The sequence below is a fragment of the Salvia splendens genome, chromosome 4 (genome assembly GCF_004379255.2).
Source record: "Salvia splendens isolate huo1 chromosome 4, SspV2, whole genome shotgun sequence".
NCBI classification, from domain to species: domain Eukaryota; kingdom Viridiplantae; phylum Streptophyta; class Magnoliopsida; order Lamiales; family Lamiaceae; genus Salvia; species Salvia splendens.
This window is the reverse complement of record NC_056035.1, coordinates 15,798,323-15,868,393: the sequence shown is the minus strand read 5'-3', so window position 1 is coordinate 15,868,393 and position 70,071 is coordinate 15,798,323. Positions and strand designations below refer to the sequence as shown.

Below are 70,071 nucleotides of genomic sequence, written 5' to 3'. Positions count from 1 at the left end.
GTTTGAATACTTACACGAAAAAATAATTATCAGACTATTATGAACAGGAAAAAAGTTGAGAAAAATTTATTTCCCAGTATGTAGACAGACATTTTTATTAAGACTGCATTTATGAGCTCCCCAATCCCAAAACACTGCTATATTTTGTCCATTTTGTTTCTCCAACAAGAAGAAAGACAACTTAGAACACGCTTATCTATGAGGAAATATATTGAATTTTTTTAGATGTCTTCTAACCTTGAGTAAACTCAATTCGTGTATGATAATTGGCCCAAGAATTCTTAGTAGGTTGGTTATAAAAATTACTATCATCCTCCAGCAAACCAGCTAATAGTACCAAGCTGAGGGTTAGAGCACCCACAACCGTGCTCTTGCCAACGAGCACGGTTGTGGGCCCGGCCCCACTTTTTTCTGTCTGTTCTTAGGCAAGAGCACAACACCCACCATTCTATTATTCAATTTAAATAAAAACATTTTCATAATAATAAAATTCATTAAAAAATCGAACTAATATTACAAATTATAAATAAAATAAAAAAGACATAATTAAAATCCTAAAAAATAAAATTTACATAATTAAAATCCTAAAAATTAAAAATTACATAATTAAAGCTAAAAATATCCCCGTGGAACACTACTCATCCGGCGGCACTACCCTCAATAGTTTTTGGAGGCCCAATATCATGGTCTCGTGCGATCGAAGTTGCGCGGGGTCATAGTTGACCTATCGGCCATATTGAGTTGGGCCAAAATCCCCCACAACGAGTTGGTGGGGGTGGAGGTGACGCGTAGGGCACGGGAACGGGAGCGGGTTCGGGAGCATCGCCGGATGGAGTCGCGGCGCGACGGTGGTTGGCCGCCGCCTTCTTCCTTCCTTGCGGTCGGCATTGGGAACCGCTTGGGCCGGCGTCGGGGCTACCCAAGTTAGCTCTGGCGAGTTGGCTAACCACGTCTTCGGAGCCGGCGTCGGATAGGGATACCGACCTTGACTGTTTGGAGGAGCCGCTATAGGAGGATGTTTCGCCTCCCCTATACTTCGGATGCGACCGCTTCTCCTACCAAATGTTGAGGTACTTGAACGGCTTGTAGTTCATGGATTGGTAGGTGTTCATCGCGGCAGTGATGCCGTCGACCTTGCTCCGGCCGCTCCCCGCCTACCGCTCTTCCTGGAGGTAATACCCCTGGAACTTTTGGATTTCTTCGTTGGCTCGGTAGATGGCGTTGCGCACCATACTCTCGTTGCGCTCGATTATTCCCGCCGGCCGATTTTCATTGTACCGGCGACAGATGCTCCACCAATAGTGATCGCCGGATTGGTTCGTGCCAACCTCCGGATCTTCGGAGATTGATAAGAACACTTTGAACAATTGCTCCATCTCCGCCGGAGTGTGCGGTGTGCGGACACCGCGAGTAGGAGGAGTCGGAGTTTGGGAGGGGGTGGTCGACCTCGCTCTAGGCTCGGGTGTCCACCCGTATAGCCCTTCGGGGGCATCTTGGTCGTCGATCAGGTAAGGCCGGTAGCAACCTGGAACTCCCGAACTTTGGGTTTGAGGAGGGGCCGAAAATTCCGTTTCCGGACTAGGAAACGGTTGTGAACCGAACCAATCGGGGTTCCAACCGTGGGAGCCCAGAGGGTGATCGCCGTCGCCGGACATTGTTATGTTGTAGGAGTGAAAGAAAGATTGAGAATGGAGATGAGAGAATGTAGATGAGAATGGAAATGAGAGAATGTAGATGATAATTGTGTAGTGTGGTGTGAATTTTTGGGTGTGAAAGTGGGGTATTTATAGATGAAAATGTGTTTTTTTGGGGGAAAAAATGAAAAAAATGAAAGTGGGTAGAAAACAAATACAATTTTTTTGGGAAGTGGGAAAATATTTTTTTTTTATTTTTAATCGATTTTTTAAATAAAAATCGATTTAAAAAAAAATTCAAATGCAACGGCTATGCCGTTGCCCAATCAGCGCCAGCCACGTCACCTGCTCGATGGCACGGACGTGCTCGACGCATCGAGCAGCGCCGTGCCAGCGGCCCGAGCGTAGCGGCGGACAGCGTCTCCGTGCCGCTGGCACGGACAGACGGACGAACGCCGTCCTCCTCACCGTTGCAGATGCTCTTAGAGCATCCACAACCGTGCTCTCTTGCCAGCGGCACGGTTGTGGGTCCGGCCCCACTTTTTCTGTCTGCTCTCTGGCAAGAGCACAACACCCACAGCTGTGCTCTTCCGCAAGGACGAGCACAATCAATTTAAAATTCAATTAAACAATAACATTTCCATAATAATAAAATTCATTAAAAAAACCTAAATAAAATTACAAATGACAAATAAAATAAAAACGACATAATTAAAATCCTAAAAATTAAAAATTGCACAATTAAAATACTAAAAATTAAAAAAACACTACTCGTTGCCGAATTTCGCCCACATGTGGTTGATTAGGTCTTCTTGTAACTGAATGTGGGTTCGAGTATCGCGCATTGTGTGCCTTGTCTCGATCCTCTGGCCAACCGTCGTATGCTCACCTCGGCGTGGGGGAGACCTCGCTGTTGAGCTTCCGGCTTCATCTTTGATGCGAAGCATATTTTCAATATTTTTCCCCAAGTGCTACCTATTTTCCATGAATTTGTAGAGTCAATTCACCATTCAAAACCAACCACATCAGAATAATGGAGGCGAAAGCTCGAACCTTTATGGAAAACAACTTAACTGGGACAGCTTTGTAAATGTTCCAAATTATTTGGATCAACCTCAGAACCAGATTCAAAGCAACCAATTCAGTAACTCTCAAGAATTTACCACCTCTTCTCAGCTCAATGAAACAGCACTTCAACCAACTAATACAGATCAACTCCAGCTTGCACAGCACATGTAACAAGCATGCTGATGAGGATCACCCCATCTGGAGTCGTCGCATCCACTGGTGCATACTCACGAAACAACGCAAAAGCATCCTCACATCTCTGCAGCCTCACATAACCAGAGATAACAGCAGTCCACATCACAAAATTCCTCTCAGTGGCCGGGTGTGATTCGGAACACATAAGGAGTCCAGACGGGGAAGAATTTCAGTCACCCGGCCGGGTGATTTTGTGGAGTTATTATTCCACCCGGCCGGGTGAGATTCAGAAGGCAGCGAGAGTCCAGCAAGGGTCGAATTTCTATCACCCGGCCAGGTGATTTTTCAGTTTCAAAATTCACCCGGCTGGGTCTGTTCGATTCTAACTACAAGAGCAGTTTTGTGACGGTTTTTGGACGGGAATTAGAAAAGAAAACGGAATTGAGGCAGAAAGGTAGACGGTGCTGGGGGGAGGAGACGACACTAGAGAGTTGGGCATTGGGAGAAGATAGTGAATAGAAAGTGACGTGTGGTTGTGAGGGAGAAAGAAATTGATAGAAGAATAAGAGTCCAAGTCAAAGCTGCTATTTCTTCAAGCTCTATGGTTAAAAGGGTTTTTCTTCCATTTTGTATTGCCCCTAGTTTGACAATGAGTGGCTTGAAATCTTAGTGTTGCTCCAAACATGTAGATGGATAAATTAATTGTTTGATTTATACTATGTTCTTCTTTATCTTATGATCGTCATTATCACGATTTTATTGTTTGAATCTATTACTCTTGGTGCACCTTTTGTAGTAGATCTTTAGGCTTATTTGAATGTCTCTTTAACTTTGAATAAGTTGGATCATTGTGGTAATGAATTATCAATTAGATTTGTTCAAATGATAATTTGATAATGGATTTCATGTGCTAATAGTAGTTGATCTCTGATTCTCGCGCATCCATAGGATTTTTAGATTAATGAAGATAAGTTTTTAGAATATGTGTTCAACTATTCTTGAACTCTTGTATGTCAAGCATGTTCAGTGCTAGCATCGTGAATTGTTTGTAAAGTCCCGTAAGTCATAAGATAAAGTTGGATATAAGAATAAATCATTGTTTTATCCACGAGTGTTTGGAGTAACATGTTCTTCTCTTAAATCGTCTTACTTGTCTTAGTTCTTCTATTTGTTTTTGCATAATCTAGAAATCAAAGTCTTCAAATTAAAAACCTCTTAGTATGTGTTTTCTATGTTTTAGAGTTAAATAATATTTCCTTCCCTGTGGATCGACACCTTAAATTACTACACACGAAGCTGTAATCTTGCAGTGAAGTGGTAATATTTGGGTTAATTATTTGAACTTGAGTGCAAAATTATTTTGTTGTGAAAGACCTGAAAATTACACACCAAGTTTTGGCGCCGTTGCCGGGGAAGGCAATAGATTGTTTAACTTCTAGCTTGTGTTTTATGTTTTATTTGATCTTTCTTTTTATTTTTGTAGGTACTCATTCATTGTCTTGGGAGGTGTTAGCCATCTACCACGTCTGGACTTGAAGACGAATGAGTATATTTTCAAGGTGACATTTTTCTAACTCTTAGTTTAGGTTAGATGGTTTAGTTTTTTTTTAGTTTCACTTAAGCACACACTGTTTATAGAACTTACCCCGAAGTTGTCGAGAGGTCTCGCTTTCGGTAATAAGGAAATATAGTGTGTTTGTGCTTGGTGTATTTTCTGTTGCGCAGGTTTTAAAAATAATTAAAAAAACAGTGAATGCACACATGGTCACAGGGTACACCACCGTTTGGACTACTCTGTTATCAAAGAAGAAGAAGGGTCAGAGGTTCAGAGTTTGAGATTTTTCCGGACTATCCGAGTCCAATCAGAAGTAACTCACTCTTTAGGTTAAGTGCAGAAAGAGATCAAGAGTCGGATACTGAATCAATGGCAGAGAATAACAATGAGATACCACCACCTGTGGGAAGGTTTGGCGACACTCTTAGATCGGGAATTGAGTACCCGGGGGAGTTCGCTTATGCAAATGATAACGTCAACATTCCACCTCACTACATTAGTTTGGTGAGCGGAGGAAATCTTTTCCACGGACGGGATGATGAAGATCCGGTGAGTCACCTCAATGCCTTTTATGAGCTTACCAACTCTCATAGACCTCCAAATGTGGAGCACCATCGGATTAAGAGGGCATTGTTTCCGTTCTCATTGAGGGAGAAAGCAAGAGGGTGGTATGATTCATTACCGGGCTACAACATAGCAACATTCCAAGAGCTGAAGACATTGTTCCTTTTGGAATATAACTCCCCAATGAAGATCGAGAAGTTGAGAGAGGAGATCACCTCATTCCGACAGAAGTATGATGAGTCTTTCGCAGAAGCATGGAAGAGATTCACAGAGATGCTAAGGAAATGCCCAAGTCATGGTTTAGCTCCGGGGCATGACCTTTTGAAATTCTACAAGGGGCTCAACAATGAAGGTACGGGACTAGTCACGGCAGGCTCGAATGGGAACTTGGATGATTTAACACATGATGAAGTGAGAGCCTTGTTTCAAAGGTTGGCCAATAATCAAAGGAATTGGCATAATCCAAGAAGAGCAGCTGAGAAGGTAGGAGATACATTTGGTGCTACCAAAGATGCGGAAAGAGTGACAGCAATAGAAGCCCAATTGGCGGATATAAGCACTCAAATGTCGTCAATGACAAAAGCAGTGAAATCTCTTCAATTGACTCCTCAACCTCAAGCAGTGACAGTGATGAAGTGTGGGTTGTGCCAAGGTGGACATCATACGGATCAATGTCCAAGTCTTCAAGGACCACCAGTGGAGGATGTGAACTACATTGGTAATAATCGACAAGGGTTCAACCAAGGCAACCAATACAACAATCAGCAGAATTGGAGACCTCAACAAGTAAACTGGAATCAACTTGGTCATAGCAACAGTTCGGGGACTCAATGGAGGAACAACACTCAACCTCCGGGTTATGAGAAGAAGCCATCGGTAGAGGATCAATTGGGACAGATTCTCTCTTTTATGACTAAGAGTCAAAAGGAGAATGAGAACTTCAAAGATAAAACGGTGGAAAAGTTTGGACAGATCGATGCTACAATGAGGAACCTTGAGACTCAAATTGGACAGCTTGCCACGGCATCGCACACGAGGATTCCTAATACCATCCCAAGTAATACAGTGCCCAATCCGAGAGGCAATGAACAGTGTAAGGCAGTGGTTTTGAGAAGTGGTCGTGAGTTGGATTCGACACCATCAATGGACGACCAAGGTACTTCCGGCATCTCACACGCAGGGGCGGATGAGATGTTAGGCTTGCATTCCTCGCACGCAGGGGCGGACGAGGCATGTAAGGGAAGTCCCGCGTTGGTGCAGGGGGCCCAACATGGTCAAGCACAGGCTGCATCCGGCAGCAAGGAACATGGTGAAGAATCCGATGCAAGTGGAAAGTTTTCAGTAAAAGAGAAAGGTAAGAAGATAGTGGAAATGGAGTCAAAGAAAAAGATGATGACAAGTCCGGCACAAGATCCCAAAAGTAAGTTTAACTTCCCCGATCACATTCCTCCTCTACCATATCCAACCAAGAGGAAGAAGAGGGTTCCGAAAGAGAAAAGCTTTGAGTGGATGATGAACGTGATCCGGAAAGTAAATGTGGACGTATCATTGGTGGACCTCTTCACTAACTTCCCCAAGTTCTCCAAGTTCTTCAAGGACATGATGGCAAACAAGGATAAACTACAAGACGAGGGGATAGTGGCTTTGAGCATGAATTGCTCACAACTGATTTCGGGAATGATGCCAATGAAGAAGAGGGACCCCGGAAGTTGTGTGATTCCTTGTGAGATCGGGAATACAATCTTCACAAAATGCCTATTAGATCAAGAATCGGGGATCTCACTTATGGCTTTGAAAACTGCTAGAGCAATTGGATTAGAGGAGAGGATGGAACCCATCGACATTGCTCTACAATTGGCTGATCTTTCCATCGTGAAGCCCACTGGAATAGTAGAGGATGTCTTGGTCAAGGTTGATAAATTTGTTATCCCCGTTGATTTCATAGTCTTGGACATGCCCGAGGACAAAGAGGTACCGATTCTATTTGGTAGACCGTTCCTCGCCACGGGGGATGTGTTGCTTGGAGCTAAAGACAACTCTGTCACGTTCAGAATTAATGGTGAGCAGGTGACCATTAATGTAGAAAAGGCAATGAAACACCATAATGATGCAAAAGCGTGCTTTAGAGTTGACGTCCTCGATAAGTGACAAGATGTGTTGCTTGACAAGAATAGAAGGAAGTGTATATGACAAAGGGAGTTTGGAGAGAGACTATGGTTCGACACTTAAAGTCGATTTTGATGAAATAGAAAATTCTCAAGTTGATGAACCAAGTCTCGAGAATGAGTGTGTTGTGGATACTTTTGTGGCAGATGTGAAACCTTCAATTGAAGTACCACCAAAGCTAGAATTGAAGCAACTCCCGACAAATCTGAAATACGTCTTCCTTGGCGAGGATGAAACTTTACCGGTTGTGGTATCGGCGATGTTGAATGATGAAGAGGAATTCAAATTAATAGAGCTACTGAAGTCACACAAGAAAGCTCTAGGATGGTCCATTGCCGATATTAAAGGAATTAGCCCCGCAATTTGTATGCATAAGATTCTGATGGAAGATGAAGCTAAACCGGTAAGAGAGAGACAAAGAAGGTTAAACCCACTTATGCAAGAAGTGGTGGAAAAGGAAGTGAAGAAACTGTTGAAGTTTGGGATGATCTATCCTATTTCCGATAGTGAGTGGGTTAGCCCGGTGCAGTGTGTACCGAAGAAAGGAGGAATAACCGTGACTGTCAATGAAAAGAATGAAGTGTTAGCAACTCGATTGGTAAACTCATGGAGAGTTTGCATGGATTACAGAAGATTGAACAAGGCGACAAGAAAAGATCACTTTCCATTGCCATTTCTCGATCAGTTGCTAGATAGAATTGCGGGTTATTCTCACTACTGCTTCTTGGATGGATACTCGGGGTATAATCAGATTGCAATTGCCCCGGAAGATCAAGAAAAGACGACATTCACATGTCCTATTGGTACTTATGCCTTCCGCCGGATGCCTTTTGGGTTTTGCAATGCACCGGCTATATTCCAACGTTGCATGATGGCGATTTTTTCTGACATGAATGAAGACATCATGTTGCATGATGGCGATTTTTTCCGACATGAATGAAGACATCATGGAGATCTTCATGGACGATTTCTCCGTCTTTGGATCCTCATTTGACCTCTGCTTAGAAAACTTGAGACTGGTCCTACAAAGATGTGAAGAGTCGAATCTCGTGCTAAATTGGGAAAAGTGTCAATTCATGGTCAAAGAAGGCATAGTGTTGGGGCACAAGGTGTCGGAGTTGGGGTTGGAGATGGATAAAGCTAAGATTGATGTAATTTCGAAGTTACCTCCCCCAACTAATGTGAAGGGCATCCGTAGTTTCCTTGGTCATGCGGGATTCTACCGACGTTTTATAAAAGATTTTTCAAAGATTGCAAAGCCACTTTGCAACTTACTTGAGATGGATGCCAAGTTTGTCTTTGATGATAAATGCCTTGAGGCATTTGAATTGCTTAAGAAAAAGCTAGTCGAAGCTCCTATTATTATCACACCTGATTGGTCGAAACCATTTGAGTTGATGTGTGATGCTTCGGACTACGCTGTGGGGGCCGTTTTAGGCCAAAGGAGAGATAAGGTCCTACATGCCGTGTACTATGCTAGTAAAGTACTCAATGAAGCTCAATTGAATTACACCACGACGGAGAAGGAAATGCTAGTAGTAGTGTATGCCTTTGAGAAGTTTCGTGCTTACTTACTTGGCACGAGGGTGGTAGTGTTCACGGATCACTCAGCTATCAAGTATTTGATGAATAAGAAAGATGCAAAGCCTCGGTTGGTGAGATGGATTCTTTTACTACAAGAGTTTGACGTGGAGATTAAAGACAAAAAGGGGACCGAGAACTTGGTAGCTGATCATCTCTCTAGACTGGAGGGATTGGAAGAGACGGAAGATGAGAGAAAGAAAAGGATCAACGAAAAATTTCCCGACGAGCAAGTGCTGCAAGTGGAAGCTCGGGAAACATGTGTGCCGTGGTTTGCTAATCTGGCAAACTACCTTGTCACGGGCATTATACCAGAAGGGTTGTCATCTAACCAAAAGAAGAAGTTTTTGAGTGACACCCGCACGTATGTTTGGGAAGATCCGTTTCTCTTCCGTATTTGTAGTGATGGGGTGATTCGAAGGTGTGTTGGAGAGCATGAACACCTTCAGATTTTATCTGCTTGCCATGATTCTGTGTATGGCGGCCACTTTGGAGCACGTCGAACCGCATTTAAGGTGCTTCAGTCCGGATTCTATTGGCCATCGATCTTCAAGGATGCAAAAGCCTATGTAGAGAGATGTGACAGTTGCCAAAGAGCCGGCAATATCTCGTGGAGAAATGAAATGCCAATGAATAACATTCACGAGGTAGAACTCTTTGATGTTTGGGGAATAGACTTCATGGGACCGTTTCCCAAGTCTAATGGGCAACAGTACATTCTCGTAGCTGTTGATTATGTGTCCAAATGGGTAGAAGCAGTGACCTCGGCAACCAATGATGCCAAAGTGGTGTTGAAGTTTATCAAGAACCACATCTTTAACCGCTTTGGGACACCTCGAGCCATTATCAGTGATGGAGGAACTCATTTTTGCAACAAGTTGTTTGAAAACCTCTTAGGAAAGTATGGTGTCCAACACAAGGTTGCTACCACTTATCATCCCCAAACGAGTGGTCAAGTTGAAGTCTCCAATCGAGAAATAAAGAGGGTGCTTGAGAAAGTTGTGAAGCCATCTCGAAAGGATTGGGCTCAAAAGTTAGATGATGCTTTGTGGGCATATCGAACGACATATAAGACCCCGATTGGAACTTCGCCATACAAGTTGGTGTTCGGAAAAGCTTGTCATTTGCCGGTAGAACTTGAGCATAAAGCTTATTGGGCTTTGCAAAAGCTCAACTTGGATTATGATGCTGCAGCCGAGAAGAGAATGTTTGACATGAATGAAATGGATGAGTTTAGGCTTCAAGCTTATGAGAGTGTTGATCTCTACAAGGAGCGCGCTAAGAAGATACATGATGCAGCCATTAAGCCTCGTCATTTCCATGAGGGACAACTGGTCCTTTTATACAATTCTCGGCTCAAACTGTTTCCGGGCAAGCTCAAGTCAAGATGGTGGGGTCCTTATATGGTGCACAAGTTGTACCCCTGTGGTGCCGTGGATATTCGAGATTAGAAGAGTGACACTATTTGGAAGGTGAATGGCCAACGCTTGAAGGCCTATGTTGGAGTTGAAAGCGGCATGGAGGCGAGAGAAGTGGCTACACTAGTGGATCCCAAAGTGTAGATCAAGGAAGAGGAAAGTCGAGCCAACGACTATAAACAAAGGCGCTGATTGGGAGGCAACCCCAAGTTTTTTTTTTTGTTTTTTTTTTATTTTTGATTTCACATGTTGGAGGTTTTGTTTGCTCAATTCTTTCCTCTAACATTTATTTTGAATTGAGTGTGTCTTTTTGTAGGTTTTGTTTCTTTTTGTAGGAGCAACATGGAGATAGGACTCATTTGGAGCTTAGGAGGAAGCACACCCACAAAGGAATATACACCCACCCTCCCACCCAAATGCACCATGGATATCATGCCAAGTTTGGGGGAGTTTTCTTTCCCTTTACTTTTTATGTTCTTCTTTGCATGCATTGAGGACAATGAAGCATTCAAGTTTGGGGGGGTTGCCAATGATTTTTATGCTTGATGCATGTTTATTGGGTGTATTATATGCTAAAGTGTTGTGAATCAAGTAATTGACGGATGCATGCTTTATCTTCGACTTTCTGGTTGGGAATTCTTGCTTGATTTTTCTTGATCTTTGAAGCTTAAGATGAATGGAATTTGTACATGATTTACTTGAAAGAGCATGTTGTGATTATAATTGATTTCTTGAGTTGAGGAGAGTATGAAAATTACATGTCTTGTGGAGATTATCTTGGATTGATTTGCTTTATCGAGTGAACCGCTTGTATGCATATGTGTTAATAATATGGGAGGATAAGGCACTAGGATGAACTCCATGGCCAAATGATCACATGCCTAGTCCAACAAATGATCCCCTAGAAGCCACTTTGAGCTTAATTCCCTATTGTTTGTGTAAACACTTAGCCGATCACTTAGCTACTTAAATAAGCCTCATTTTAGCCTCATCAATAGACCTTGCTACTATTTGGGTGCTAAATACAAGTTTGAGCTTTGTGGTTTGAGCTTTGAGTGTTGGGTGGTGTCTTGTAAAAGTGTAGACATTTTTAGAGTTGATGTAATGCATAGGTGAAAAGAATGAAGTTCTTAGAAAAAAAGAAGAAGAGAAAAAGACGACCTCCAAATTTGCAAAAGTCGAGGTCTTTTCAAAAACAGAAAAAGAAAATGAAAAAGGAAAGTTTGATGAAATAAAGATAGAGCTTCTATTTTTAAGATGTAATCTTGTCTAGAATTATCTCAAGTTTGGGGGAGTGAGAGTTTGGTGGTAAAATCTTGTTGTTTGATCCTTGGAAGGAAGTTGTAGGAGAGAAGAATTTGGCACTCAAATGTGTAGCCTTTGAGCTCACTATCCATATTTATCCTACATCATCCCTAGCCCCATTACAACCTTGAATTAAGACCTTGGACCTTATTGTTGATGCTTGTGGATGTTTTGTAAATAGCTTGGTAGAGTTAAAGAAGTTTGATTTGAAATCCGCGAGTCTATGTGATTAGTAATGCTTGACGAGTCAATGACGACGGTTTGAGTTGTATGATCTTATGCTTGGACTTACTTTTGATGTCACTTTGACTTGAAGTTCTAGGTTGATGGGTGATTGTTCTTGAGAGTGGGAAATCTTGATTGGAAATGTTGGGGGTTTAGACTTTGTCATTCACGTCCCTACATGATTCTTGGTGATGAAAACTTTTTGTGGGTTAGACTATGTTGAGTTATTGTGCTTAAAATCAATCTTGCTCGAGGACGAACAAGAGCTCAAGTTTGGGGGTATTTGATGCGAAGCATATTTTCAATATTTTTCCCCAAGTGCTACATATTTTCCATGAATTTGCAGAGTCAATTCACCATTCAAAACCAACCACAGCAGAATAATGGAGGCGAAAGCTCAAACCTTTATGGAAAACAACTTAACTGGGACAGCTTTGTAAATGTTCCAAATTCTTTGGATCAACCTCAGAACCAGATTCAAAGCAACCAATTCAGTAACTCTCAAGAATTTACCACCTCTTCTCAGCTCAATGAAACAGCACTTCAACCAACTAATACGGATCAACTCCAGCTTGAACAACACATGTAACAAGCATGCTGATGAGGATCACCCCATCTGGAGTCGTCGCATCCACTGCTGCATACTCACGAAACAACGCAAAAGCATCCTCACATCTCTGCAGCCTCACATAACCAGAGATAACAGCAGTCCACATCACAAAATTCCTCTCAGTGGCCGGGTGTGATTCGGAACACATAAGGAGTCCAGACGGGGAAGAATTTCAGTCACCCGGCCGGGTGATTTTGTGGAGTTAATATTCCACCCGGCCGGGTGAGATTCAGAAGGCAGCGAGAGTCCAGCAAGGGTCGAATTTCTATCACCCGGCCGGGTGATTTTTCAGTTTTAAAATTCACCCGGCTGGGTCTGTTCGATTCTAACTGCAAGAGCTGTTTTGTGACGGTTTTTGGACGGGAATTAGAAAAGAAAACGGAATTGAGGCAGAAAGGTAGACGGTGCTGGGGGGAGGAGACGACACTGGAGAGTTGGGCATTGGGAGAAGATAGTGAATAGAAAGTGACGTGTGGTTGTGAGGGGGAAAGAAATTGATAGAAGAATAAGAGTCCAAGTCAAAGCTGCTATTTCTTCAAGCTCTATGGTTAAAAGGGTTTTTCTTCCATTTTGTATTGCTCCTAGTTTGATAATGAGTGGCTAGAAATCTTAGTGTTGCTCCAAACATGTAGATGGATAAATTAATTGTTTGATTTATACTATGTTCTTCTTTATCTTATGATCGTCATTATCACGATTTTATTGTTTGAATCTATTACTCTTGGTGCACCTTTTGTAGTAGATCTTTAGGCTTATTTGAATGTCTCTTTAACTTTGAATAAGTTGGATCATTGTGGTAATGAATTATCAATTAGATTTGTTCAAATGATAATTTGATAACGGATTTCATGTGCTAATAGTAGTTGATCTCTGATTCTCGCGCATCCATAGGATTTTTATATTAATGAAGATAGGTTTTTAGAATATGTGTTCAACTATTCTTGAACTCTTGTGTGTCAAGCATGTTCAGTGCTAGCGTCGTGAATTGTTTGTAAAGTCCCGTAAGTCATAAGATAAAGTTGGATATAAGAATAAATCATTGTTTTATCCACGAGTGTTTGGAGTAACATGTTCTTCTCTTAAATCGTCTTACTTGTCTTAGTTCTTCTATTTATTTTTGCATAATCTAGAAATCAAAGTCTTCAAATTAAAAACCTCATTAGTATGTGTTTTCTATGTTTTAGAGTTAAATAATATTTCATTCCCTGTGGATCGACACCTTAAATTACTACACACGAAGCTGTAATCTTGCAGTGAAGTGGTAATATTTGGGTTAATTAATTGAACTTGAGTGCAAAATTATTTTGTTGTGAAAGACCTGAAAATTACACACCAATCCTCGTCGTAGAAGCTAGCCGCCCTCGGCCCTTCGTCGGCTATAATCATGTTGTGTAAGATAATACACGTGAACATGATGTCGGCGATATTATTCACGTACCACAGCCGAGCCGGGGCCTTCACTATGTTGAATCGGGCTTGTAGGACCCCGAAGGCTCTTTCGACGTCTTTCCGCGAGGACTCTTGACGCTGCGCAAAAAGAACCCGTCTCGGGTCGTGCGGGTTGTGGAGCGTCTTCACGAACGTCGACCACCTTGGGTAGATACCATCGGTGAGATAGTAACCCATGTGGTATGTATTTCCGTTGATGGTGAAGTCGATCGCCGGTGCTACACCATTCATCACATCATTGAAGAGTGGTGAAGAATAGAGCACGTTCAAGTCGTTGTTGGCTCCGGCAAAGCCAAAATATGCATGCCAAATCCATAGGCGGTAGTCGGCGACCTCCTCAAGGATAAGTGTTGGGCCGCCGCCTTTGTGACCGCTTAAGTGTTGCCCCCTCCAAGCATTCGGGCAATTCTTCCACCTCCAATACATGCAGTCAATGCTGCCAAGCATTCCGGGGAAGCCATGGACTGATTCGTGAAGACGAAACAACCGTTGGCAATCATCGGTGCTGGGTGCCCGAAGGAATTCATCCCCGAAAGCTGAACGAACGCCCTCGCAAAAAATCTTTAGACAAAGGATTCCAGTGGACTCACCGATATGCAAATACTCGTCGAAGATGTCAGCCGTTTGCCCAGTAGCGAGTTGTCGGATGGCACACATACACTTCTGCAGCGGCGTGATACTTTGCCGGCCGGCTGCATCTGGACCTGTTTGGAAGAATTCAACACGTGCGGACAATGTGTTGACAATTCGCATGAACAAGCGCTTTGACATGCGAAAACGGCGCCTAAAGTAATCTGCCGGAAACCGCAGCTGGTCGGCAAAGTAGTCGGCAACGAGCCTTTCATGGGCTCCCTCCCGGTCACGATGGATGTAGCGGCGATTTGATCTAGTTCGTTGAGGAGGATGAGCGGGGGTATTCGCCGCGACATATGCTTCGAAAGCGGCACGATGTTGTTCGTAGTATTCTTGTTCTTCGCTGTCCGCTTCCGCCATAATATGAGTGAAATCCATTTGAGGTTTTGAGTGATGGATGAATGTGTTGATAGTTTGTATGAGAATTATGAATGAGAGATGGATGAGAGATGATTTGATGTGATAAATGGATGATGAATGTGTGTATTTATAGATGATTTTGGGGAAAAAAAATAAAAAAAATTAAAAAAAAATCAGAAAAAACGAGAAAAAAACGGCCATATTTTTTGGATTTGGAAAATATATTTTTTTTATTTTTTATCATTATTTACAATTAAATACCGATTTTTAAGTAAAAAAAAAATTTGAAGGCAAAGGCTATGCCGTTGCCCAATCCCGTGCCGCCACGTCAGCCTGGCGCGAGCGCAGCGGCGGCGGTGCTTCGCCTTGCCAGCGGTGGCGACCGTCGCCACCGTTGCGGATGCTCTTATGCTTAAAAACTAAACTTATTTTTTGGTTAAAAACTAAACTTATTCATTACATAATTATTTACAAAATATCTATCAATAGTATGTTTATGTTTATGTATTTAAAACATAAATCAACACTTTGTTTCAAAATTCAAACATAAATCAATTCGTAGAAAATTAAATAAAAATTTCATAACGTGAGAGGTGCATCGTAGATGTAACAAAAATATTTTGAATTGTTAAAGAGTGAATTATCAAGATGCTAGCTAATTGGAGTAACTCTAAGTTTTCTTGAATTATGATTGGTCAAATTTAATTTATTCCAGCTGTAAATAAGTCAAATAATAATTTATCTTTGTTTTAAGAATCATCAAAGTACGCATAATTCAATAACGAAGCGGCGTCAAAACACTTTGCACTATTATATTGGAAATATACTAAAAGAAAGCTTTTATATACGAGTATTTATGAATCCATGAACCACATGGTGATTTTTTTCGTGATCTTATATAGTCGGTTGACGTATTTGGATTTTGCATGGTTTTAGAGAGTTGTCTTGGATGATTTTGATTATATTTCTATATTTTGGTATGTTTATATGTTTGTTGAGAAATGATGGAAAATTGATTAGAAAATGTACACAAAATATGTGGATGTGCAGCAGCCTTGTTTGAGTCAATGTTTCTCGCGATTTTGAAGTCTGATAAACCTCTAATACATATCATTCTCTTCGTCTTCGAAAGAGCTTCGCGTGGATATATTGCACGCCTCAATAGGAGCTTTGTAGAGAAAGTTATGACCGTTACAAAAACTGCTCGCTGTGTAGAAGCCTTCAACCCGACGGGTCGACCCGTAACCCGAACGGGTCAGCCCGCCTAACCCGACAACCCGAACGGGTCAGCCCGAATGGCCCGATTTTAAATTCGGGCTGCGAAATTACAACCCTAACCCTGTATTTTTATCGGGTTATACGGGCCGGCCCGTGGGTTCGGGTTACATTGACATCCCTAGTTAATGTATTTGTAGCAAATGATATAGAGGCTTCTTACAATAGGAATACCGTATTCTTATTTTGGTTCGTCCACTAATAAGAGTGTCATTTCAATTATTAATTGTTGGCAAGAATATATAATGTCATGAATTAACTTCATTTTCAGCCATAATATTTTTATTTCAACCAAAACACATGCAAATAACTAATTTCATTATTTTTTATTTTTTCTTGTTTTAATTTTCGATCAAAATAGTCAACCCACCCAACGATGGATTTGCCTCTTCTATTTTTCTTTCAAAATAGTCCCGTCCCGGATTATCTTTCAAGTTGCTCTCGTCGGGACTCATTTAGTGAGAAAATGAAAATGGAGCTAGGAAAATGAGGAGAAGAATGAAAATATATTTTTTAGATAAAATAATAACATTTAATAAAAACAATTAAAAAAATTGAAAACCGATGCAACTGCAAAATGCACCCCATTGTGTATGATCTGATAATAAGTGAATTGCTAGTAGTAGTCCTTTTTTTTTGCAAATCAATCAAAATTGTTTGTAATTTTTCCCAGCCTCTGTCTCTCTCTCACACACACACTTCAAACAAAAGCTAAAACAAAAAATAAAAAATAAAACATAAAAAATTAAAAATTAAAAAATAAAAATTAAAAAATAAAAAATAAAAAATAAAAAATAAAAAAATAAGTAAAGAGAAAGCTTCATCAAGAAAAGCAAGGCTCCTGTTGCCATTCCACGATCATATTAAAATCTCGAAAAACAACTCTCAGAAATCCCCAAATACAAAATTTCTCCCGATAATTCCTCGCACTCTCACCCCCCAACTTCCTCAAATGATCAGCCGTTTGGTCTGAGCAAACAAGTAAACAATTTTTCCAGAATGGAATCCAGCATTGAATGCGTAACTGATGGGTTGATGGATGAAGATGAGATCTCTTCTCAGTTTTCGTCTTCGAAGCCATCTCACACTAATATCAACGCCAATAATCTGAATGGGATGGTTATCAATCCGGCTACGAGTGTTCACGAGCTTCTTGAATGCCCTGTTTGCACCAATTCTATGTACCCTCCAATTCATCAGGTTATTTTTCTCTCTTCCATTCGTCTTCTTTTGAATATTCAAGATATTTTAGGGAAATGGGTTTCTAGATGCCATCGCGATGGGTTTGTATGCTCCAAGGTTGAACCTTTCTTCTTGTTTTATTCTCATAATTTAGTTTTTGTGGGATCGTGTTGATTGCTACTTTAGGTTGGGAATTTTTGGAAATACCTGCAATTTTGGAAATGAATGGAATCTGATCCCGATGACTTTGATTTGGGATGAATTTGTGAATAGTTGTTTTTTAGGGTTCACCAATTTTTTCCTCTTTCTTATTTTAGGGTTCGCCGATTTGGTTGAATTCCAGCAAACATATGAAATTCATTTCTCATATTTCAGAAAAGCTTGGCATATGAATGAACTTTTTGTCTACCTTGATCATGTTAGGGAAGATAAGAAAAAGAATAGCTTTAAACCCTTGGAATTTATCCTAAATTGGGGGTTTATACTGGTCTGCCAATCTGTCAGTTTCCCTTTCTGCATCATTATGAAAAGGTGTGATTTGGAGAGAGAAAACAAAAACAGATTTGAGCGAAAATTATCATCGTGAGATACATACGTTCAGGGGCGTACCACCTCACTTGAGAGGCACTACATTATAAATTTCATCTGCTGTAGTAGAACGCTGGCAGGAGACTTACACTGATGAAATTTGAGCATATTGATGTTTTTTGGATAAGCATTTGACCTTCAAGCTACTGATATGAAATATGTAGATGTGAATTTCCTTGATTGTTTGGGCCTTTGCAGCCCCCTCTCTGATAGATTGCCTTCGAACATAATTAATTTGGCTGTTGTAGGTATGCTCACTTTTATGCAGATTATGCTTAGTTGTTTGTTTGTCCTAATGCAAACTCTTTTTCTGCAGTGTCACAACGGTCATACCATTTGTTCAACATGTAAAGTAAGGGTCCATAATAAATGTCCGACTTGTAGGCACGAGCTTGGTGATATAAGATGTTTAGCACTAGAAAAAGTTGCCGAATCACTTGAACTTCCTTGCAAGTATTCCACCCTTGGATGCCCTGAGATCTTTCCTTATTATAGTAAGTTCAAACACGAAGCTGCCTGCAATTTTAGGCCTTACACCTGTCCCTATGCTGGATCAGAGTGCTCCGTGGGTGGGGATATTCCATACCTAGTTGCTCACTTACGAGATGATCACAAAGTGGATATGCATTCTGGATGCACATTCAATCATCGTTATGTTAAATCTAATCCTCGGGATGTAGAGAATGCTACATGGATGCTGACTGTGAGTATTTCTCCGCAAATGATTGTTCCTCAAGTATTAATCTTGTTTCTGTAAATGATTCTTTAAACTTGGTTACTGTACAGATTACAATTCTTGTCTTAGCTTAAATCAAGTACTTATCAAGAAAGTTATAATTGATGAACATTTTCTAGGACTTGGGATCCATCTAAATTCCACCCTTCACCAGTAAAATTCTGAGAAATCTTGTCCAGACTCCAGAGCACAATTCTTTTCTTGGTTTTTACAAAATCTTATTAAGAAACTTGTATTCAGAGGATGATAATGAGCTCTTCTGCAATCTAGAACGAATAAATCTTTGTGGAACATCGAAATCCATTTGAATTGCACCCTTCACCCCTAGAATTCTAGGAATCTTGTGCAGAGTAGCATATACAGATAACTTATCAAGAAACTTGCATTTGAAAGATGCTAGTGAACTCATCTATGATAACATCTGAGTGGAACTTACAATCCATCACACCCTTCGCCAGTAAAATCTTAGAAATGCTGATGAAGACCTTGTTTGTTTTCTTATGCAGGTATTCCATTGTTTTGGCCAGTATTTTTGCCTACATTTCGAAGCTTTCCAACTGGGCATGGCTCCCGTGTACATGGCTTTTCTTCGATTCATGGGAGACGAGATGGATGCCCGGAACTACAGCTACAGTTTGGAGGTCGGGGGAAACGGTCGGAAGCTTATCTGGGAGGGCACCCCTCGGAGCATCAGAGACAGTCACCGGAAGGTCAGGGACAGCCACGATGGCCTAATCATACAGCGGAATATGGCCCTCTTTTTCTCAGGAGGAGACAGGAAAGAGCTTAAGCTTCGTGTAACAGGAAGAATATGGAAGGAACAACAGAACCCAGATGGTGGAGCTTGCATACCCAATTTCTGCAGCTAAGTGCTGCTTCATTTGTTATCTTTTTGGGTTGTTTTCTTCCCTTTCAGAAATATGTAACTTCAAGTCTGAAAATGTGTTGCTATACCACAACTGTATGTTATGACAATTTCTTGAAAATTTATGTGTTGGAGTTTGCACTAAATGTCTGGATCTCATAAGCCCATATGGAGTAGTTTTTTGTTGTTGTAAGAAACAGTTTCATCTCAGGCAGTTCGCGTGTTGTGTGAAACTCAGCAAATTGTGAAATATACAATGAGAATTTGATGATCTGTACATTTTGAGAACTAGTCTGAAATCAAATAAGAATTTGAGGTTTTATATACACAAAATATACTCCTTAAAAAATAAGGCATCAAATTCGTGAACATTGAAATAAATAGTTGAAATTTGCAAAGCCAGTTTCATTTCCAAGTATGTCAAGAATTGGGGTGCTATTATTATGTGGCTTGTCTTTTATTTGGGCAATTAGTGGGCTGTTCACTGTTGGCAATGATAGTAGAGGTGAATACACAGCGTTGGAGAAGGTGATGCCGCGAAGGAAACTGAAAGCAAGAAAGGAGGAAGAGAAGATGGTGAAAGTTAGTGTGGAAGTAATGCAGGTGCAGGTAGATCCTAAAGGTGTGTTGTTCAAGAGGCCTCAAATTGATAATGAAGAACTTGTTAATAGCATTATTAAGGTAAAGGGATTGAATAAACAACTGGAGATATCAGGAAATGAACTTCAGGGAAAATTGAAGAAATCAGGGCAATGGCAAGGCATGCCTGTGACGCTGAGAGAAGAGACGGTCTGCAGAACTCCAATACAACTTCCGAAAAACGAACTTCCTAGTGAGGAGGATGCATCCGCTGAAGATTCTGATGAAAGGAGAGAACATATGTCCGTCACTGACACAGACACAGATGATTCAGAAAAAGTGCCTAAGCTCACGAACCATAAATCTAAGATATTGCAAAGAATGAAACATCAGTAGGTCTTCAAGAGTCTGCAATTGCTACTGCTGATGAAGTTAATGATACAACTAAGGAGCTAGCTCTATTAGTAAGGAAGGAAAAATTGATGGAGAAGAATTTCCTTGAATTTGAGCCCATTGTGGACAAGATTGGAGCTGGCTTCAGAGATAGTTATCATCTTGCAAAGGAGAAAGCTAGGCGGAAATTGGGTTCAGAAACTGATTTAACGCAGCTTAAGTCAGACGATGCTGAAAGTGAACTTGAATGGATGCAGGATGAAAGGCTTAGGGAGATTGTATTCAAAGTGAGAGATAATGAGCTGTCGGGAAGAGACCCATTTCACCGTATGAATGAAACAGATAAACTCACCTTTTTAATGGCCTAGACATGAAAGTCGAACAGGAGAACAAAAAGCTGCTAAAGTTGCATGAATATCTTCATTCAAACATAGAGAACCTTGATTATAGAGCAGGTAAATGATGTGGCTTAGTTTGTTCTTCTATCCAGTATGAAACATATCAATTCAAACATAGAGAACCTTACATATGCCTTCTTTTAGATATGAAACATATCAATTCAAATCTACGTATTTATATGATGTGGCTTAGTTTGTTCTTCTATCCAGTATGGATTCAAGAATATATTTGATTATCCATGTAAATCTGAGAAATGCTAATTGCTAGCTTTAGATGGATAATGAGCATATTGATATGGTTGGTGGGAGAGAATTGTCTCGTGCATTCGTCTTATTTGACCTGCCAAACATGTTTTTAGTATTTCAACAAGTATCTCAACATGCATTTCCATATTTTAAGTTTATCGTGCCTGACATTCTTTCCCTTGTGATATTCTTGATATCTGTCTTTGACCCCTTAAGTTTATTTGTTATCCTCTCTTTCTTTCATCTTCTTTTCAAATATGCTATTATTTCTCTTTACTAAATATTCTAGGCACTTTACTTGGTGAGTGATGGTTCAAGTGGAGATATTTTATGTTGGGGGACATGTTTTTTTTGACGATTTGTACTTTTACGAAAGATGGCATTAACATGTATGATCCTCCGGAGAAAATGATACCTCGGTGGAAAGTCCCACCTGCAGAGAGGAACCCTGAGTTCCTTAACAACTTTGCAAAAAAAAGACAGTAACTTGTTACTGAAAGCCTTAAAAGCTCATTTCTCTCGAGGAAAACTGCGAATGGTGCTGTGGCAGAAAATGACTATGATCCGAAGCAGAAATTCAAGATAATTAAGTGTCTTCAAAGAGTGGTATAGAAGGTAGTGATGGAAATGCTTGGAAATGGAAATGCTTTCCTTGTTGCTAGACTGAAAGGTAATCCATAACTTTGACAGTGCTTCATCTGTCTCTCTTTTATCAGATTGTGCTAGTGTCTGGAAAGTATATAATGGACATATATTCCATTTTAAAGTTGTAAAATGCAACATTTTTTAACTAAAAGGAGTTTTTATGTTATTGTGCGAACAATAAGCCCACACGATCTATGTAAACGAGACCTTCTAACACCAAGGGCCACAACTACTTCGACTTTCAAACCTTCAAAGCCTTGTTTCAGGCATGTTAGTGAGACTGTGAGAGTGTGAACATCGGAGTATAATTCATGAAAGCATACGTAAGAGTTTGTACCTTATTTTGGATTTTTTTTGGTGACTAAGTTGTTTTCATTTGGTTTTTGGGAGTGCTTCTAGGAGGCCAGTAAACGACGACGGCTGCAATCGGTGAGTACTCGAAGTTCGCAACCGAATACAAAAGGATCACAAGGGACTTAGGTTGAACAGTTCACACAACCTTAGATCACATATGATGCAAGTTGCTTCTCAAGTGTTTTTGTGGTGTCCATACACCAATATTTTGTTTAGTTGATGTTGTGATGAACATGTATAAAGAAACATATCGTAGAATGAAAATATGTTTGTACTTTGTATTACTATGTTTTATATCTATTATATTTTGCAAACGAATTAAAAAAAGAAGCATATGGGACAGCAACTCAATTATACAAAACTAATGAAGGCCATCAAAACATTAAGATGTCAATGATTTCAATAGAGTTTGAAGCTATTGTTGCATGATACTAGTTCTGATTCTATGATTTTGTATAGTACAAAATCAATTAAATATCTTAAAACATAGGCGGATAAATCAGGTTAATACCGATTTCGAGCGAACCAATACGTTTGCATATTACTACACATCTTAGAGCATCTCCAGTGGGCGGACATCCCACTAGGACATCCACTAGGACTTCCCAAAAACACCTCCTGCCACGTCACTAGGACTTCCCATCCCACTGCCACGTCACTAGGACATCCCCTCCTATGTCCGCCCTTCCCACTAGGACATCCCGCAATAAAAAAAAATCATACATTTACAAATAAAACAATTTACATTTACGGAAATAAAATTTGACGTCAACCCCTCCGAGTCCAAACCTCATACATTATTCGAAAAAATTACGGGAAAAATTAACAACTTCATCGGAAAAATTAACAACTTCATCGGAAAAAACATACATGATTCGAAAAAAAAATTGCATACTAATAAAAAAAAACTTCATACATTATCACGTCAACCCTTCCGAGTCCAAACCTCTTCGATGATATCCTGCTGAAGTCGAACATGGGCATCTGTTTGCCGCATGTCGGCAAATGCACGCAGCCGCGCGACCTCTCCATGAGGTACCCCCATATTCACATTCGCGGTGGCCACGCCGTGACTTGGACCTGCACCCGTATCATCTTCGTTGGTCCACTGAGTCAGTTCCGCAGCTTCATTTTCGACAATCATGTTGTGCATTATGATACATGCGTACATGATATCGCCGATGTTGGGAATATGCCACTGCCGTGCAGGACCCTTCACAACCGCCCACCGACTCTGGAGCACACCAAATGCCCGCTCCACATCCTTGCGCGCTGCTTCCTGACGGCTCGCAAAGTATGTCTTCTTTTGTCCGAGCGGATGCTTGATTGACTTCACAAAGACGGGCCAGTTTGGGTATATCACATCCTCCAAATAGTGCCCCATATTATGCTAGTTGCCGTTGGCGACGAAACTGATGGCGGGACCAACGCCATTGCACTGAGCGTTGAACAGGGGCGACGACTGGAGAACGTTGATGTCGTTGTTGGACCCGGCGACTCCAAGTGGTGCGAATGAAATAAAATTCGACGAGTCGTACATATAGAGTTTAAAAAAAAATTTAAAAACGGGACGTCCGACCGGACGTCCGACTGGACGCCACAATGGCGGACGTCCGCCCGCCCGTCGCGCCGACGTCCGAGGACACCCGACGTCCTCACGGGACGTCCGTATCCGACCCTAAACGCCACAATGGCGGACGTCCCGGTCGCCCGTCGCGACGTCCGACCGGACGTCCGCCATTGGAGATGCTCTTAGACGTTACTTGCCACGTGGATCCATTTCGAGTGAACCAAGCTCTAAATTACGCATATTATATGCACGGATTTTTTTTAAAAAAATATTAATGAAACCTTGATATTTTTATAAAAGCTATAAGCGTAAAGACTGTAAATTTTATACCTCTGAGTTTAAGTTAAATTTTATTTAAAAGCCTTTAATTTAACGTTTAAAAATTTATGGAAAACTGAATGCTAATTTCCACGTGTACCAATCAGCAACGCTAATGACGTACAATCACTCCAATTTTTGGTCATAGAAAAATGAATAACGGCGTTAATAAATTGGTTGATCATCACCGTGAAAGTGGAAATTCAACGCCCAGCTAAAACCGCGTTTTCTTTCTTCTTCTCCAACCAATCACTAAATTTCTCTCACAACATACCAAAAAAAGGGAAGAAAATTCTCAATTCTCCCTTGCACCTATTCTCCATTCAATCCCCGCGAAGCCCGTTGTTCTCTGTCTAATTTCTTGGCGATTTAATCATTCTCCTCTTCCGAGAGCGTCGGTTACCTCGGCCCTTGCTCTTCGGTAAGAAACCCATTTTTCTGCTGGAAATTCATTCGGTGATAGCAGAGGCGCTGTTTTGATTCGATTCCTGAAGCGTCGTTTGTGAAAAGTTTTATTTTTTAGCTTTTCTATTCTTCGATTTGTCATGTTTTGATTGAATGGCCAATCACGAATCCTGTTAGGGTTTGTGTGGTGTTTGTGTGAATTCCGGGTAGTTTTAGGTTACTGCATTTGGGTATAGATTGTGGTGTGTAGGTGAAAGCCATGTATATAATGAGTTGTTAGATATTTGGTTCTTTAGGATTTGGTAGTGTAGTTTCTTGTAGGGTTTGGGGATTCTGAGGTGAGGTTTAGAAAAACATAGGAAAATGTCTTCTGCGGGATTGGTTTCGATTGTCCCGGTCCGTGAGGATAGTATGACATTTTTACCTCCTCTATCGCCTGAACATAGTCAAGAGTCGATTTTGCTATTTGTGGCGATGCCGGGTTCCAAGGTCCCAATGCGGGTTTTGGAATCCGATTCAATTGAATCTGTGATGGTCCGAATCCAGAGCTGTAAAGGGATTATACGTAGGAACCAAAAGTTGGTCTGTGGTGGTAGGGAACTGGCTCGAAGTAAATCCCTCGTGCGGGACTATGGTTTGAGTGATGGGAATGTTCTGCATTTGGTCCTTCGCCTCAAGGACCTTCAGGTTATTAAAGTGAGAACATGTTGTGGGAAAGAGTTCGAGTTTCAGGTGGAAAGGAGCCGGGATGTTGGTTATGTCAAGCGTCAGATTGCAAAAAGAAAATCGGAGCTCATTGAGGATCATGAGGTGTTGCTGAATGGCAAGCCGATTGAGGATCAGAGGTTGATAAATGATCTCTCTAAGGATAATACAGATGCTGTGATACATTTGTTTGTTAGGAAATCTGTTAAAATTAGGGGCTCACCAGTTGGGAAGAACTTCGAGTTGTCAATTGTTGCACCACAGCCGAAAGATGTAAGAGAATGTGATGTAGAAAGGGAACATAAGCCTTATGATTATGTGCCAAGGAAGGCTCCTAAAAGAGAAAATGTATTGGAGCCTGTAATTATAAACCCAAAGACCGAATTGCCTTTGGAGATTAGCAACATGATTAATGCTACTAGGAAGGGACTGGACCAGGGTAATTATCCAATTAGGTCTTTGGAGGGCACAGGAGGTGCATATTTTATGCTTGATTCCTCAGGAACTAAATATCTGTCTGTTTTTAAGCCAGCAGACGAGGAGCCTTTGGCTGAAAATAACCCTCGAGGGCTACCCTTATCGGAGGATGGAGAAGGTTTGAAGAAGGGAACAAGAGTTGGCGAGGGTGCACTGAGGGAGTGCGCTGTCTTTTTACTGGATCATCCAAAGAGTGGTAATCGTTCTTTCTCTGGTGATGTTAGGGGCTTCGCTGGTGTTCCTCCTACTGTTTATGTGAAATGCCTACATGAAGGTTTTAATCATCCTGGAGGTGTTTCTGTCAAGACTGGTTCATTGCAAATGTTCATGGAGAACAATGGAAGTTGTGAAGACATGGGGCCAGGTGCCTTCCCCGTCGAGGAAGTTCACAAGATTGCTGTGTTGGATATGAGGATGGCCAATGCTGATAGACATGCAGGAAATATATTAGTAAGTAAAAGTGAAGATGGTCGAACTGTGCTCATCCCTATTGATCATGGATATTGCTTGCCATATAGTGTAAGTCTCATGACTCTCTCATCTACCTTCGTATATCATATTTTATATAGTAACCATAGATTCATGTAACCTCATTTTTTTATCTTTCGTGATAAATGTTGTACAATAATGTATATTGTTCCTATGAGAACGTCCAATCTTCTGTTAAAATGTCTTATTATTGTGTTTCATGCTTTGAATTGAGTTAGGATCTTATGGGTTAAACTCTAATGGCTCACATAGCAAACATCATAACCTCACTGTGTCTGTATGCAAGGATCATGTTAGAAATACGCCACATTATTACCTATACAGATGTTTCGTTTCATTATGATATGTTGATAAATACAAGATTTATTTGCTTGTCATCCATTCCTTCCATTCCTTACAATCGCACATTCTGATCTCTTTACTTCCTTCACTGTAGTTTGAAGATTGCACGTTCGACTGGCTTTACTGGCCTCAAGCTCGCCAGCCTTTTGGCATGGACACCCTTGAATATATAAGGGCAATGGATGCAGAGATGGACATTGCCTTACTCAAGTTCCATGGGTGGGAGCTACCAAATAATTGTGCTCGTGTATTACGCATCTCGACTATGCTTCTGAAGAAAGGGTCTGAGAAAGGGCTCACCCCATTCGTCATAGGCAACATGATGTGCAGAGAAACAGTGAGGAAGATATCTGTCATCGAAGAGATAGTGGAAGAAGCTCTTGATTCTGTCCTCCCCGGCTCGAGTGAAGGTGTCTTCCTCGACTGTGTTTCGAGCATCATGGATCGTCATCTTGAGGAGTACATGTAACCTCGTCCACTAGGAAAGTTTGGTATATAAGTGGGATGGATATGCCCATTGGTCTTGGTACATATGCACATTGTGTTGGTTGTGAATGTCTTCCTTAAATTCTCAGCTCAGGAGATAATCTTCACATGATTATTAACTTCTCCATTCGTCAGTACTCACTGGATAACGTTTTAATGGCTTTGGTATTTGAGGATTTCTTTTTAGTTGAAAAATTACTTGTTTCTTTTAGTATTTTTTAGCATTCATAAGTTTTGAGTTTCTAGTTGCCTAACATATTAATCACGATAGTGTCATTGAACTAAAATTTCTTAAAATTGACTCTTAACTGAATTGGGAAATCTGTAAGCTTTTAGGATGAGGTCTATGCAAATCTCCTTGCATCCCTAAGAGCATCCAACAATGGTGGAGCTCAAGGCCAAGCTCAAGCCACAAAAATTTGGCCAGACCACAAAAAAACTTATCCACCCTAATAGTGGACAAGCCCAAGCCACAAATTAATTATTTTTTTCATTTTTGGTTATATTTTAATTTAATTATTTTTTTCATTTTTGGTTATATTTTAATTTAACTATTTTAAAAATTATCGGACTATAATAATTAGAAAACAAACATAAATTAATTAAAAAAAGTTGACAATTACAAGTAAATATATTTATTGAAAATTCAAAGTTTAAGTATTTCCCTAATTAGGGTGTGAATTGAAATCACAATCCTTAATTAAAAAGTTGACCAATTTTAATTGGGATTTAGTTTTAGAGATGATTTATTTACTAAATTAATGCCAAATTAATTATTTTTTGAAAACCGGCCTCCCACTCTCTCTCTCTCTCTCTCCATATTTCTTTCTCTGCACTTCATCTTCTCCAAAATTTGTTTCCATAAATTAGCACAAAAACTGGAAAAAAAAAAAATCGAACCTGGGCAGGCGCCGCAGCTCTCGGCAGCCACAATAGGGCTCTGCGCCCCGCGCCCAAGAGCCCCGGCCAGGCCGGCTATGTGGCGCGCCCATGGGATCCCCCCGCCGCGGCTCTGTGTGGCTCCAGCAATAGGGAGAAAATCAACACATTTTGTACTCTATAAATAGTGGAAAGAAAATCAGCTCACTTGATATTCAAGTTCTATGCTATATTTCCCTTTATAAATTAGCACAAAAACTGGAAAAAAAAATCGAACCTGGGCAGGCGCCGCAGCTCTCGGTAGCCACAATAGGGCGCTGCGCCCCGCGCCCAAGAGCCCTGGCCAGGCCGGCTATGTGGCGCGCCCATGGGATCCCCCCGCCGAGGCTCTATGTGGCTCCAGCAATAGGGAGAAAATCAACACATTTTGTACTCTATAAATAGTGGAAAGAAAATCAGCTCACTTGATATTCAAGTTCTATGCTATATTTCCCTTTATAAGACATAGAATATTATCCATTCAATATTTATAGATTGAGGAAAGGTAATTGGTTAAAAGATTTGATGCTTGAATCTGACTAGTGGAGTGCTGGAAGTGTTGGGGATAATGCTGGAATTACAAGAGATAAATAATACCGGGCGTAATACAACCCAAGAAGGAAGGAAGAACTAAATCTGAAAATTACAATGAAATCGAAACTGTAAAACCGTAAAAGCGTTAAGCCGAGTCGAGGAGTCCTCTTTCCGCAAGACGAGATACGCCCCGGTAGTGCTCTCGGTTTGGCGTGTCGTCCCCAAAGATAAAATAGCTACGTCTCAGGTGAAGCAGCACCGCAATCAACAGAGCTCCGACGAACTGGATGGATGAGAGGGCAGAGCTTCGGAAAGAAAGACTATGCAGAGAGTATGATGCTTGTGTTCTAATTGTTCTGTTGTGCTCTTTTCCTAATGCAAGGAATGACTAGCCTATTTATAGGCTTGGTCCACTGCAGGGATCAACTCAGCCTTGATGGCTGTCATCATGGCTCATTATGGCGGGGCTGTAACCGCCGGCCGTTACGTGTTTGAAAGCTGGAGTGGTCGACTTTGAATCTAGACGATGTACACGCCCTAGTTCAACCGTCACATGTGGACTTCGACTTGATCAAGACGCTGATCAAGCCATCGCTCAAGGCGCAGCAGGTCGAGTTGATCAGGCTACTGAAGCCATCGCTCAAGGCGCAGCAGGCCGAGTTGATCAAACTGCTGATCAAGGCGCAGCATGCCAAGTTGATCAGGCTGCTGCCCAAAACTTAGGTGGTCCAAAACATTAAGTCTGGATCCAGGGACAAGCCCAAGAACCAAGCCCAAAGACCACCCAAAGACCAATTGCCAAGATCCAAGATCCAAGTCCAAGTCCAAGGGCACTGGCTCGGGCTCGGGCGCGGCTCGGCGCACGTGTGCGCGCGTGTGGGCTCTTTCACCCATCTTAGTCCACGATAATTACTAAGTGTAATAAGTCACTTAATAAATACACATTTAAAGATGTATCTCATCTCCTATGTGGGATAATTAACACTAGTTAATTGCTCCCTACACTTTCAACTCCTAGCTTTATCAAAAGCTACAATGTGACCAACTTTAATCCACTATTTCTTACTCACCGGGAATCGGATTTAAGAAAGTGAATATACTACGGTCATCTACGTGGAACGTAGATCGACGCTATATCATTTAAGTCTCCAAAATTAAATGTCTCGTACATTTATTATTGGTCAAACTTCATTGACCGGACATCTTAAAACAAGATTCCAACAATCCCCCACATGAGTGGAAATAGCCAAATGCATATGCATGCAGACACAAGCTCAACCCTCACAAGATATATAAGCATAAAGATAGGTAGTTGTTGGCTTTGAACCCTCCACAGTCGACACCATCGGATACACAGGCGGCTTAGTAGCGCGATGCTTTGAACTAATCCCCCACGGTGTACACCGAGACAATGGTGTTAACGCTTAAACACCTCAACCTCATCCGTTCTCACGTTTTGTGTCCTTTGCGGTCTTGGACACCACTTTGGATTCATAAGTACGTTTTATGAAGCGACCACACTTCGCACTTACATAGGTGATTCTTAGTCAAGTACCTTGCCATACTTGGTTTCTTTGAGAACTCCATCTCTTTGAGATCCTTAAGAACCATTAAAAGTCATAGACTTATCCTTTACCACTAGGCAAGTTCTCCAACACTCTATTGCTCTCTAGGGAATAGATATAGTTGAGTGTTTCTCATGAACTCTCATAGCTTAGTTGTCCCTTTGAACCAAGTTCTTGGGATCTCCAGTCATCATGGTTGGGTTACCATTATGATAATTCTTTAGTTTGTGGATTTCAAACTCATTCCCTCTAGCAACTTATTCATTTGATCACGGTTTAACCCTTTAGTTAGCGGATCTGCTAGATTATCTATTGACTTCACATAGTCAATTGTAATCACGCCAGTTGTGATCAAGTGCCTCACGGTATTGTGTCGTCGACGTATATGTCGAGACTTACCGTTATAGAAACCATTGTTTGCCCTTCCAATAGCCGCTTGGCTATCGCAGTGGATCAGCACCGGTGGCACTGGCTTAGACCAACATGGAATATCTTCAAGGAAGGTTTTAAGCCACTCGACTTCCTCGCCAGCCTTATCTAAGGCAATGAACTCCGATTCCATGGTTGATCGGGCTATACATGTCTGTTTTGTGGATTTCCACCATACAGCACCACCCCCAATAGTAAAGACGTATCCACTTGTTGAAAGTGAGTCTCTATTGTCGGATATCCAATTTGCATCACAGTACCCTTCAAGTACCGGGGGGTATCTCGAGAAGTGTAGCCCATGATCTTGAGTATGTTTTAAATATCTCAAAACCCTCACAAGAGCTCTCCAATGCTCTTTGCTTGGATTGCTCGTGTAACGACTCAATTTGTTCATGGCACAAGCAATGTCAGGTCGAGTGCAATTAGTCAAGTACATAATGCACCCGATGACCCATGTATACTCTTCTTGTGCAACGGGCTCGCCTTTATTCTTGCTCAAGTGAACGTCGAGTTCAATTGGAGTCTTAACCGGCGCGCCATCATAGGCTTTGAATTTATTCAATATCTTCTCAACATAATGAGATTGTGTTAAGATGATTCCATCAGAAGTTCTTAGAATCTTCATTCCAAGAATTACATCGGCTAGACCCATGTCTTTCATGTCAAAGTTTCTCTTTAACATGACCTTTGTATCGTTAATTACTTGAGTGTTGCTACCCAAGATTAACATATCATCAACGTATAGACACACTATAACGTGGCCGTCATTAATGCTCTTGATGTAGACACATTTGTCGTACTCGTTGATTTTAAACTCATTTGATAACATCACATTATCAAACTTCAAGTGCCATTGCAATGGCGCTTGTTTCAATCCATAGAGGGATTTAACCAGTTTGCATACCTTTCTCTCTTGTCCAGGTACTACAAACCCTTCGGGTTGTTTCATATAAATTTCATCTTCTAGTTCACCATATAGAAACGAGTCTTTACATCCATTTGATGAATCTCAAGATTGTGCAATGCAGCAATAGCGAGAAGCACTCGGATAGATGTAATCCTTGTTACATGTGAATAGGTATCGAAGAAGTCATGTCCTTCCTTTTGTTTAAAACCCTGTACTACTAGTCGGGCTTTATACTTATCCACTGTTCCATCGGCCTTAAATTTCCTTTTAAGTACCCATTTGCAACCTAGAGGTTTCGCACCTTCAGGTAGATCTACCAACACCCAAGTGTGGTTTAGCAAAATTGAATCAATTTTGAACAGCTTCTCTCCAATGTAACCCGTCTGGGCCATCGAAGGCTACTTTTATAGATGTCGGTTCTTCATCTAACATAAAAGCAATGTAGCCAGGACCAAATGTTTTTGGTGTTCTGACCCTACTACCACGTCTTAGTACTGTATCCTTTGGATCGGGTCTTGCACGCTTGCGCGATTCAGGTTCCTCGTCCGCTGATTTAGAACTAGTGGCTTCTACTTCAATTCTTGTCTCAGAATTGGTTAAGACATTTTCCTTGTCTTTTCAAGGAAATGTATTTTCGAGAAATACAGCATTCCATGACTCAATTGTTGTTCATACTGTAATAGTCGATATTTCATACTTGTGAACAACAAATCGATATGCACTACTATTAAGTGCATATCCAATGAAGATGCAATCAACCGTTTTAGGTCCGATTGTAACTTCTTTGGGCGGAGGAACCATCACCTTTGCCAAACACCCCCACACTTTGAGGTATTTGTAGGATGACTTCCTTCCCTTCCACAACTCATTAGGAGTAACATCTTTTCCTTTGAGAGGGATTTTATTCAAGATATAGTGGGCTGTCAAAATAACTTCCCCCCACATGTTATGTGGTAATCCTGAAGTCAGAAGCAGTGCATTCATCATCTCTTTTAGAGTTCGATTCTTGCGTTCTGCAACACCATTAGATTGTGGTGAATATGGTGCAGTCGTTTGATGGATTATACCACTTGCGTTGCATAATTCCTCAAACGGGGCTACATATTCGCCTCCTCTATCGCTTCCAATCATTTTGATTTTACAACCAAGTTGATTCTCAACTTCGTTCTTATAATTTTTGAACGTTTTTATTGCTTCATCTTTACTTCTTAAAAGATAAATGTAGCAATACCTTGTGCAATCATCTATGAAAGTGATAAAGTACTTTTTACCACCTCTAGTTTGCACCATCTTTAAATCACATACGTCCGTGTGAATTAATTCAAGGGGTTCTGTGCTTCGTTCCACCGAGTGAAACGACAACTTAGTCATTTTTGCTTCAAGACAAATTTCACATTTATCTTGGCTATCCACTTCATTAGCCTTTAGTACATCTAAATTCACTAATCTTTTAATGACTTTTGAATTTACATGTCCTAATCTACAATGCCACAAATTTGAACACTCAGTCAAGTAAGAGGAAGTAGATGCTTTATTATTAGCCAATGGTTTTGCAACACTGCGAGTTGCCACACTAAGTTTGAAAAGCCCGTCGGTTACATAACCTTTTCCGAGGAATTTTCCAAACTTATACAATACAAACCTATCAGACTCAAATACAAGTTTAAACCCCTTATTAACTAATATTGATCCTGACACTAGGTTCTTGCGGATGTCCGGGACATGCAGCACATCCTTCAGCGTTATTGTGACGCCAGACGTCATCATGAGGATCACATTTCCGATGCCAAGGACTTCGGAGGATGCTTGATTCCCCATGTTGATCTTCCTCCCATCAACAGGACTGTAAGTTGAAAACTTACTCCTATCGGCACAAACATGAGCAGTTGCTCCAGTGTCGATGTACCAGCCTCCCTTGTTTTCAATCAAGTTGGCTTCTTCAGTGACCGCAGCAATGAGGTCGCTTTCATCCCAGTCTTTGAACTCCTTCTCAACGACGTGGGCTACCGGCTTCTTCTTCTTGCTGCGACAGTCTTTGGCAAAGTGGCCAGTTTTGCCATATTTGAAGCATTCGCCTTCAAATTTCTTTGCAGGCTGCTTCCCTTTCCCTTTATCCTTTTGACTTGGGCGAGGGCGTTTGTTGGAGGGACCGCCCCGCTCCAACAGATTGGCCTTGGCTTCAAGTGGGCTAAAGCCCTTAGCCTTTTGGTCGCTTTTGCGCACATCGGCCTCAATGCGCAATTTCACGATCAAGTCTTCAAGAGTCATCTGCTTTCGCTTGTGCTTGAGATAGCTCTTGAAGTCCTTCCAACTAAGAGGAAGCTTGTCAATGATCGTGCACCTTAAGAATTTGTCGGGCAAGGTCATCCCTTCAGCCACTAGTGCGTGGATGATCATTTGGAGCTCTTGAACTTGATCCATGATAGGTCGAGAGTCGACCATCTTGTAGTCCATAAATTTGGATGCTACAACTTGTTCAGTGCCTGCAGCATTATCTATGTTGTACTTTCTTTCTAGACTTTCCCACATCTCTTTTGATGTGGTTACAACAGAGTATACATTGTACAAACTATCATCTAAAGCACTTAGAATGAAATTTTTACAAAGGTAATCTCTTTTTCTCCAAGCTTCATAGTCTGCCATGACCTCAAGCCTAGTCTCTTGATCGCTTGGTGCGGGCGGCTCGTTTTCCGTGAGGAAGTTGGCGATGCCCACTGTCAAGTATAACAACATCTTTTGGTACTACCTTTTGAAGTCGGATCCTCCAAACTTTGGTGGCTTCTCGGCAGGTGGCATCACTCTTGGTGCCAAAGGTGTCGTACTTGGTCCATGGAATGAACCAATTCTGTTGCCCCCGAAGGAGCCAACAACGTGGTTGGGCATAGAGCCCCCACCATTCATGTTGGGCATGGAGCCCTCCATGGTCGTACCAGCCCCGAAGGAACTAGCACTCGTGTGAGACCCGAAGGCCCCAACACTTGATCCATTAAAGGATCCGAAGGGACCACTAAAAGTGGAACCAACCGATCCACTCGAGGTGGATCCACCAGTGGGCCCAAGGGGGTTAACTGTAACACCCCTTACTCGGTTAGTTTTAACCAAATAAGTGACGTTACCTTTCGGTACGATCGATAAACAAAACCTGCCTATTTTTATTTTTTTTTTAACCATTTTGCAACACTCAACATACAATACTATCATAAAAGAAACTAAACCTGATAACACAACTATTTACTACTATACATAACAAAATAACATTAACCTGTTTATATAGACATACCTACAACTCCACTAGCAAAAAGAAGGTTATAACCTTACATTTGTAACCAACTATTTACAACCAAAAGATAATCTAAGCATGCCACGTGTAAACTACGACTGTACCAGCAAAAAGGGAGGTGGTGACTTGACACGTGCGGCTGCCAACTAGCGAGTTCACTCGCTTCTATACTCTGCAAGAGGGAGAAGAAAGGGGGGGTGAGCTTCGAAAAGCTCGTAGTGTAATCGCATTCCAGAATAAAATCTCTAAAACTTCAATCCATATCACTAGCTCAAGTAAACACTTTATTACCTGGAATGTCGTACAACACATATTCAATTTACATCGGCATCAATATACAAACTCAACACAATATCACCAAATATTATCATTACTAAAAGTTTGAATCAGTTAAGATCACATATATCACTTGCAAATAACCAACACATTCATCATGTACAACAACATGATATAAACAAAGGATCCTGTCAGCAGTCACTTTCCTTCGTCAACATAATTATACTATAAGAAACATAACAATTTAAAGAATTCAAAGCACAACCATATTATTTCAAAAATAGAAAGTCACATTCAGCCCCCAAGTTATGCTTAGTGATGAACACGGGTACACGGACACTATCTGTAGCCCTATGAGGGCGTCTATCATGTAAGTCCGAATCGGACACTGTAATCTTCCATATGGCCTATGCAATGCAACTGTCATATATTACCCATATAGGGTACATTACAACAATCGATATATCATATAGACCATCGCTTCGGTTATCCAGAAGACGAATGATCAACATGTGTGCAGTACTGTTGTCCTATGGCATGCCAACTATACCCTGTGGTTCACTCAAGCAATGGGGCACAACGCAACTATTTCATATCAACTTTCACATTATTCAACACATAATTATTTAAATCACTTTGCATAAGAAATACCACCGTTTCTGTCACTTCACCTTGAAAGTACACAAAATCCACACAATCATTCTTAAGTTCTATGGCATAAGCATACGAATCACACAAACAAGTAGTAGTATTTATCGAAGTTTAAGGAACTAAATTCTAGAACACGCGTACACTACCTGTACACGTCAAAAAAAAACCCGCTATTACTTGCTTAGTCAACCATGGAGGTGCCCTTTTCCCTTATCGCTTGTGCTTGCACTCGGTTCACCCAAATTTTCAAACAATCACATATACAAATTATAAATAAACACTTAAAGCACAAGTATGGAAGCCAAAATATCACATCTATCTATCTCCCTTTTAGCATAAAAACCTTTATTCTCAACTTTTAAAGCTTTAGAAAAATATTGACTGCATTACATCAACTTCATATAATAAACTGACTTAGCTCGGAGATAACTAGGGGTCGAGCCCTACACCAAAATAAACCCCTATGTGTCTATTTTAATTAAAAAAAAGGTTTTTCTCAAAATTCCAAGGGACTAGGGAGTTATGAACGTTTGACTACAGCCTGCCAGTTTGTGACAGATTCTGGCGACGGTTTAGCATGAATTTTTAAAAATAGCAAACGTTGACGAAACGATCTGAAATTTTGCAGACATCTTACCAAGACCTTATAGTATGCATTAAAATTTTTAGAACATAAATTATATCATGTTAAAGTGGCCGAAACTGACCAGTACAGTAGCATCAGAACAGCCCACATACAAGCTATTTCCTATTTGTGTGTCATTGGGTAATTTCTCCAAACATTTCATGTTCAACAACAAAATTACATGGTTTTAGTCCAATTATGATTCATCTCCAACAAATGAAATCCCAAAAATCAGATTTTTCCTATCACTTTCATGCTTAAATATTATATCCTACTTCCAATTGCATAGTTCAATAGCCAAATTACACCAAAGCATCAAACAACAAAGTTCCCAAATCTATGAACCCTAATTTTCGACCAAACAACAAGATTCTGGTGCGGAATCGGGGTCGTTGATGACCGGAACAACAACCGGAATTGCACCTACTTGAATTGAACTACGAACAGGAGAATAGAACGAAGAAGAAGAAGCAATTTGCATTAAGATCTGCAATGAATTACAATTGAAGAGAATTCATCTTATATAGAGATGTAACTCTCGTAACTAACTTTCATCAACCTAATCAACTGGCAGTTATGAAACTAACTAACTGAGCTGACTACTCTTCTTTCTGCCACGTGTCCTCTGCTTCGGTTACTCCTCTTCTGCCACGTGTCCTCTGTTTCCGTGCTTATTTCGTATTGTGCTCACTTTCATGCACCAAATCTCCCCCCTCCAATTAACCTTGTCCTCAAGGTTGAAAATGTGGATAACGCTCTTGAATGTCGTGTAGAAATTCCCAAGTAGCATCTTCCGGGAAGGAATTCGCCCAATGTATTAAAACTTGGGTCGCCGGTTTGTTGCCACGCTTCACCAAACGTCGTTCAAGTATTTGCACCGGTTCCAAGAATGTGGAGTTTCCTACTGCTGGAAGTGTGCCGTGTAATTGAGACAAAGGTCCCATCTTCTTCTTCAATTGGGACACATGAAAAACAGGGTGTATTTTTGAATCAGCCGGCAACGCTAACTTGTATGCCACTTCACCAAACTTATCAATGATTTTGAAAGGGCCGAAATATCTGGGGCTCAACTTATGGAATTGTCGGTCGCGTAATGTGTTTTGGCGATATGGTTGTAACTTCAAATAGACCCAATCACCCACATTAAATTTGCGGTCGGATCGACGCTTGTCATGCTGCTGTTTCATTCTCTTCTGGGCGCGTCCAAGGTGATGTTTGAGGACTTCTAACATAGCTTCCCTTGCCAACAAACTCTCATTAACATCATGAACCGACGAATCACCTTTGAAGTAAGGTATGTGAATAGGTGGAGGGTATCCATATAATGCCTCAAAAGGAGTGGTTTGTATGGCTGAATGGAATGAGGTGTTGTACCAAAACTCCGCCAAGCTAAGCCATTTGCTCCAATCGGTCGGTTGGTCACCACACATGCAACGAAGATATGTCTCGAGGCAACGATTAACCACCTCTGTTTGGCCGTCAGATTGTGGATGGTAGGCGGTTGACATGTGTAATTCAACACCTTGTAGCTTAAAAAAATCCGACCAGAAGTTACTCATGAAGACTCTGTCTCTATCGCTGATAAGGATACTCGGTAAACCATGAAGCTTGAAGATGTGGTCTAAGAAAGCTTGAGCTACTGTCATAGCCGAATAAGGATGTATAAGGGACATAAAATGTGCATATTTTGTAAGCCGATCCACTACCACTAAAATGGTAGATTTCCCATGCGAAAGGGGAAGGCCTTCAATAAAATCCAAGCTGATTTGAGACCAAGCCTCTTCAGGTATTGGTAGAGGTTGTAGAAGACCGGGGGAAGCACTATTATCATATTTGTATCGTTGGCAGGTGTCGCATTCTCGAATAAAATTTCTTATTTGTTTCTCCATGTTGACCCAATAGAACAAGGAAGAGAGTCGTTTGTACGTAGCCAATACTCCTGAATGACCCCCTGTACTGGACGTGTGGAACAGCTGGATTATCTTAAGTCTCAGATCCGGATCATTACCAACTACTAGTCGACCTTTTCTTCTTAGTTGGTTGCCAATCCAAGAGAACTTCGAATTAGCATCAGGATTTTGTTGAAGGTCATTAATCAGTGTCTTTAGTTGAGGATCAGCTTCCCATGTAGCTTGAATCATAGGATATATATCAGTGGAGATGGTTGTCAAGGCCATACAGAAAATTTCTGATGAGTGCACCCTTGATAGAGCATCCGCAACTACATTCTCAGCGCCCTTTTTGTATGTTATTTCGAAGTCAAAAGCCATCAACTTAGATAACCAACTGAGTTGAGCAGGTGTGGAGAGTTTCTGTTTCAAAAGATGACTCAGTGTCTTGTGATCAGTCCTCACTTCAAACGGTTTTGTACTGAGATAATGGCTCCAATGTGTTACTGCAAAGACAATAGCCAATAGCTCTTTATCATACACGGATAGAGCTCTATTTCTTTGTGAGAGTGTCTTGCTAATGAAGGCAATAGGGTGATTGTTTTGCATCAAAACAGCCCCAATTCCATAACTTGAAGCATCAGTTTCTATCACAAAAGGAAGAGCAAAATCGGGCAATGCCAATACTGGAGGAGAAAACATTGCTTCTTTAAGTTTAGCAAAGGCTGCATCAGCAGCAGCATCCCAATTGAAAGCATCTTTCTTAAGTAGATCAGTGAGAGGTCTGCAGATTATCCCATATCCTTTGATAAATTTTCTGTAATAACCTGTTAATCCAAGAAAACCCCTAAGCTTAGATACATCAGTAGGAGTAGGCCAATCTTTCATGGCTTGAATTTTCTTAGGATCAGTAGAGACACCCTCTTTAGATATAATGTGGCCTAGGTATTCAACCTTACTCTTTGCAAAGTCACATTTACTTTCCTTAGCAAAGAGAGTATACTGCAGTAGTTTCTTGAAGACCATTCTTAAGTGATTCAAATGAGCTTCCATATCCCTGCTGTATATCAGTATATCATCAAAGAAGACAAGTACAAACTTCCTCAAGAAGGGTCGAAATATATCATTCATTAGACTTTGAAACGTGGCTGGTGCGTTGGTGAGTCCAAAAGGCATCACCGCAAATTCATAGTGACCATCATGGGTACGGAAAGCTGTTTTAGGAATGTCTTTAGCCTCCATTCTAATCTGATGATAGCCGGCTCTTAAATCAATCTTGGAGAAAACCGTGGCTCCCTTCAACTCTTCTAAAAGTTCATCAATGATAGGTATGGGATATTTATCTTTGATTGTGATCTTATTCAGCTGTCTGTAGTCCACACACATGCGCCATGTTCCATCTTTCTTCTTTACTAAAACCACAGGAGAAGAAAACGGGCTAGAACTCGGTTGAATAAAACCTTGCTTAAGGAGATCAGACACCTGTTTCTCAATGATATTCTTCTGTATAGCTGAGTGTCTGTAGGGTCTAGAGTTCACTGGAGAGGAGTCCAGAGCTAATGTGATTTTGTGATTATGAGATCTCAATGGAGGTAGAGAAGATGGTTCTGCAAAAATAGCTTTGTGTTCTTCCAGAAGCAGTTGAACATCAGTGGGAAGTGAGGCTTCAGTTTCTGCATTTTGTTCAACAGAAAGTAGTGTTGGGGTTCTTTCTTCAGTCACTCTTATGCAGCATAACTGTATCCCTTCATTATGAATCAAGAGCTTGTTCATCTCCTTCTCTGAAACCTTATGGACTTGCAGCTCATTGTGACCCCCTCTAACCAAATGTCTGCGGCCATTTAATGTAAAATCCATGGTTAAGTTTTTGAAATCCCACTGTATAACGCCTAATGTCTCCAACCATTGTATTCCCAATACCATGTCACAACTTCCCAGAGGAAGAAGAAGGACATCAGTGATAAATGGGGTACCCCGCAAAAACCACTGCATTCCTTTACACATCGATTGACATTCCAAACGATTACCATCAGCCACATCCACCATCACTGGTGTTACTGATGTCAGTTGAAGATCCAACTTCTTTGCTAAATGTAGATCAAGAAAATTATGTGTACTACCTGAATCGATCAAGATATGAATGGCTTTCTTCCCCACACGACCAGTGACTCGCATGGTACGAAAACCTCTTGATGGAGAGCCATATATAGCATGTATTGATATCAGGGGATTCTCATCCTCATTTAACTCATCCTCTTGAATCTCAGTATCAATAGGTAAGTCTCTCACACCATCATCTATCTCTAACAAGTACAGTTGTTTCCTAACACATCGGTGCCCTCTTTCAAATTTCTCATCACAGCCATAACATAAACCTTTAGCTCTTTTTTCAGCCATCTCCTCTTCTGTTAATAAACGTCTAGTTTTTACAGCAGGTATAGTAGGTGTGGGTAATAGTGGTGTTGAATGTGATGTAGATCTAGCATCAGTGGTAGTAAATCTCTTAGAATTGTAAGGCATAACCTCTTTAGCATTAGTCGACAGATCCTGAAGTCTAGCTAAAGCATAAGCATGTACTAGAGTTTGTGGCATGAACATTCTGACAGCTCTTTGTACATGAGGTTTCAATCCATTGATAAAATGGCTAATAGCATATGATTCAGATAATGAGACTCTACCAAGCAGCAATTCAAATTTATCATGGTAGTCAGCAAACGAACCTGTTTGCTTGAGTGATAAAAGCTCTGTCATTGGATCACCGAGAAGCTGATCACCAAATCGAGCTTCCAAAGCACGCAGAAACAGTAGCCATGGTGTATTCATTGGACGATCATGATATTTTGCCCAGTTTTGGAACCATTGAAGTGCGCGGCCTTCGAAATTAATCACTGCCAATCGCACTTTTGATTCGTCCGGTGTTAAATCCACCTCAAAAAAATGATCACAACGGAGAATCCAACCGGTTAAATCCTCTCCATTGAAGATAGGAAAACCAACCTTAGATTGGCGAGTTGCAAAGTATTGTTGCCGGTGTGGAATTCCTCCAGTAAATTGAGTAGAATGAGTGCCTTCTGGTGGTTGAGTGAAACGAGACATCAACTCATTTTGTTGTAGCTGAAGAGCTAAGAGTTCCTCTCGAAATTCCTTCATAGCGAGCTCGCGCGCCGCCTCAGATTCTTCCCGACGCTTCTCGGTGTCCACAAGTTTCGCAGAGATTTCAGCCATAGTAGCTTTGACCGATTCCTCCAATCTCCGCATGTCAGTAGAGCGTGTGTCCACCATCTCAGGCCTCGGATCAGAACGGCTGATACCACTTGGTGCGGAATCGGGGTCGTTGATGACCGGAACAACAACCGGAATTGCACCTACTTGAATTAAACTACGAACAGGAGAATAGAACGAAGAAGAAGAAGAAGAAGAAGAAGCAATTTGCATTAAGATCTGGAATGAATTACAATTGAAGAGAATTCATCTTATATAGAGATGTAACTCTCGTAACTAACTTTCATCAACCTAATCAACTGGCAGTTATGAAACTAACTAACTGAGCTGACTACTCTTCTTTCTGCCACGTGTCCTCTGCTTCGGTTACTCCTCTTCTGCCACGTGTCCTCTGTTTCCGTGCTTATTTCGTATTGTGCTCACTTTCATGCACCAGATTGATGGAGTGTTTTACATGTTACGCGGTGGAGCGATCGGAGGAGTCGCGGTGGCTGATCGGAGGGAGTGGATGGCTGTCAAAAATCTTCACAGAGAGGGAGAGAGAGCACGAAAGGGAGAGGAGAAAGATAAGGAAAAATTTTGAAATTTCTATTTTCCTATTTCCTTTTTCTTTTTTTTTCTTATTCTTCTTCCTATTTTCCCCCATAAGACACGTTTCCTTATCCTTAACTTACTCATCAACTTCCTATTCCTTTTCTTTCTTCTTTTTCTTTATCTCATTAATTCTATTTCCTAATTTATTTCTTTTATTCCTAATAAAAACATATACACATAAAACCTCTAACTAAAAATCTAATTACTAACTCTAAACTTCTAAAAGATTTGGATATTACATTAACAAACTCCCAAGGGGTTGTTGATGAAGATGGATAGCGCCCAGGAGTGGGCATCACCGTCGGAATCGATGATGTGTTGACCGGTGCAGTGGTCGACATGGTGGATGGAGATGCGGCGGCGGTGGTGGCAGCGACGGTGTTGGCATTGGTCGACATCTCCAAGCAAAGGTATTTAAAGTTTTGAAAGTTTTAGTTCAGTTTAGGTCCGAAACCTTCAACAGCAAGTATATCTCGTCTTGCGATTGTTGGGGATAATGCTGGAATTACAAGAGATAAACAATACCGGGCGTAATACAACCCAAGAAGGAAGGAAGAACTAAAACTGAAAATTACAATGAAATCGAAACTGTAAAACCGTAAAAGCGTTTAGCCGAGTCGAGGAGTCCTCTTTCTGCAAGACGAGATACGCCCCGGTAGTGCTCTCGGTTTGGCGTGTCGTCCCCAAAGATAAAACGACTACGTCTCTGGTGAAGCAGCACCGCAATCAACAGAGCTCCGGCGAACTGGATGGATGAGATGGCAGAGCTTCGGAAAGAAAGACTATGCAGAGAGTATGATGCTTGTGTTCTAATTGTTCTGTTGTGCTCTATTCCTAATGCAAGAAATGACTAGCCTATTTATAGGCTTGGTCCACTGCAGGGATCAACTCAGTCTTGATGGCTGTCATCATGGCTCATTATGGCGGGGCTGTAACCGCCGGCCGTTACGAGTTTGAAAGCTGGAGTGGTCGACTTTGAATCTAGACGATGTACACGCCTTAGTTCAACCGTCACATGTGGACTTCGACTTGATCAAGACGATGATCAAGCCATCGCTCAAGGCGCAGCAGGTCGAGTTGATCAGGCTATTGAAGCCATCGCTCAAGGCGCAGCAAGCCGAGTTGATCAAACTGCTGATCAAGACGCAGCATGTCAAATTAATCAGGTTGCTGCCCAAAACTTAGGTGGTCCAAAACATTAAGTCTGGATCCAGGAGCAAGTCCAAGGGCAAGGGCACGGGCACGGTCACGGGCACGGTCACGGGCGCGGCGCGGCGCGCGTGCGCGCGTGTGGGCTCTTTCACCCATCTTAGTCCACGATAATTACTAAGTATAATAAGTCACTTAATAAATACACATTTAAAGATGTGTCTCATCTCCTATGTGGGATAATTAACACTAGTTAATTACTCCCTACACTTTCAACTCCTAGCTTTATCAAAAGCTACAATGTGACCAACTTTAATCCACTATTTCTTACTCACCGGGAATCGGATTTAAGAAAGTGAATATACTACGGTCATCTACGCGGAACGTAGATCGACGCTATATCATTTAATTCTCTTAAATTAAATGTCTCGTCACATTTATTATTGGTCAAACTTCATTGACCGGACATCTTAAAACAAGATTCCAACAGGAAGTAGCAAGTAGTAATGATATACAATAAAAAGATATCCATTTAATCCATAGGAGTATGCCCACCTAAATAAATTTTTTGAATTAAATCCTGGAGAATTAGGGATCTTCCATATATCCCCAATAGTTAGTTAGTTACAAGTTACAACATCTTTAATGGAAAGGAAAGGAAACAACCAAGAAAGAAAAAAAGAAACATGACGTCCTCCAAAGAGAAAAGTTGTGTAGACAGGGAGCCATGCCATGCCTTGCCATGCCCCATTGGAAAATGTAGGAAAAAGAATCATTACGTTCACACATACACATTTGCATACCAAACTCTTTTTTCCAATACTACAGACGAAAGTGCTATTGTAAATCTGGGGAGGTTGAATTAAATTATTGAATTCGATCTCCAAAAAATTTAATTTAGCCTTCCGTATTTTGATATCAAATTATAGTACAACTGTTAAAAAGTTAAAGAAGTATATCGATGTGGGGGGCTGACTTTCTAAATGTAGAGCATTCAAAATTTGAGGTTTCATATTCTCTCAATATTGTTGGGGGAAGCCCAAAGTATCTCCTATAAGTCATGTCTAGCTATTTAATCACATGAAATTAATTGTTGTTTAGGTGAATTAACATTTAATGTAAGATGTAACGCCTTATTCTAATCAAGATGTTAAACTAAAATTGAAATAAATATGCAATGCAAATATCATGAATATAATCAATTTAAAATAAATACTATTTAATACGACTAAAAGAAATAAATCTTATTTTCATTAAAAAAAGTTTAGAAGAATAATTCTCTTACGAGCTCGGAACACCTGGCCTGAACGGGGTCCCTTGGGTTGCATTGCATTGCACAAGCTCATACGCGGTATTGACACCCATAATGCAAACAAAACATTGAATTGAATAGTTGAAATAAAAACTAGTCAATTAATATCTTGAAAGGTACTAGTGATTCGTGAAAATGTATGAGCGTTTTTCTATGGGCCATGAAAGTGGGTGGGGTCAAATAAGACGTGCCTATCCAAGCCTCCTAGCTCAACTGGTTGAGAAGGGAGCCAAGGATACCGCGTCATCCTAGAGGTCGCGTGCTCGACCCCTGGGAGGCCCATCTTGGGGATTAATTTCCCTGGGGCCTAGTGGATTCACTGGCCTGACTCCAGAGCTTCGGAAGGTGATTAAGCCTGTACCCGTGCCTGGACCCAGGAGCTGGGGGAGGTGAAAAATTCTGGACCCGTTCCTGCGGGGCTGGTGGACCCATTGGGTCCCACCTTGACAACGAAGCGCGTCTTGGTAAGACATTTCACCTCCGACCGTTAGGCCGGGGTCCGAGTCACTTCGGGGGTAGGTGGAGAACCACCGTCGATCCTCCTTTTAAAAAAAAATAAAAATAAATAAGACGTGCTTAACATTCTCAAAACAAGTTAAAGATTATATTTTTGTTTAATCTAAAGTAAAACTAATAGTAAAAGTTAATTGAAGTGAAAGGGGTCCCTTAAATTCCATCTACACTACTTTCAAAGTTGTTCCATGGACTTAATTCATGTCACCACATAAATTTCATGTTCAAAACGCGGTCTATTTATTTTCTTAATTAAAAGTTAAAACACAACAAAACAGTGGTTATATAATTCTATCTACTTTATTAAACCCTACCAAATTACTCCACATGCATGTGTACATAGCTAATCAAATTACTCACATCCATGTGTACATAGCTAATCAAATAGTACTAACTAATATAAGAGCTAATCATTACAAATGTTTAGCTTCAAGTCTGAATTAATTGATGCCTAATTAAATTGACCATTTCGAAATCATGATTTATTAATTAAATATAAAATTAAGGAAAGAGGCCGGCCAAAAGAGACAAACTCGATCACGTGGAAAACCAGAAGTATTCTTCATTGCATCTTATGACATTGTACTATTACTCTATGAACATGTTTCTAAGAATTTATCTGGCCGTGATCTGTCTACTTTTCTTGTTGATATTATCATAACACAAGTAAGATTGGAAATATCGTTTATTATTCAACTTTCAAAAGGTCAAATATATATATTATTAATGAAATGCGATAATTAATAGGAGTATCAATGATGCAAGTAGACCACGAGCGCTTTTGACTAATGCACAAAGTTCATCAACTACATAACCGTGGACCTTGAAAAGTCTTGCATTTAATTTAAAACTATATATAAATACTACTATTAATCACACAACTCAAAACATAATTTTAATTTGGTTAGATATTGGAATGGCATGTTTATGGAGGCAGCTGCCGGAAGACTGCGTCTCGAGGATATTATCCAGGACTTCTCCGGCAGATGTATGCAGAACTCTTACAGTCTCCAAGGACTTCCGACGTCCCGCTGAATCCAACCTTGTGTGGAACCAATTCTTGCCTTCCGATATCCATACCATTCTCCCATCACCAATCAACTCCTCATCCACCAAAAACCTCTTTTTCCTCCTCTCTCAATCCATCCTTCTTGATGATGCCAAAAAGGTAATCACACCCCATTTTCCATCACCATTATATTCAAATAAATACTCTACTGACATAGATATGATCATATCATGGTGTAGGCATTTGCATTAGAGATATCAACAGGGAGAAAATCATACATAATTTCTGCAACAGATCTTTCCATTTTCCACAACAACAGCAGCAACTGGACCTGGAAATCCATCCCAGAATCAAGGTATTTTATTAGTACTCTCTCTTTTAATATATGCTAATAATCAAGCCCAAACGTCTATATAATTTAGAAATGCATGTATATATATGTACAGATTTGATAAGGTGGGTGAGGTGAAAGCGGCAGAGAGGCTCGAAATAGAGGGCAAGATAAGAAGCCAAGCACTGTCTCCCGAAACCAACTATGGCGCATACCTATTATTCAAAATCAGCAAGGATGCATACGGCCTCAACTCCATACCATGTGAAACCTTCATAGCTTCCGGGGACCGCCTGCTGGCCACCAGCACCGCCACTTTAGACGACACCACTAACCGCCCCTTGCACGCCCTCTTCTACGGGAACAGGTTGCACATGATGAAGGAGAGGATAGGGCCCAACACCGCCACAGCCGCCCCTTCTAAGAGGCAAGATGGCTGGCTCGAAATCCACATCGGAGACTTCTTTATAGGTGCTGGTGACACCGGCGACATAACCATGGCTGTCAAGGAGATTAAGGGTCATCAGCTTAAGGGAGGGCTCATTGTTGAAGGAATCCATGTTAGGCCAAATCCCTAGTTGAACATTTTTTTTTCTTTTTTAATTTCATTCATTCATGGATGCACATGTTGTTGTAAGAAGTTTGTATTAATTATATTAAACCTGAATCAAACGAACATATAGATTTGTTTTCTGTGGACTATTTTATCAATTGATTGGCATGAATAAGTCCCTCGTCCCTTTCAGATTTAATAAAGGGAGACGCCGTTCATCTCAAGTGTTTTTTAATAACGAAGTCTTATTTTGTTTGTTTGACAATCAACATTTGGTTATCAAGCCAAATCTATACCAAGGGCTAATCAACACTACAGACAAAAGAAAGAATAAATCCCTAGGCAGGCCACAACCCTACCTCTCTCTATCTCTTTAGAGCATCCACAATGGCGGCGAGCGGACCGACTAGCCGATCTCCTGCGCTCGCGGGTTCGCTCGCCGAACCATTGTAACCGGCGAGCACCATTTCGGCGAAAAAAACGGCGAGCACACGCCGATTCGCGAGCGCTGGGCGATGCGCTCGCCGGTCCGCTCGCCGCCATTGCAGGCTCCGGACCGGTGAGTGAAATTTTTTTTTAAAATTTTTGAAACACTATATATACGCACTTTGCACGTCATTTTCATTCGCACCACTTGTTTTAACGAGTACTCTATCTATCTTAATTTCTGTACAAGATCAACAACGTGAAATGGAGAACAACAACGAAGGTACTCCAATGACGAGCGGGTCTCAAACTCCCCCGGTACCCATGGGAGGTGGATGGGGTCCGATTCCCGGGTACTACAACATGTACCCGTGGCAGCAGATGATGCCCGGGATGGCAGCCGGGGGGAGTATGCCGGGGGGTTACCGGCGATGCCGAGGTCGGCACCCGGGATGCAGATGATGCCGGGGGGGGACGTCTATCGCCCCAATTTTGATTTTTCGACTGCTTCTTCGCACACATCGACCCCAGCGGAGGCGCAGTTCACGCAATATGAAACTTTCTCCTTAGAGGAGTTGGGGTTTGATCTTCTCGGTGCGGAGGAAACTCCCGTTCAAACGGATGGAGTAGGGCGGGGTCGGGGCCCCCCAAAGGGGAAGGGCAAGAGGGTCGGCGAGTCGTTGCAACCAGTTGAGGACGACTGCTCGGTACGGAGGTGGTGGACGGATGCGGAGAACGTTGCGCTATCCAAGGCGTGGGTGAGTGTTTGCGATGATCCCCTCACTTCGAACAATCAGAGGATCGTCAATATGTGGGCCAAAATAGCAGTAGCCTACAAGGCATTTTGCCCGGACGGGAGGCCGTGCAACGGGGAGGAGTACCGGAAGGCGTGGGACCGAATCGGGGCTGGGGTCTCCTGATTTTCGGGCTTGTACGCCAACGCCCTCCGCATGCAGAGCAGTGGCCAAACGGAGGATGACTGCAGGAGGATAGCGGAGAAAGCCTTCCCCCAGCCCGGGTTGTATAAGAAGTTCACCTACTGGAACTGCTATGAGGTGCTGGACGACTCCGAGAAGTTCCGGGCAGGTGTCGACGCTGGCTGGCCGAAGAAGCAACGACTGAACTATACCGGTGATTACAGCGGCAGCGGCGGTGGTTCCCACGACCTCCCCGAGGGTGCTTAGGAGCTCCCGTCCCCTCCATCGTTCGCTCGCCGAACTCGCCCAGTTGGTCAAAGGCGGGCGCAACGGGAGGCGAGGGGGGCGCCGGGGGGTCCCAGGAGGTCCAATCGGCATCCCCCCTTGGCCAGTCGACAGAGGATCTCAAATTCTTCGCGTGTCAACAAACGCGTGCTCAGATGGTCAAGATCTTAGCCGATTGGAAGGCGGCAGAGGACCCCGAGGAGAAGAGCTTTCTTCACGCATTGCTCGTGAGCATGCGTGACGATTTGAAGACCGGGGGTACCGGCGTCGACGGAGGCGGCGGCGACGGGGGCGACAGAGGCGAGGAGTGAGGCGGAGGTCGGGTTTTTTTTTTAATAATGTAATTTTTTTTTACGTTTTCGGAGATTATTGATTGGAATCCTCTCATGCGCTTGCGAGAAGCCAATCAGTGACTCGTTCCAGATCCACGGCTGCAACCACTCCTACTGCACGCGATGCGTCTCCAATTACGTTGCGGCGCGGCTACAGGAGAGCATAGCCGCCATCGGCTGCCCCGTCCCCAGTCCCCGTCGATACGACGCCTCTACTCTCAGACCAGATCTTCCGCCCCACCGTCGCCCTCGCTCCCCCCGCCTCCGAGAAGCAGCCGCCGATCAAATCGAGGAGTTGCAGAGAGATTGGGGTTTGTTGTTCGAAGATCATAGTGATTTTAGATTTCGTTTGAATTTCGTGAAATTTCCAATTTTGAATTAATCAAATCAAATCGGATTCGATTGCAAGAATTTTGAAATCTTATTTCATAATTTTGATTTCCAAAATCATCCACAAATTAATTAGGAAACAAAATTAATTATGAATCAAGCCCTGAGCTCTGATACCACTGTTAGGAATTCTTGTATTCATCTAATGAGCGCAGCGGAAATTGCAGACAAGAATAACAGATCTAGATTCATAATCATATTGCAAGTTGAGCACGTAATACACAACGGAACTAAATCTTACTTGTTGTGTTGTTTTCTTCTACGATTGTGTCCTGCAAGTTGAATCCACTACTATCGAGGTCCACGTGTATTCTGATCCGATGCAGGAACAATTCCTCGGTACAATCGCTCTATAGAGAAAGCTAGGAATTCTCTACAAAGCTTTACGTATTTTCTCTCTAATGTTACGCTATTTCTCTTCTCCCACAATGGAGAATAAATAACCATTATATAGATGGTGAGTCACTAGGGTTCCATGATTGTTGGGCTTATAGACTATTATAATTGTAGCCCAACTATAATTATTTAATCCATATTAATCTAATCTAGCCCATATCCTTTCAAGAATATCATCGAAACATTATTTTTAAAAAAAATTGAGTCTAAATTGCAGCAAGGTCAAAGAAAAAGGATTAGTTAGAATTTAACTCAACAACTAACAAACACATACACATGTATTTAGGTGAGCAAATGAGGTGTAAAGCAACGGGAAACCAAAATACCCAACAAACAAACATTAACTTAGCTCTCCCTAAAAAGGAGGCGCTCATCTTAAGGCCATCTGCTATTTGTCTTTTCTCCATCTTTTATTCTTTTTTTTTCGTTCACTATTTAGAGCATCTCCAAGGGAGAGGATAAATGGAGAGGTAACGAGAAATAACTGTCATATTTACCTCTTCTTAATAAAATTTCATGCTCCAATGAAAATGGTATTTGAGGAGGTATTATACCTTCTTTCATTTTGAGAAGGTATCTTTACCTCTTCTTGATAGAAAAAGTAAAAAGTTAGTTATTTTGTTTGCCTTTTTAATTTACCTTATTTCTTTGGAGTCCATTACTTTTTAAGAAGGTATAATAATCTTTTTGAGAAGGTAAATGAGATCTATATACCTTCCCCTTGGAGATTCTCTTATGGATTCACGTCACCTTTTACTCTATAACTAATTAAGAGAGCATTTACAATTCTCCGTCTCTTAACCATCTCTTCCATTCAATACTCACTATTTATTTTCTATTTATTTGATATATTAATTTATTTATTACTATAAAACTTAATTTTATAAAAATTGATTTAATTAAATTATAAGATTCATTAAAAACAAAATATTCACATGCAGATTAATTTTAATAAAATTTTTAAAACAAAAAGAGTAATATTGAGCTTGCCTGTGGCTTGTCACGCTGGGATGAGACCGAGCTTGGCAAGGGCTGCGTTGCAGGTGCCATAAGGAGTTAATATCTATTCTCCATTACTCCTTGTCACTAGTTTTATTTTCATTACGTCCGCCAATACTTGTCATACTTATTTTTTACTAATTTTAATAACGAATCTCACATTTTACTAATTCATTCCACTCACGTTTTATTATAAAATGAATATAAAAAAAGTAAAATCTCCTTTCTACTAACTTTTTTCATCCATTTTCTTTACTTATCTTAAAACTCGAGTCAAATCAACTTGTAGCCATTAATGACGGATAAAAGAGGGAATAATAGTATTCATTATTAAGCCTTTCCCTGATTAGTATGACAAATTTAGAAAAAAGTACGTCCAGTTTGGCTTAATTGTGCATCCAAGTAATTTCCGTTAAACAAGAACATATAGTAATACTAGTAATAGTATTATTTAGATAAATAATTCACTTTTCCTTTCTGTGTATATCGAATAATTCAATCTGAAATCAAGGCTGTGTGCATAATTTGATTGGTGGTGACAGCTGGGTAGGGCCCAAAAGTTTTAAAAAAATGTTTTTGGATTCGGTCTACCTGCTAATTACAAAATTCGCAAAGTTTAACTACCTCAACTATATTTTAGGGTCATTTCCGTAATACACATTTTTAAAATTATTAAACTTCCTCCCACTTTCCTCAAACCTTACGATGAATTACAGTAAGTATATGATATGTATGAGACATTATATTTATTTTTTTTTGGGACGGTCTAACGTATTATGATTTGAATCTAAATACTCCCTTCCTCGGTTTATTAACAATTTCATTTTGGCACAGATTTAAAGAATGTAAAAAAAAATTGGAAAAAAGTTATTACAATATGAGTCCCATTTATATTTATTAGTTTTAAATGAAATGTGAGTAGAATGAGTTAGTGAAATATGAGACTTTATTACCATTTATAATAAAAATGAACCGACTCTCACTACAAAAAAACTCGCCAATTAGTGATGAAATTTCCATCACTAAACAGCGAAATTTCTCCACTTAACAGATTAGTGACGGATCAAGTTTTGGCATATCCGTCAATAACAAACTTGTCAGTGAAAAGTTTTAGTGACGGATCACTCAATTAGTGATGAAATTTCCATCACTAAACAGCGAAATTTCACCACTTAACAGATTAGTGACGGATCAAGTTTTGGCATATCCGTCAATAACAAACTTGTCAGTGAAAAGTTTTAGTGACGGATCACTCAGTCACTAAATTTACTATGACGGAAACCATAGCCGCTGCTCCGCATTAGTGACCGAGAAATCTGTCACTAATTAGTGACTGACACATTTCTGTCACTAATTCTGTCACTATTTTGCATTTTTTTGTAGTGTCTTATTCGAACATAGTAGTTAATACTAGACTCTTCACTCTATGTCAAACATCATTAAAATATAATCATGTGATTGACTTAAAAATTTGGATGCAAAATTTACATTTGAGATAGATCTTAATCAATAAGATCGTTTAGCATATTATTATTGTTTAGCGAAAATAAAAGATCATAGAAGAAAGCATCAGGACTAATCAAGAAAATTCCCATTGAATGATCAATACTTGACTTAAAAATACGTACTCGACATACTTAGAAATTCGGTACTTAAAGTAAAATACTCTTTTAATTCGTTTGCAACGTTTTATAGTAGTAAAATAAATACTCCTTTTATTTTCGTTATGAAATAATTAGAGTGAGAGTGAAAGATCATATTGACATCTTATTTATGAGTGAATAAAAACCTCTAATGTGTTTGCAAATATATTAACTCTCCTTGATTTAAGTAGAACAATAGACCATCCGAATGCCCAAACACGAACAATGAAACATCGGGCATAAAAGGTTTAGGCGCATATATATAGTAACAAAATCAAATCTCTATACAAAATCTGCTATTTTAATAAATTATTGAAATTTCCTAATTAGGAGTATTATTTGTTCAATTCGTTGCAAATTTTGGCTGGATTACCAATTTGATCGTAATTAAGTTACTCAAATATTTGCACATAAATACAATCGATCAAAATATTCAAAACACACATGCACAAATGAAGTGAATTCGCAAATAAATGTGTAATCATGAGAAAAAGGCATAAAAATGATTTTTTTTTTATCAATATAAAGTAGTATTTGTAGAAAATTATCCGTGTTGCTCTACGCAGTTTAGTTAGTTTTGTATGGTGCTATAACCGAAACGTGGAAGACAAGCACATCTAATATTTTTACTAATCTCTTAAACATGTTTCAGAATCAAGAATTAGATTCAGTAAGTCATAATACTATGTGTAATGATACGAAAAAGGCATAATATTTGATAAATTTTAAATTTTTTTTATCATTCTGTAGTACATTTGTAAATAAAAATAACATTAAAAAAACAAGCTTGATGCCTCTTAACCTCCTATATAAGTACATGAATAAATGGGTAAATTTGTCAGAATTATAAAGTTGGTAAAATCATTGTCTGTCTGACAATTTTAAAAATACAAAATAAAAATCCATAAGTTTAGATCTCTTCATTGTAATTATATGATGGAACAATTCAGGCACATATAATATTATCAATTCGGTATATATTAGACAACATTATTTAATTCACTGTAAATATTTTTTTACTATTATATGATTTATATCGGACTTAGTTTAAAAAAAAATTAATGTAGAATAATTGTGAACGATTTTAAACATTGGAGTAGTTCTTTTTTTATAGTCTGGCCGAAAAAGTGTGACGAAGTTGAAGTTGAATGTGAGTCCCTATTTTGGTAATTTAATTGAAGAACAAAACTTACTACTATACTGAAATTGTTTGCTTCCAAAGTTTAACTTTTACCTCCAAATCTTTTAAACGTATCTATAAATAAGTGTGGCGTGAGAGAAAAAAAGCGAGAGAGAGGAGGCAGTTGCTGTGTACAAATTAGTTTTTGCTTATTACAGCATTCTCTCCCCACACTGCTACCCTCTCTTTCTCTCTCTACAGCCTGTGAACTTCCTCAGCGTTTCCATTTATATGTACTTTTCCTGCTCCTATTGCTTGACTCGCTTCTAATTTTTCTGAGGAACAAAGACCAGCTCCATTTTATTCGGTAATTGTTCCTTTCTGAGTCTACCAGTTGAATTGATATGATCAGAAGATGGGGTTAACTTGTCAATAATTTTTTTTCTTGTTAAAATCGTTTCTGCTGATAGATTATGATTGTTTTTATTGAAACTTGAATAAATTACTGAGGGGTAAGAATTGATTGAATTGATTTCGATCTAGGGTTTTTTTGGGGATTTATCATTTTGGAGGTGAATAAGATCGGTTTAATTAGTTCTGAGATTTCTTCGCGCTTTGGGAATCTGGACTGCATATGATATTTAGAGACTTAATTTCGATTTTTTTTGTGATTTGATTCTCATATGTTGCTGAATTATTGTAGAAATTAAATGGGATCGATCTTCTGGATTATTTTTTAAATTGGTGTAAAAACGGTAAATATAAGGATTGGAACTGAGAAAACATTGATCTTTCTGTTTAATTAGCTCATTTCATGCTCCCTGTGTATAGCTTATTGGCCAAATACTTTATATTGAATCGGTTTTTCAGCGTTGCATGATTTACATATGGAATCTTATACTGTTTCAATTTTGAATCGTAATGTTTAATAGCTGGTGCCTGAACAGATGGCAAGGGGAGGCAAGGTTAGTTACAAACGCAAGACGAGAAATAAAGTCCGATTGGAGAAAAAAGGTTCAGATGAGTCTGATGAAGATTATAGGGTGGATGAAGATGAAGAGTTTCATTTGTCTGAAGATGACTATTGTTCTTCCCTTGCTGAGAATGAATCAGATGAGAGTTTTGGGAAATTTGATGATGAGGAAGAAGAGTGGATAGAAAAGAAGGTTAAGACTAAGAAGATTGGCAAGCCAAAAGGGCGAAAATCTTTTCAGACAAGGAAGAAAAATATGGTTGTGAAGTCTAGAAAGAAACAGGTATCTGACAGTGAAGAGGAAGAGGAATATGATGATTATTGTGTTTCTAGTGTGAGGCAACAAAAGAAAAGTGAAGAAGAAGAAGAAGATTATGATGATGAGGATGATGATATTAGATTTTTTCGTCGAGAAGATGAGGATGACTTTGTTGATGAGAATCCAAGCAAGAAATCCCGAGTTTCAAGAACCGAGATGTATGAGGATTCTTATAATGAGGAATCTAAAGAAATAGATAAACTTGCATTTAGTGAAGAAAATGAAGATGATGATTATAATGAGTCTGATGATTCTGATGATGAGGAATTTACTCCAGGTGAGGTTTTGAAAAGTAACTGTAGAAAGCCAGTAAGAAGACGAGTTTTAAGGACAAAAAGGTCTAATCCTTCAAAGGAATTTAAAGATCAGAACGTTGCTTCGAGAAAAAGGAAAGCAATCAAGGAGTGGGGTTGGGGCAGGAGGAAGAAAGCAACTGTAACTGTGAATTCTGATTCTGATATTGATATTTTGAGCTCAGAATCATCTGATTATGAGTACACAATATCAGAAGAAGAGAGAGAACAGATTAAAGAAGCTACTCAATTCTGTAAGAGGTCGAACACTAATTTAAGGATCTCTAACTCTTTGAAAATGACTGAAGAGGAAAAGTTAGTGCCTGTAAAGGGAAAGCGCCCAGGAAGGAAGGGTAAACAAAAGGTGGTAGATTTGAATATTGAGATTGTGAAGCAAGTTTGTGGGATTTGTTTATCTGAAGAGGGTAAAAACACAGTCAAAGGAGTTTTAAATTGTTGCAGTCATTACTTTTGTTTCGCTTGCATCATGGAATGGTCGAAAGTGGAATCTCGCTGTCCTCTCTGCAAGCAAAGGTTCACAACCATCAGTAGAACTGCACGAACGGATGGTGGGAATGATCTAAGGGATGCAGTTTTTCCGGTTCCTGAGCGTGATCAGGTATCAGGATGAACATTTGTAAATTTATGTGATCAAGAAACAATACTGTCTTTCTTATCTCTTACTTATTCCATTCTTAATAAAAAAACTGTCAGGTTTATCAGCCATCTGAAGAGGAGCTTAGGGGATATCTTGATCCATACGAAAATGTTCTTTGTACTGAGTGTCTACAAGGTGGGGATGATGCGTTTATGCTTCTCTGCGACCTCTGCGACTCACCTGCACATACTTACTGTGTTGGTCTCGGACGTGAGGTGCCAGATGGAAATTGGTACTGTGATGGCTGTAGGCCAACAGCCCTTGCTTCCTCAAATGCTCAAGTTCTGAATTCTACTCCTGATCATGGACCGAACAACAATGTATCAGTTGGCTCATCACCCGGTTGTGCTGTTCGCGAAACCTTCGATCTCAATGAGGCATACGTACCTGACACCCCATTGAGTCAAGTCAGCGGGCACTCTCAATCACCAAGGCATGCAATCGGGCATCTTCAACCCCCTTCACCTGCCTCTGGGTCTGGGGCATTCACTCTGCATGACAGACGACGGATACAGCGACAGATACATCGATTCAGAAGCCGGCAAGCTGAAGGGAATGATGGTGTGGCCTCAGCGTCAGCAATCAATACTTTTGGTTCACAAATCGGTCGTGGAGTCATAGCAACTCAAAACACAATCATGCCAAGGATGGCTTCACAAACTAACTTCCGGGGAAGACTGGCTGACTATAGCACATCTTCATTGTACAATAGGGATTCCTTCTCTCCAAGATTAAGCAATTTGAGTGGAGGTGTGCTTCGAAGTCAACCTTCTACCTCGAATGCTCACCCATTTGGTGGACTATCACAAAGTGAATATGCTGGGATCAATGCAAGAATTGGCGGGGATTTGGCTCAACAGCAACTGCATCATTGCAGTACCACATCAAACACTGGTGCTGATGCTAGCACGCCGCCATTTCAATTTACAGAGGTGAGAACTGAGCCATTCTTTCTAGTAAAAATCATGGCTATAGATCATTTTCATGAACAGAATATGCTTGAATACAATGTTTCCTGCTGTGTGTTTTTTAAAAAGAGTTTAGAAACATTTTTGATTGAACACGAGCTAATACTCTCGTGGTCACATTGAAATCATTTTCATGCAACTAATGTTAGTTACTTTCTGGTTAACTTGATGTTGAGGCAGGCTACAGTACCTTCAAGGACATTACAAGGATCTCTACACACTCGGTTTTAGCTGAGCAACGTTGCATTGTGAGTGGACTATTTCCAGCAAATACACAATTTTTAATGAGGGGGCAACATCCATAAATGCAGACACATCGAATCCAAGGTTGATGCTTATCTTGCTCCCATTGCTTTGTCAGGAATGCGGTGATGCCACACCCTTCTTGTCTCAAAATTCTCCCCCTTTTTAGTAGGTTTTATACTTGATTTTGTCCACACAATATATGCTAACTCGTGTAGATTAGGTTGTTACTGACATTTGTTATTTGTATATGGATCCAAGAGCAGGCAATCTTTCCCTGCGCTATTTATTGGCTTGTCATACTTTTTGAAGCAATGAGAAACTGCATTTCTTCAACAATATTATTATTCATTTTTCGCCCTACGAAGTATGTGGGGAGGGTACATTTTTATAGTATAAATTTCCATTTCATGAAAATGATGTTATGCTTTAGCTTTTCTATTAAGAATTAAAAAATACAACTCAACTTAAAATTGATTGATCAATATTCTGAGTACCTGAAAATGAGACACTGAACGGAACTTATTAAAATTGGGCTAGACAAAAGGTGAAAGCAACATGAGACTATTGATCTTAACTTATACACCCTCCGTTCCATGGCAGTTGAATCGTTTCATTTTCTGCATTCGTTTGAAAAAATGATACTCTATCCGTCCTGGCTCAAGTGATTGATTTTTTTTGGCCATTGTTTAGCGGGAATGATAATAAATAGTTAAAGTTAAGATAAAGTAAAGTAAATGAGAGAATAATGTAGAAGCTCATTTACTTTACTTTCTCTCCACTTTAACTATTTGTTATCATTTTCTCCTAACACGTGATGAAAAACAGTCAATCACTTGAAATGAGACGGATGGAGTATTAAATACTTAAAATTGAGAATGCGTAAAGTAAGAGAGAGAATAACTTAGATAAGACTCTTCTAGCATTATTCTCTCTCTTACTTTACTCATTTCCACATTAACTATTTGTGGTACTCTCTCTGTCCCAATAAATATGAAATATTTAATTTTCGGCATGAGATTTTATGTAATGTTATTTTGTGAGTTAGTGAATAGAAAGTAAAGAAAAAGTAGAGTTGTATTGTTTTCATTTTAGGAATGTTTTATTTTTAATGAGACAATAAAGTAGAGGAAAACGTTTATTTTTAATGATGCAGAGAGGGAGTATTAAACTATTCTATGATGTCATGGAAAATTCTAATTGCATACATTAGGGCTGGATTTATTCATAAATTTATATAAATCTATTAGCGTATAACGTTTCCGTTTGTGATACTGTAGGTCCCTAAAAAAATATTGCCGAAAGACTCAAGCGTTAAACATAATCACATATCTTGTTTTTTAGCCAATTTTCGGACTAAAATGCCCAAATGGCTTAAAAGTCAATTTAGTCATATGACCACCAACCTGCACACCTACTCAGTGCACACATGCAGACTTATTTCCTATGATGCACATTTCAAGGGTCAATTTATCTCTCTCTTCAATTCATTTCTCTCAATGAGAGTTTTTGTTCTCATTTTCTCGGGTTTTTTTAGTGTGCTTACTATTAAAAATGAGCTACTCACCCCCTTAAAAGGCCTTATAAGAGGGAGGAGTTATCCTTATAGATGAACTAGAATCATCACCAAGCTGATGTGGGACAAGATATTAAGGTCATCCGCAACGCTGTCTCTTATTCGTCTCTTAACCGTCTCATCTCTTAACTATTCATGGGTCCCACTGTACTTTTCATCCCATCTATTAACTAAGAGACAACACCTGCAACCCTCCATCTCTTAACCGTCTCTTAACCATCTCATCCCTTAACTATTCATTCAATTTCATTTTTTATTTTTATTTCCAACAAATTCAATCAATAAAAACACACTTCATTAAATAAAATAAAATAGTCTTACAACTTAAAATCCGCCGTTTGTCCAGTAGCAAGCTGACGGATTGCTTGTATGGCTGGGACGGCCAACGGCGTCAAACCCTTCTTGTAAGAACTCTTCCCGGGCTGCCAATGTATTTGCGATGTGCAGAAATAGTCGTTTCCGCATGCGGAAACGGAGACGGAAGTAGGTCTCTCCCCATACCGGGTTATCACAGAAGTAGTCGCGTACTAACCTTGCGGCGACTTCCTCCCGGTTACGATGGATGTAAGTCCGGGATCGTCTTTGGGGCGGTGCGGCTTCCTCCGCCTCCCTACGTCGATCTTCTTCAAGCGATTCTTCCATTATTCGACGCATTTGCTCAAATGGATCCATGAATGGATTAAATTTGGGAGAAGAATAAAAGAGATGTTTTGAGATGAAAATTGAAGAGGAAATAGAGATGATTTGAGAAGAATAGATGTGTGTTTGTGTGTGTGAAAGATGAGTATTTACAGAATAAAAAAAAAAGAAAAATAATAAAAAAAATTAATAAAATAACCGTTGAACGGTCATATTACCATTTTTTTAATTTTTTTTATTAAATTCGAATTTTTTTAAAAAAATAATTTATTGCATCAGCGTGACGAAGCCCACTCGCGGGCCGGCGAGTGGGCGTCACGCCTAGCGCCAGCGCGCGCCACGTCGTGCGGGGGCGTGGCGAGCTGGCGCGCCAACCGACTCGGTGAGACGGGCATCTCGGCGAGACAGGGATGAGACGTGACGCTGCAACGCGTCTCGCGTCCGTCTTGTCTCGGAGGGACAAGATAAGAGACACCCGCGGGATGCGTTACGGGTGCTCTAAGAATTTTAACATGTCCCTCACGTGTGGGCCGGAATGACACATCGGACTTCCATCACGTGGGTAGGCAAGAGAAGAGATAAAGAGATAAATCCATCATAGACTTGGGCCCGCTCTGATACCATATTAGAAATGAGTCACTCACCCCTTAAAAGGCCTTATAAGGGGAAAAGTTATTCATACTTTTATAGATGAGCTAGGATCATCACCAAGCCGATCGATGTGGGACAATATATTAAGAATTTTAACACTTACCTTCATCTTAGAGAGAATTTATTAAGAACTAAAACAGCCGGTTCTTATTCTATAGTATTCCCATAGGTACAATGACGGACCCAGGTGGGGTCGGCCGACCCCACCGCCGGCCTGTGAGTGCCTCCAAGAAGGCTCCGAGAAATGGCCATCGACCCATGGCTGCTCCGGCTCCGACCCCACACTATAGTTGCTTCGTCTCCATGGAAGATGAATGAGGAAGATAATTAGAGGAATAGGGGGTAGAGAAGGTGAATTATTTTTAGAAAAGAGGAGAGATTCTTGAGAAATTGAAAATGAAGACAAGTCTTGGAAAGAGAAAAACGGAGAAGAGAGCGGCGCGGCGATGTTGTTTTGTTTAGGGTATCCACTATAGGTGGACAACCGCCTCCCACCGCCGCCCCCCTTCTCGCACAGCCGTTTCATAGCCGCGCCGCCCGCGTCCGCCCCGTTTCCACGCAATAGGGCGCCGCGGCCCTCGCCCCACCCCTTCTTCCTCAGCCGTGTCCTCGGCGACTCGGCGCCGAACGCCCTTCCGCCCCCGATTTTTTGCCCACTATAGACAAGCTCGGCTTAGCCGCTTCCGAGCCGGCTGGCGCGCCGCCCCTATAGTGGATACTCTTAGGAAACCTAATTGACTTTTTTTAGGTGACGAATGCATTTTATTATATTTTACTCTTTCTTTCTTAAACTTTATGTGCATAATAATAGGATTATTTGTACAATTTGATGTAGTCTAACTAATTGAAAATGTATAGAATACAAAAAAAAATTGTTAATTAGTAAGTATTACGCATAAATTTGATTTTCAATTTTATTTTTATGTGTAGTTAAAAATAACAACAATATTTGTAAAATTACAAATAAAATTAAAAGGCATAATAAGAAATTAAAAAAAAGCATAATTAGAATAATAAAAATGATAAAAACAAAGTACAAAGCATATCTCAGAATACTAAAATACTACTATCGCGGCCTAAATAATTTCAAAATATGAATACTTGTAGTAATTACCGTGCCTAACAAAAGATAATACAATAGGAGTATTAATATTAAGTTGTAGGTGAAGGATGGCAGGAAAAAGAAAAAGAAAAAGTCACTTTCACAAACCAGTTATCTACTATTTATGTCAAGCACAGTAAGGAATAGCAGCTGTAGAGCAGCATGCCGGCCGCATTGTCATAACTGTAAGGGTTTTGACCAATATGGCCGTTTGAGGCTTAGGGTGTTTTAGACAGAAAAAATATGATTCGAGATTATATTTAACGTTATAGTCTTCCGGGTATATTTTTTTTGTTAGGAATCTACAGTGTCACAAACGAAAACGTTAGGAACTTTTGATGTAGTTCCCTCTAAAATAAAAATATTATTCATGCTACAAAATTAAACTCCATATATATCATATTAATCCTCACACGGGCCATATTACTGCACTATATACATATAGTGCGCACAATTGATACATTTGAATTTAAAATGAACAGCTCGAATTTGCAAAATAAATTACAAATCAATTGAGATATAGAAAAGTAAAATCGTCGAATTAAAGAGATAAAGTCATTTGTTTCGTCGGTACTATAGTGGAATAATATCTATCCATACAATATATAAAAGAGAAGTTTTGGAGAAATTTACAAAATTTGTTATTTAATTTTAGAAATTATACTATTAAATTAAAAACATAAAATTAAAGGTCATTTAAATATTTGATTAAAAGCTAAAAACGTCTGATTAAGTAGAGTGAGTGGAAGATTTTACTATATCATTTTAATTTAGAGAAATTTACAAGATTAATTAAATTTAAAATGTATAATTTTCATTTATTTTATGATTTTGGTTAATTTAATATTTTGCTCTTACAATAGGAGGAAAGTTTGACGCTATGGAACCATTCCACACAATGCTCGATGAGCTCCAGGCTTCCTCAATTTCTTTGGTTGTCAAAGTACGCTGCATTCGTGTTTTTGACACAACCACTGCTGGAGACAAAACCATTGTGATCAGCAAATAGTGTGTTTTATAAGATCGTGCGGCACGTTATTTTGTTGGTCGTCAAATGTTTATTTGCAAAATATTAGTAAATCATAAATTCTGGACTTTTCCTACAAAGCGTTAAAATTCAGACTACTTTTCCATGAGTTTTGCACACGCGGTTTGGTGGACTCTATACTGACCCACCATATTATATTTTTTTAAATAGTTCAACGTTCCGTATATAGCACGGGTGAGATACTAGTTGATTTAAATATCAATTGCTTGAAAACTAAAGTGTAATTGGCAAATTATGTAATTTTAACGAAAGGTAAGAGACTAGACTGCAATTAGGTGAAACAATCGAGTTAGTATATAAAGTCGCCGTAATCCCAAATCCATCGCCTCAACCGAAAACCCTAGATTTTTGTGACATTCAAAATGGTGAGGGAGGAGCAACCCAACAAGCTGCGATGGGGGGAGCTAGACGAGGACGACGGCGAGGATTTGGATTTCTTGCTGCCTCCTAAACAGGTTATCGGCCCCGACGAGAGCGGGATTAAGAAGGTCATTGAATACAAGTTCACCGATGATGGAAACAAGGTTAAGGTTACCACCACCACGCGCATCCGCAAGCTGGCCAACGCCCGCCTCAGCAAGCGCGCCGTCGAGCGCCGATCCTGGCCTAAGTTCGGCGATGCCGTGCACGAGGACGTCGGCAGCCGCCTCACTATGGTGTCTACGGAGGAGATCCTCCTTGAACGCCCCCGTGCTCCTGGTACAACAATTCTCTCTGTTTTATTTGTACACCTGCCGTTTTACAACTCCTGGCCACTAATACAATGATTAAATAGCTTATACGTTTTTGTTCATGATTGTTGGGTGTTTAATGTTGTATTTTTTGGAGAGAAAATGTCTTCATTTTGTAGATCCTGATTGCAATTTCCAGTAATATGGCTCTTTCTTTTGTCTATTTTGGTTATAATCTGATTGTTTTTGAGATCGATCTATGTCATTGTCTACTGGACTGTAGCATCTAGATATTTTGAAGTTCTGTTCTGCTCCATTTATGAATTACCACAATCCACTTAATAAAGTTTTTGAATGACATTTTAGTTCCATCTAGTTCTTCTTTAATTGTTCAAGGATCACATGGATAGTAAATTAGAATTGAGTGGCTGCGATGTTTAAATTGCTTTCCTACAATACCGCTCGCCCATCTAACTGGCACTGTAGCGTTTTGCAAGGTTGGGATTGAGCCAGTGACATCGGTACTTTGTCACCCTTGGAAGCTCACCTTTTTTCTTTTTCTTTAAATACAAGTGTTCTTTTATTGGTGGTTTAGTCAGAGTCTTTTAATGTGATCTACTTGTTGTTGCCCGATTAACTGAGGGACTCTTTAGTTTATCCTGGCCATCATTACAACATCTTGGCTCGATGACTCGTTCTTCCTTAAGATGTTTACTTGTGTGGTTGGTGTAGCAGTTTGGACATGTCTAAACTTATGATTACAGGCTTTATATTCTCACATTTGTTTTGTGGTTGTTCATAGATGAATCTTCTGATGGATGCAGTGCACCAAAAAGTTTTGTCATGAGTCTTTGTTGTTGTTAAGATGTACAAATGTGCTATACTCGAAGACTGGCATGTTATGCATTAAAGTAGTCTGATTTTTGTGGTATTGTTTTCTTTCTTCTAACATCATTGTTCCCATTCATGCTGTCATTACCTTTTCACATCTTACACTTGAGATTACACACTAGGACTGTCACCGACACTAGATATGACTTCCTTATGTTGTAATGTATTTGATCTACAAAGTACTTCATTGTGACATTGATAATGCAATGGCTTCTATGGACCACTGATTTTCCGGCCCTCATGTATATTGGTAGTTGTGGCATTTATGCCTTATTTTCTCTTTCCTCATTTCAGTTTTATTGTGTTCTTTTATGTGTACTCGTGCTTATGTAATTGACGAATTGACTAATAGGTACAAAATCAGAGGAAGCCAAGTCATCTGGCGATCCTCTAGCTCAAATGAGTAAAGGAGGAGCTGTGCTCATGGTATGTAGGACTTGTGGGAAGAAGGGTGACCATTGGACCTCTAGATGTCCTTACAAGGATCTTGCTCAACCAAGTGAGACCTTTGTTGATAAGCCACCAACTGAAACTAATCCTTCAGCAGGTGGTACAAAGGGCGCTTACGTTCCTCCTAGCATGAGAGGTGGTGTGCCGGAGAGGAGCGGTACTGACATGCGGCGTAGAAATGAGGAAAACTCAGTCAGGGTTACCAACCTTTCCGAAGACACAAGAGAGCCCGACTTGCTTGAGCTTTTCCGTCCTTTTGGTTCAGTGAGCCGAGTTTATGTTGCTATTGATCAGAAGACTGGGACAAGCAGAGGTTTTGGTTTTGTCAATTTTGTGAACAGAGAAGACGCAGAGAGGGCCATCAACAAGCTTAATGGGTATGGATACGACAATCTCATCCTAAGAGTTGAATGGGCTGCTCCTCGGGCGAACTAGTATTCAATAAATTTGATTTTACATTTGCTTATCTAATGACCTTTTCTTGAACAAAACATGGATGCATTCTCTCTTTTCAGGAGCTTGTCTGTATTCTTTTTGAAATTCGGTTTAAATTAGAGTCGGTGGCTTTAAATATCCTTTACCAATTACCACTAACGTTTTGCGGAAAAAATGATACTATGATGCATAACTTTCTGCATCCTCTTTTTCCTTGTGTTGCTCCCCTTCTCTCTGTTTGCCGTTTTTCAATGTTTACCTTACAGTTCCTTCTCACAGCATGTGTGCATTAGCTTGCCATCAACATCCCTCTCCCTTGTCATTCATCTTAAATGCCTATGTTCAAAAATAAATAAAGAACACCAATTCAATATATATATATATAGAGGGTTGTGTTAAAGATAGAACCATTCTTAATGTCAAATACTAATTGTATTTTACTGCGTTGAAGAATGAGTCCTTGCAAGAGAAGATTTGGGCTAAAACAAAGGCGTCCATTCGTGTACAACTACAATATCCTCCTACACAAAAAGGTTGAAAAGGAAGAATGAATATGGAATCCTCAAGCCTATACATGATGCCGGAAATTCTATAGGGAAGAAAGAAACCATGAGGAGGAATTAACTGCAACTTTTTTCGACATTTAGTAAGATAGTCGGTGACTGGGAAAACTTGGAAATCCGACTCATTGGCTTGAGAGTATAATCATATAACCATACCAGCTTAGCTTAGAAGATAATCTCCTTCAAAACTAAAAGTACTAGCATCACCAAACACATAATAATAAGAATTGTCGCGCACATAACCATGCCACCTTGTTTTTGACTTCTCTCTGCCTGCAATTTCGTTTCCATTCCAACACAATTAATGGCCAAATAATTCAACACCTGTCAAAATTAAAGTATGGAATATTTGCATGAAAGGCTGCTGAAAAAAGAGACTGGACCTTCTGAAGTTGTTTCAAACCATCTTCGACCGAGGCTGCAACATTTGTTATATTGTAATCGATCCTATCAACAATAGTCCCCTGTTTGAAGGCAAAGTAAAACCAAATTGACATCTGCTATATTCGTAGTTATTGAGAAAAGCATATAACATCCAACCTGATCGATGACTAAAACTGACAAATCCTTCATAATTTGAGCAAGTTCACTGACAGATTCCACCACCTAAACCAACAAAAATTCCATATAAAACGCAACATCTAGTGCTCTTGCATACAAGAATCATAAATCTTCTAAATTACCTGTCGAATTTCTCTCTCCCTTTCTGCAGTGAACGCTTCACTTTTCTTTAGTCTGGCCATTTGATGTTCACTGAATCCCTAAAACATAATCATGTTGGCAACCAAATGGAGGTTAATGATGCACTCATGACATAATTCGAAAGATTGTATGCCCGTTACGGGGGTGAAGAAACAACAGTCAGAAGGTGATCGAAGACTCTAAAATGATTATAAATTTCTAAATAAATGGAAAAAGTTAATCTAGGAAAGTTCATCTTTCATATCCTCACTTTCAATGAGAAACGTCTGATTAGGTCCACTGGTCACAGGTAAAAAAATCTGAACTCAGCCCATGTTTAAGCAGTCATCTTGCAGGACCTTATAAAAGCAAGCAGGGAAACTCATTTTCCTATTGATGTATTGACCCGGAAAATGATATAGGCATACACCTTGATTAAAAAAAAACAGTTAGCATTGGCTACTGCAAGCAGGTTGCAGTAGCCAATGGTTGAAAATAGGTTATTCTTGCATCAGTAACCAAGCTTGAGGTCGGGATTCTAAACGTTGCTGATATCTCAGTAAAAGTACCTAGTTAGTTCTACAAGCTGTTGGTTCAAAGATTCGTAGATACCATTTTTACAACTCACTTCAGATCATAGGAAAGTAGGAAACTTCAGATACAACTCATACAACAATACAAATACCAAGACTTCTAGAATTGTTGTTGGACTGACATTGATGATGCTACAGTTAGTACCAAATGTTTCGATGGAGAATATCCATCCTACTAGAAATTCCTATAAGCTACATATACACACATGTCGGCTTTTTTCCCAGTTTATTGAGCACAGAATATTTGTTTACTATTCCAACCACGGCACTAAAACCATATGTATGGATAGAAGCTTATGTCATATTCAAAAGAGAAACCCACTTACTATGTCATCCATATCATAATCATCATCTCTTGTCGACTTGCTTCCATCTATGTTCATTTCCAAGTCAACCCCATCAGAACCCTACACAGAATGGCAGGAAATTAGAGTTTAGCCCAAGAATGCCAAGGCATTACCCATCAAAATAAGGAAGTTTATTATTTCACTGAAACAAACTTGATCGAGATTCACATTCTGATTCTGGATGAAGGCGTCAGGAAAGAAATCATACCTCTTTCTGCTGCCGGAGCCGTTTCAAATATGTTGATTGTTTCTTTCGTAGCTCCATTGAGAGGGTCTGGAGCTCAGTAGCTAACGAACGCTGTGAAAGAAATAGTGCACTTTAAGTAAAATCTTGCATTAATACATGGAGCAAAAGCTTTCATAACACAGGCATAATGAAGACAAAAAATGATCATTAGTATAATAGTAGGAAATATGCATAACATGCCACATGAGCAGCATTATGTGGTCAACAAGGTAATCTCAGGATATGCAAAATCATTTCTGTGATGGATAAGAGCTACAGTGACCACAGTTTTTATTCAATTTTATTCTATTAAACACCTGCATCTGAAAGTAAAGATCACCAGATGATTGACAGCTCCATATGAACGACAGAGAGAGACTAGCTGGGGAGAACATAATCATCAATCTCATCATCAGGATGTAAATTATTACAAAAAACATCCTTTCTAAATAGCAAACAATGACCAACATACAGTTCTTCTGCTTGCATTTCATCAGAAACTAATTTTATCACGTAAACTGACTCAGTGTGTTTCTATCAGAGTTTGTCATCCTGTAGACCTCAGCAAGTATAAGATCATGGAAATCGCTTATGTTCACATACTGTTGAGGGAAGTAAATATTATCACAGGTACTTATGATTTCATACATCATACATTCAGCATATAGAAGATTATACATTATACCTGGACATTTTTCCTGATATTTGAATCCTCTGAAGGCCCACCAGCAGAGAGTCTTTGTAACCTTTTTTCTGACTTTTTCAAAAGATCGGTTATCTCTTGTGTTAGTGCCTCAATCTGACGTTGATCCTCTTTACCATCTCCAAATGAAGGCATTAAAGCCTTGGCATGAGCCTTTGATAACTCGGCCATCTTCCCTCTCACACGTTGTACGTTAGTCGCTATTTCTTCAGATATATCCACCCAAGCTGGTGGTAAACCTACTGCAACTGTTCCCCTACTGCGTTAATAATTTTTTTTGAAAGAAGGATCAGTTAGACCAGGTGGTATGGGGTCTTTGCTTGTAGCAATATACAAGAACATCTGTATCATACTAACAGAAGAAACTGTTGACAAGCGAAAAGTATATTGAAGGCTCCAGCTCACTGAATAATCATGCTCATATTTTATTATACTACTATGAGTGGAACATATAAGCATATTATGAGCTATTCTAGTAGTTACCAGAGTAGCACGCATGCAATGCACATAAATGGACGATAACATAGATCAGTTTGCAAGTAATCACTTCTGACTTTATTTTCAAAAGATGGAAAAACACTTAAAATTTGATCACGTACAGTGACAGACTCCATAACCTATTTGCAAAAGTGAGATGGTATTAAATCCTAGAATATAACCAGCCATCTGTGCTTGGACTCCTCCGCTTCACATAATTAATACTTACACGAGGCCACATGCAAAGCATTGTTATACAATTCAAAGTGTCGGTGTTGGAACCAATTATAAAGACCAATAGAGATGATCCCTATGCTTGAGAAGCAGAACTACGGTGATATTACAGCAAAGGCATTTGGATAATTTGCTGTGCCCCCAGATCACAATCATGAATTAGAATCATTCTTGGCCCCATGTGGTGCACGCCCCATCCATTGCATAGTGACATTGTAGCCAAAAGGTTTCCAGGTAATTCAAGTTCTACTTGACCAGGTACTTTTTTTACATGCATGTACAACTAGGTACTAACTCAACCAATCTGCATAAGTTGTGGCAGAAGACATGAAACATGCTTAGGATTTCAAAATTTAGTTGGTTCTCCTCTCACTCCGTCTCAGTGATTCAGGATTTCGGATGGAACAATTGAATGTTAAATTTTCAAGGTAGCATATGATGTGGACCAACTATCATAACGAACTCGATCATTTTCTTCGGTGAATGGTTTATGGATGCAATAGAGGCGAAACATATCTCATAGCATACAATCAGTCAAAACAAAGCCACCCATATCATCAGCTTAAGAACTGATACAGTATTGGATTGATTCGCAGCTAAATCTAAAAAATCGAAACAAATAAATCCGAGTAGCAAAAGCAGAGAGCACAGTAGATGAACATTACAGTACCTGGAGGTTCCGGGATCTTCAGTGCTAAGAGGAGTGTAAGATCGATTAGGGTTAAGCAAGGACGCCGTGGAGAGCTCGATCACCGCTCTTCCGCCGGAGCTCGAGGAGCCCACCGGAGCCCTAACGCTCTTCAACGCATCCCTATACCTTCTAAACAGAATCGTCCGATTCCTCGTCGCCATCAAAACAAAAACAAAAGACGAATCAATACCTTCACAGAATCTACCAATATCAAATCAAATCGCGAAATTTGTTTAGTTTATGATAGATCTGCGAAGGATGGAGCGGGAAGCTCGAAAATTGGGTAGGCCGGCTTGCAAACGAGCCGGATTAACTGATAGATGTTGCCTGATTTGGTTGGCGAAATTTCTGATATGGGAGTTTTCGCAAATACGAACAACTGTGATTGTGAAAATGGAAGTAGATGTATGTGGGGCCTTTTTAGCTGCCACGCAAATTAATTAAGATTTTTAATTTACTCCATAAAACATCTAAATAATCTGTTTTTTCGGTTTAAATGTCTTAATTCACACGAATTATTTTGAGAAGACTTAACCTATAAGTTTTATAAGGTTTTGATCATATATTTATATTATAAACAAAATATAGTCAATGGTAGTAAATTGTGTACAGAATAAGTCAACTCACAATCAAACATTTTACATATTATTCCTAAAATAGATCTGTTAGTACTTGGAATAAAATTGCGTACTTATTAATGTAAGAGATTTATATTTTGTCTATTTTAACTAGTTCGTTGGTTTTAATTTTACTGTTTAAAGTAACTATCTTATTTTATTGAGTAAATTTGCCTATAAAATTATCTTCAAATTTTGATTTGTTCTGTACCTAATTTTAAATTATAAAGTACAAAGTTTCTAATTTTTTAAAATTTTTTCATGATAACTTATTTATGAGCAAATCCTATTCTAAATTAGTAGTACTAAAATTTTGGGTATTCTTAATAAATTATGACTTAAATGTGTATTAACAATATAAGTTTGAGCGAAACTAAAAATAATAGCACAAATTTGATCAAATGGAATAAAATTTTTAAATCTTCGTGATTTATTATTCAACTTTTTTTTTAAGTACGAGATAAACCAGAATTTGATCAAAATTTATTATTTTATACCAAATTAACTCTAGTTTATTCTTACCAATTAACCCTAGTTTATTCTTACTATAAATCTATTTGTCCATACTCTATTTCATATCCGATGCAACACGTCCAAGCGATTATTAAACTAAATTTGAAGATTGAATTAGTAAAATTTTTAATAATAGAGTAACTATTGTTCCGTCTATTTTAGAATATAAAGACCATAAAATTACTCTGCGGACAAGTAATAAGCTATAAACAACTAATTACCCTATGATAAAATTGAATAAATTTTTTTCTAAAAAAGGAATATTTAGATTGATCTACAAATTTGCTTCAGTTTCTAATTAGTACTACTATCATAGTATCATCCATTTTAATAGTACTAAAAGAAAAAGGGTAAGTTTTTAATAACTCTGTTTACTATAATAAAAAATAAGCAAAGTAAACACTAACACCAAATCCAAATAAGTTTTAAATGTTAATAATATGATGATTGACATTTGGCAAAACCCGATTTTGCATTTACTTCTCCTA

The 70,071-nt window shown here is 39.8% G+C and overlaps 6 protein-coding genes, 1 long non-coding RNA gene and 1 other non-coding gene across 10 annotated transcripts; 5 read left to right on the top strand and 3 right to left on the bottom strand.

Moving 5' to 3' along the window:
* Positions 1-5,151: 5,151 nt before the first annotated feature.
* Positions 5,152-5,258, bottom strand: LOC121801718. Its single transcript, XR_006050654.1, has one exon. It is a non-coding gene; the product is annotated as a small nucleolar RNA R71 (small nucleolar RNA).
* An 11,555-nt stretch (positions 5,259-16,813) lies between these two features.
* LOC121798835 (E3 ubiquitin-protein ligase SINAT5-like) lies at positions 16,814-19,542 on the top strand. Its single transcript, XM_042198045.1, has 3 exons — positions 16,814-17,178; positions 18,065-18,451; positions 18,991-19,542. Exons 1-3 carry the CDS (start codon positions 16,978-16,980, stop codon positions 19,351-19,353), a joined length of 951 nt encoding a protein of 316 aa, XP_042053979.1. The 5' UTR covers positions 16,814-16,977; the 3' UTR covers positions 19,354-19,542.
* Positions 19,543-24,060: 4,518 nt separating this feature from the next.
* Positions 24,061-26,951, top strand: LOC121798832 (phosphatidylinositol 4-kinase gamma 4-like). The gene is made up of 2 exons (XM_042198041.1): positions 24,061-25,958; positions 26,365-26,951. Exons 1-2 carry the CDS (start codon positions 24,621-24,623, stop codon positions 26,737-26,739), a joined length of 1,713 nt encoding a protein of 570 aa, XP_042053975.1. The 5' UTR covers positions 24,061-24,620; the 3' UTR covers positions 26,740-26,951.
* A 7,328-nt stretch (positions 26,952-34,279) lies between these two features.
* Positions 34,280-35,555, bottom strand: LOC121799587. Its single transcript, XR_006050334.1, has 2 exons — positions 35,463-35,555; positions 34,280-34,561 (listed from the first exon to the last, which is right to left on the bottom strand). It is a non-coding gene; the product is annotated as an uncharacterized LOC121799587 (long non-coding RNA).
* A 9,970-nt stretch (positions 35,556-45,525) lies between these two features.
* LOC121800048 (F-box protein VBF-like) lies at positions 45,526-46,652 on the top strand. The gene is made up of 3 exons (XM_042199599.1): positions 45,526-45,788; positions 45,869-45,984; positions 46,076-46,652. Exons 1-3 carry the CDS (start codon positions 45,537-45,539, stop codon positions 46,536-46,538), a joined length of 831 nt encoding a protein of 276 aa, XP_042055533.1. The 5' UTR covers positions 45,526-45,536; the 3' UTR covers positions 46,539-46,652.
* Positions 46,653-53,205: 6,553 nt separating this feature from the next.
* Positions 53,206-56,814, top strand: LOC121798829 (chromodomain-helicase-DNA-binding protein 4-like). The gene is made up of 4 exons (XM_042198039.1): positions 53,206-53,388; positions 53,969-55,225; positions 55,321-56,196; positions 56,413-56,814. The coding sequence occupies exons 2-4, from the start codon at positions 53,969-53,971 to the stop codon at positions 56,461-56,463; spliced, it is 2,184 nt and encodes a 727-aa protein (XP_042053973.1). The 5' UTR covers positions 53,206-53,388; the 3' UTR covers positions 56,464-56,814.
* Positions 56,815-61,749: 4,935 nt separating this feature from the next.
* Positions 61,750-64,076, top strand: LOC121798828 (eukaryotic translation initiation factor 3 subunit G-like). Its single transcript, XM_042198038.1, has 2 exons — positions 61,750-62,190; positions 63,406-64,076. The coding sequence occupies exons 1-2, from the start codon at positions 61,854-61,856 to the stop codon at positions 63,936-63,938; spliced, it is 870 nt and encodes a 289-aa protein (XP_042053972.1). The 5' UTR covers positions 61,750-61,853; the 3' UTR covers positions 63,939-64,076.
* On the bottom strand, positions 64,035-68,847 carry LOC121798827 (syntaxin-43-like). 3 transcript variants are annotated; one of them, XR_006050098.1, is made up of 9 exons: positions 68,433-68,846; positions 67,034-67,310; positions 66,331-66,420; positions 66,102-66,182; positions 65,185-65,262; positions 65,042-65,107; positions 64,885-64,965; positions 64,380-64,774; positions 64,035-64,274 (listed from the first exon to the last, which is right to left on the bottom strand). XR_006050098.1 is itself a non-coding variant. In XM_042198037.1 (8 exons), the coding sequence occupies exons 1-8, from the start codon at positions 68,612-68,614 to the stop codon at positions 64,667-64,669; spliced, it is 960 nt and encodes a 319-aa protein (XP_042053971.1). In that variant the 5' UTR covers positions 68,615-68,847; the 3' UTR covers positions 64,352-64,666. The 3 variants fall into 3 exon arrangements, 2 of the variants coding, with proteins under 2 accessions (XP_042053971.1, XP_042053970.1); XM_042198037.1 differs by lacking the exon at positions 64,035-64,274 and having other exon boundaries at positions 64,352-64,774; positions 67,034-67,307; positions 68,433-68,847; XM_042198036.1 differs by lacking the exon at positions 64,035-64,274 and having other exon boundaries at positions 64,352-64,774.
* Positions 68,848-70,071: the final 1,224 nt, after the last annotated feature.

What these genes read in the sequence shown, in the direction of transcription:
- LOC121798835 (XM_042198045.1), top strand. Translation starts at nt 16,978, where the DNA reads ATGGAATCCAGCATTGAATGCGTAACTGATGGGTTGATGGATGAAGAT. An exon ending in TGTACCCTCCAATTCATCAG is followed by an intron (nt 17,179 to 18,064) that starts GTTATTTTTCTC and finishes CTTTTTCTGCAG; the next exon opens with TGTCACAACGGTCATACCAT. An exon ending in ATGCTACATGGATGCTGACT is followed by an intron (nt 18,452 to 18,990) that starts GTGAGTATTTCT and finishes TTTCTTATGCAG; the next exon opens with GTATTCCATTGTTTTGGCCA.
- LOC121798832 (XM_042198041.1), top strand. Translation starts at nt 24,621, where the DNA reads ATGTCTTCTGCGGGATTGGTTTCGATTGTCCCGGTCCGTGAGGATAGT. An exon ending in GATATTGCTTGCCATATAGT is followed by an intron (nt 25,959 to 26,364) that starts GTAAGTCTCATG and finishes CCTTCACTGTAG; the next exon opens with TTTGAAGATTGCACGTTCGA.
- LOC121800048 (XM_042199599.1), top strand. Translation starts at nt 45,537, where the DNA reads ATGGCATGTTTATGGAGGCAGCTGCCGGAAGACTGCGTCTCGAGGATA. An exon ending in TTCTTGATGATGCCAAAAAG is followed by an intron (nt 45,789 to 45,868) that starts GTAATCACACCC and finishes ATCATGGTGTAG; the next exon opens with GCATTTGCATTAGAGATATC. An exon ending in AAATCCATCCCAGAATCAAG is followed by an intron (nt 45,985 to 46,075) that starts GTATTTTATTAG and finishes ATATATGTACAG; the next exon opens with ATTTGATAAGGTGGGTGAGG.
- LOC121798829 (XM_042198039.1), top strand. Translation starts at nt 53,969, where the DNA reads ATGGCAAGGGGAGGCAAGGTTAGTTACAAACGCAAGACGAGAAATAAA. An exon ending in CGGTTCCTGAGCGTGATCAG is followed by an intron (nt 55,226 to 55,320) that starts GTATCAGGATGA and finishes AAAAACTGTCAG; the next exon opens with GTTTATCAGCCATCTGAAGA. An exon ending in CGCCATTTCAATTTACAGAG is followed by an intron (nt 56,197 to 56,412) that starts GTGAGAACTGAG and finishes ATGTTGAGGCAG; the next exon opens with GCTACAGTACCTTCAAGGAC.
- LOC121798828 (XM_042198038.1), top strand. Translation starts at nt 61,854, where the DNA reads ATGGTGAGGGAGGAGCAACCCAACAAGCTGCGATGGGGGGAGCTAGAC. An exon ending in TGAACGCCCCCGTGCTCCTG is followed by an intron (nt 62,191 to 63,405) that starts GTACAACAATTC and finishes ATTGACTAATAG; the next exon opens with GTACAAAATCAGAGGAAGCC.
- LOC121798827 (XM_042198036.1), bottom strand. Translation starts at nt 68,614, where the DNA reads ATGGCGACGAGGAATCGGACGATTCTGTTTAGAAGGTATAGGGATGCG. An exon ending in GGCTCCGGCAGCAGAAAGAG is followed by an intron (nt 66,183 to 66,330) that starts GTATGATTTCTT and finishes CATTCTGTGTAG; the next exon opens with GGTTCTGATGGGGTTGACTT. An exon ending in GGGAGAGAGAAATTCGACAG is followed by an intron (nt 65,108 to 65,184) that starts GTAATTTAGAAG and finishes TTGTTGGTTTAG; the next exon opens with GTGGTGGAATCTGTCAGTGA.